A 72,089-nucleotide genomic window follows, 5' to 3' on the forward strand; every position below is an offset into this window, starting at 1 on the left:
GCGGTCCGCTGTGATCGCAGCATTCAGGGGAATGGCGGCTGAGGTTTCTCTGATCTCCGCCGTTATAGAGCTGGGCTGCGGATGTGTAATACAGCCATTGCCCCGCTCCTGACAATAAGTGAGAGCGCGGTCAGCATGAGGTGATGCGGCCGGCGCTGCACTATAATAAGAGGCGGTGCAGGCACTGAAGACAGAACATGGGTGTGTTTTGCAGCGCGCGCGCCATGTTCTGTCTTCAGTGCCGCCGCTCATTAGTGCAGCGCTGGCCGCATCACATCATCCTGACGGCGCGCACTTGTCAGGACTCAGGAGCGGGGCAATGTCTATCACACAGCCGGAGCCCCGCTCTCATACATTCATGTGTTACTATACTGAGCTGTGCGGCCGCACAGCCAAGTATCGAAATACATGAAATAACGGTATCGAAACAGTATCCAAGTTTCGATGCATCGTGCATCCCTAATGGTCATAGATGTGGTCATAGATTTTGGTTGTTTCTTATGTTGATCTATTAGATGCTTCACACTCTCTGCTGTATTGTACTGAATTGTTACATATGTGAAATCAGGGGGAAGATCTGACCAATATTAAAGAGGAGGATGAAGCAGAAGAAGAGCGGGTGAGGGGCGATCAACCATGTAAGAGTGAAGTGGAGGAGGAAATTCCAGGAGGTGTTACCACAGGTAAGTAATAATGATATTAGAAAGTGAATTGGGAGGTTTGTTAAGGTGGGGTTCCTCCTTAGTTCTACATTACAGTAACACTTCAGACAATGTGTTATACATAGTGCAGGACCTGAGGGAGCTGTGACTGCACATAGAAGTTCTCTACAAGGTGATCTATGGATCCGGTCATGCACTAGGCTTAGTATCAGATTTTGGGGGGCACCAGCTGCGATTAACAGCTGCACTCTAGGCCGAGATCTAAGAAAGCTCAGTTCAACCACTTAAAGAGAATGTGTCATCAGAAAATGATCTATTGTTTAAATCAAGTTTCTGTTAAACATATTTTTTATGATTTTTGGGTGATGTGTTTTTTTAATATTATTTTTTTATGTCTTTATCTAATCTCGCAGTTTTCCCTCTGGCCAATGAGTCTCATAGTAGACTGCTCCTTACAGTTCTCAGCAGTCATCTCATTATCATCACAGGCAGGATTACACTGACAGGTAACACCTATGTATGTAGATAACAAAGTATCCACCATTCATAATAGACTGACCCTTCCTGTTCTGTAGAGATCACTTCTCAGCATACATCTCATTATCATCACAGGCAGGATTACACTGACAGGTAACATCTATATATAGATAATACAACTGAGCAGCCAGACTGCATTTAGCGACACTTGAACTGGAAAATTGGATTGTTAAAATAAGCATGTGGAGTAAACTCGCAAATCTCCAGTAAGTTTAAACCTAGCGGTATTATTATAGTAATGTAGTATTATTATTATTATTATTATTATTATAGTAATGCAGTATTGTTATAGTAATGTAGTATTTTTATAGTAATGTAGTATTGTTATAGTACTGTAGTATTATTATAGTTATGTAGTATTATAGTAATGTATTTTTTTTATATTAATGTAGTATTGTCACGAACACAGGGTATGTGGACCCACTAGGCCGCTCCGCCGTAGCGGGGAGGCAGCTGACAAGGTCACAGTCTATGCGAAAGTCAATGGCAGACAGTAATGCTTGGGTACCTGAAATAGTCCGGATGGTGGCTTGTGCGGCAGGTGGCGCCAGACGTGGCGGGCAGTATGCGATGAAGCAGAAGACACTGGACGTGGCAGAAGACACTGGACGTGGCAGGAGACACTGCACGTGGCGGGAGACACTGGACGGGGCAGAAGACACTGGACGTGGCAGAAGACACGACTTCAACGCTGGTAGGCACAGGAACTAGAACAAATGGAATACAGGACCGGGTAACAGGGCACGGGTAACAGCTGGAACGGGAAACACTATGGGACCATTTGCGAGACAGACTGGGATAGACTAACAATGCTCAGGCAAGGATTAGAAGGCCTGGGGCCTTCTTATAGACCAGGAAATCGTGGCAGTTGATGATGATGATGACTTCCTATTTGCGCACGCTGGCCCATTAAGGCCGGGCGCGAGCGTGTGCGCGCACCCTACGGGACACAGCCGAACGCAGCGGAAGTGAGCGCTTGGTATCTCCTAGGAGGGAGACGGGGACCAGCGCTCACGGATCCATGGCTGCGGGCCTCGGGAGGTGAGTAAACCCGACGGTTCGCGGCCATGGACGCTACAAGTATTATAGTAATGTAGTTGTAAAGGATCTGCCTGACACAGCTTCTGTGTCGACGCCCGTGGTTACTCACTCTGTACCTGCTACTAAGTCTGGTCGAGTGACCCCTTCTTCCACCAATCAGCCTGGGAGGCTGAGGAGTGGGAGAGCCTATCACAGCCTGGCCAGACGGAGCTAGCTCCCGCCCTCTGTCTATTTATACCTTCACTTCCTGCTCCTCCTTTGCCTGTGATTCTTTCAGTCTGTTTCCTAGGTCTGCTGCTGCTAATTACTACTTGTCTTCTGCTTCATATTGACCCTGGCTTGACTGACTATTCTCCTGCTCTGCGTTTTGTACCTCGTCCACTCCTGGTTTGACTCGGCTCGTTCACTATTCTTGTTGCTCACAGCCCCATTTCCCTTAGCTTCTGTGTACCCTTGTCTGTTTGTCTGTCGTGCACTTAGTGGGCGTAGGGACCGTCGCCCAGTTGTACACCATCGCTAAGTACGGGCCGTTGCAAGTAGGCAGGGACTGAGTGGCGGGTAGATTAGGGCTCACCTGTCTGTCTCCCTACCCCGCCATTACAGTAGTATTATTATTATAGTAATGTAGTATTATAGTAATGTAGTATTATACTAATGTAGTATTTTTATAGTAATGTAGTATTATAGTAATGTAGTTGTATAATAGTAATGTATTATTATTATTATTAGTATTATTAGTATAGTAATGTAGTATTTTTATAGTAATGTAGTATTGTTATAGTAATGTAGTATTGTTATTATAGTAATGTAGTATTATTACAGTAATGCAGTATTATAGTAATGTAGTATTATAGTAATGTAGTATTGTTATAGTAATGTAGTATTATAGTAATGTAGTATTGTTATAGTAATGTAGTATTATAGTAATGTAGTATTGTTATAGTAATGTAGTATTATAGTAATGTAGTATTATAGTAATGTAGTATTGTTATTATAGTAATGTAGTATTATAGTAATGTAGTATTGTTATAGTAATGTAGTTTTATTATAGTAATGTAGTATTATAGTAATGTAGTATTGTTATTATAGTAATGTAGTATTATAGTAATGTAGTATTGTTATAGTAATGTAGTATTAAAGTAATGTACTTTTATTATAGTAATGTATTATTATAGTAATGTAGTATTATAGTAATGTAGTATTATAGTAATGTAGTATTGTTATGGTAATGTAGTATTATAGTAATGTAGTATTGTTATGGTAATGTAGTATTATAGTAATGTAGTATTGTTATAGTAGTTCAAATAGCTAATTCATTAACAATAATTTTGTATTGTATCAAATTTGAAAATAATGCGGCCCGTCAACTTCACATTTTTTGTATGTGTGGCCCACTTAACTGGCCGAGTTTGAGACCCCTGGTCTACGTGCTTCAACATCGAACAGGTCTCTTCCTTAAGCAAATTACCTTAAACAGATCTCCAACAGTGGCCTCAAGCAATGGTGCCGAGGGGTGCCCTAGTGTCCTCCCCCACCCCCGGCTAGCATTAAATGTGTGGCAGAGGTATAGCGGTATCCCCCGCTGATGCTGGAAGTGGGGGAGGTGCCTGGATTGGAGAAAGCGCAGAAGAGCAGAAGGCAATCTGCACATCGCCTCCGGCGGGAGACGGGAGATATGCACTTGGGGACTGGAAGTACCTAGTCCGCGATTCGGAAGAGCGATGCGGGAATGGTGGGCCAACAGCCATCTCGCCAGAGACCAATGGGAGGCAGTTCGGAAGTGATCCGGGGGGAGGCTGGTAACCCTGCCCCTAGTGAAGCGAGCCAGGTGGAGGATGTGTCAGAAAATGGTGTTCGACTTCCCCTCTAGAGAATCACAGATTCCTTCTGACAGGGCCTACAGGTGCGGAATAAACTTGGTTTTACAGTGAGCAGGAGGGACTACTGGACTAGGGGTACAGTGCATCGCTGGCCCCAAAAGGAGGAGCCGGGAACTCGTCTTCAACAGGAGACATAAAGGGAGACAGTGCCGCCGGGAGCATCGTCCAGGTGAGACTGGGTGAGTGTACCACCATTTCCACTTTTTAGTGTAGTGGGGATCAATGGATTTTTCAAGGCTTACAGGAGCTGTTTGGGAGATGATTGACACCTGACAGTAAGTGTCCAGTTAGTGTGTGGAGGTTACGGTGGCCCCTACACAGTTGTCCACTGGGGGTACAGAGTCTGTAGCACTGCCTGGTGGCGGAGGTGTAAGCGGTGTAACAGGCAGGGCTGAGCAGGCAGTTGCTAGTACGGTAATGGTGGCCAAGAGGTCAGAGATTTGTTTGGTGGTTTCCTCTCAGGGGAAGTTTATGTTTGTTTTGAAGGGTTGCTGGGGCCCCATTTGAAGCCCAAGGTTAGGAAACCCGGCGACAGGAAAGAGGAAAAAGAAAAGCACAGGCGGTATAGAATAACTGAAAGCTTTCACGACATTGGCAAGCATCATAGCGGAGAAGGCACCTGAGAATTGTTCTGTGCTTTTTTCTTATTCAGATTCCATTGGTGAATCATATAGGGTTTATGAAGGTAACGAATGGCTTTGGTGTGACGAGCACTTTTGTCAACAGAAAGTTGTGCGGCCCTCATTGCGCTTGGATCGTAAGGATATCAGCCATTGGATGAGGTTGATGGCCACTCTTAGGAGTCCAATTCAGCCCTTTTAAGGGTCAGCCAATTAGCTGCATCCGGTAAGGGTTGTTGCTGGCAGTTTAATAATTAATACTATAAGATTACCGTTACAAATACGAGTGTTCCAGTTGCGGTTGAGCGCAGGGGCTCCCTAGATGTTTTAAGAAAAGTAAGGGTAAGGGACATGAGGCTGTGCTTAAGAGTGGCGACCCCGGTGAAGGTGGGAAAGATGCTGCCATATCTCGCAATTTACCCAAGTAGGTGAGTGGTCCTGTTGTTGCAGGAGGGGTTTTCTATAGGTTGTTGCATCCCTTTTTCTTTTTCAGTTTCCCTGGTGTAACCACGCAATTTTACTTTTTCCCCGGATCTTCCAGAGGTGGTTATGAATAAGCTGCTTTAGAAGTCTCCTTGGGGCACATGGTTGGCCCTTTTCCACCGCCCCTATTGCTGATTTGCGTGTTTTCCCTTTGGGTATTGTCCCAAAAAAAAGTGCCAAACAAATTTAGACTGATTCACCACTTTGTATCCATTGGTCATCTTGGTGAATGACGGCATTGATCCTGGGATTTGAACAGACTCATGTGCGTCCTTTGGTTCAGCGTTAGTTTCGGTTAGGAGGTACAGAAAAGGGGCTTTGTTGGCCAAAGCGGACATCGAAGCCTCTTTTCTATTGTTGCCAGTGCATCTGGATAGTTTTAACTTGTTATGCTGCCACTGGCAAGGGCAATATTTTGTTGCCCTTTTTCTTCCAATGGGCTGCTCGATGTCACGTTGGTGTTGCACTTTTTTGATGACATTTTATTTGTGGCCCTCGGATAGCCTGCGGATAGCAAATGCATTTGGGGTCCCATTAGCACCGGACAAGATGGAGGGGCTTGCCTACAGTAGTAAATTCCTGGGAATTGTAATAGACTCAGAGCAAATGAAGTGTAAATTGCTGGCAGACAAGCTAAGGGAGTTGCAGGAGGTCATGGCCAATTCAAGGAGGGTCTGGAAAATTTCGTTGAGGGACCTTCAGTTATTGCTCGTACAGCTTAATTTTGCTTGTAGGATCATGCCTATAAAACATATGTTCTGTAGGACCTTGGCTATGGCTATGGCTGACGTGTCTCATCCGCATCATTTTATTCGGTTGTTGGGAGACTTGAGAGAGCAATTAGCAGTATGGCTGGAATTTTTGGCTATTTACATTTGGAGGTCAGTGGTTATGGAAGAGCTGCGTATATTGTAATGTGGATTTGGAGCTCTTTACAGATGCCTTGGACGATCATGAGTTTGGGTCTAATCTAGAGGGACAGTGGTGCTAGGCTTGGTATCTAACTTTGCAATTTTGGAACTCTTCCCGATAGTGGTGGCTTTGGAGATATGGAGGGGTATTGTTATCCAACAAGAAAGTACGCTTTCAGTGTGATAACATGGGTGTAGTGATGGCCATTAATCCACAGATGGCAAATTCCCTGCCTGTTATTATTGGTATGGTATGGTATGGTATGGTATGGTATACTGGTATGGTATGCAGATGGTGTGTCGGAATCTGGTATTAGTCGTCGAGTGTCGGATTTGGCATTTTGGTTTAAATGTAGAGGTCAGACTTATGTGACGAAGACCTTTCTAGTGAAGCAAGCAGTGAAGGGATACCGCCGGGGTACGGTAATCAAAGACTCCCATAAACCAGTTTATTTTCAATTGTTATTATCTTTGGGAGGTCAGTTAGGTCAGGTTTGTTCATCATCATATGAGGCAAAATTGCTTCGAGTTGAGTTTTCCTCTGCGTTTTTTTGGCAATTAGGATTTTGGAATTGGTAGCAGCCAGCAGAAGCCGGGTCATTGGTTGATGTCTGATGTAAATTTGCAGGAAGGGGAAGTAGTATGTCGGCTGCGTCGGTCTAAGACAGATCAGATGGGTAGGGGCATCCTGGTTAGGTTATTCCCTATAACGGGTTCAAATATGTGTTCGGTATACTATTTGTGTGAATATTTGAAGTTGCGTCCTGCCCGGCTGGGGACATTGTTAATACATGTTGACTGCATTTTTTGTCTAAGTTTCTTCAAATCTTTCTTAAATGTTTGACAATGGTAGGCAGGGTGGCCGATGATTAAATTTCACATTTGTATCGCATATAGGCAGTGACTGAGGCTGCAAGGTGGAGGTTGTCTCCGCAGGCAATCCGGCAGATAGAATGTTGGAAGTCGGAGCGATTTAGATTATACACTCGCCCTCAGAGGTTATAGGAGTTGATGGGTCGAGTGGAAATGTTTGCCTGAGGGGTGTCGTTTTCAGTTGTATTGTTTTAGTTTTAGGAGCTGCTTCGTGTTTTGCGTGGATCGTTGGACACTCCTATGTCTTTTGGAGAGGCATTAGGGCAGAAGTCAGGCCAGCCAGCCGGCAGCTTGTTTTTCGAAACAGCTTAGATGGCTGGGTGTACGCGGCCTGCTGTGGCCCAGGTCGTTGCCGGAAATACAATAATAAGCTGGTATTGATTGAGCCCCAGATATTTTGGTCATTCATGCTGGGGGGAATGACATAGAGGTGAGATTTTCAAAAGCCATAATGCGAGATATCAAGTTGGGTCTGTTGAGACTGTGGTCTTCCTTCCCGGGAATTGTCATAGAACAGGTCAGGGTAGAGTTTAAACCGTGCACGAGTGAAATTCAACAAAGTGGTGGGAAAATTTGTTGCTCTGAGTGGTTGTCATTGTTGTCCGGCATACGAAGTTGGAGGAGGCCTATAGTGTTTCTCGACATTAGACAGGGTTCATCTGAATGTTATTGGCCTAAATATGTGGACTCTGTGAATTCAGGAGAGAATTGAACAAGCCATGTGTTGGTGGAGGAATAAACATGCATAAGGGATTACGTATGGTCGCCAAGGCAGGAGTAGGAGGGGTCTTAAAAGCTAAATTTAGTAACAATAGGCGGCGTTAAACCCCCTTCTCTTTTATTTCATAGAAATTTGATGTTGGGGTGGTTACCCAGCTAGATTTGTGAATTCCTGTGGGCAGGGTCCCCAGGAAGGGATTAAGGTCTCCAAAGGTGGTGCCCTTGGGTCAGGTGTACAAGAACGGCAGGAGATCTATGAATGTTCAAGGGGTAATGACAAATAAGATTCCTGGAGTGTAATGTAAGTAGAAGAAATAATAGATTATCCTACATGTAGGTAATAAAAGTTTTATTCACCTTTACCTAGAGATTTTTTTTAAATATATTCAAATGTAGCAATAAATACATTTTGTCCCACAAAACTACAGTCCCTGTGACATCACTAAACTGCCAGAGCATGGGGACAGGGTGTGTTTCATGGGGACATAAGCAGAAAGGCTCTTCTCAAATGAGGACGTTACATAGTTAAATCTATTTATTTTACATGGATTTAGGGTATGTTCACACGGCCTATTTTCAGACGTAATTCGGACGTTTTACGCCTCGATTTACGCCTGAAAAAACGCCCCTAATACGCCTGCAAACATCTGCCCATTGCTTTCAATGGGAATTACGATGTTCTGTTGCCACGAGCCATTATTTTACGCGTCGCTGTCAAAATACGGTGCGTAAAATGAGGGCTCGTTAAAAGAAGTGCGTTTTCGGAGGCGTTTTTCATTGACTCCATTGAAAAACAGCTCCAAAGACGGCCGAAAAAAACACCGCAAAAAAAAGCGAGTTGTTAAAAAAATGTCTGAAAATCAGGAGCTGTTTTCGCCTGAAACCAGCTCTGTATTTTCAGAAGCTTTTGCTCACTGCGTGTGAACATACCCTAATAAGTCCTGGTCAAAATGCTTTTTTGATGCGATTTTTGCAAAATCACGCAATGCGGCACAAAATTCAGCCTAAAACATTGTTACGTTTTTCCTGAAATATTTAAAGGGCACCTGACATTTAGGGCACATTCAGACGTGGCAGAATTGCTGTGGAATTCCGCTGCGGACAGTCCGCAGTGGAATTCTCCAGTGGCCGTTTTTTACATTTGTTTCTATACATTTTTAGGCAAGTTAGTTCAGACATTGCGGAAAACACCGCTGCGGACCATAGGCTGCTGTGCGGAATTTTCAGTCCGCAGCATGCACTGTCTGTTGCGGAGAAGAAGCGGAATTTCACTGCGGATTTCAGCCTTTGCAATGCAAAAACTGAAATCTGTGGCAAATCCGCTGTGTTTTCTGCAACGTCTGAATTACCTGTCAAATGTGCAAATATGTGTCAATGTGCAAATGTGCAAATGTGCAAATGTGTCAAATATGCAAAGGTTAGTGCAGATTCGTTGCGTAATTGCCCCAAATCTGCCCCAAATCTGCCCCAAATCTGCACCAACATTTGCAGCAGAAAATTTCCACCACGTCTGAACGTGCCCTTAAAGGGAATGTGTTGTTAGCAAAAAATGTATTTTTTTTTTAGTTAAACAATTAGTGTATAAATGATTAAACATTGTTCTAATTTTTTTTATTTTTTTCACGAGACTGGAAATATTATAAATTAGATTCTAATTTATAATATTTCCCAGTGCTGGTCACTAGATGGAGCAATTCCCAAAATTGCAGCATTGCATGTGGTAAAGCAACCACATTGCTTTATGCTGCAAAATTGGGAAAAACTCACTCGCGCTAGTGAGCTCTCAGCATCCCCCCCTCCTTTATCCTAGCTAGGGCCGGGAGAAACGAGGGGATTGAACGGTCAAACCTCCTACACTGTGTGTCGCCATTTTTTGAGCTAACACACAGTGTAGTAGGTTTACATACAGTAGTAAACACACACAAACACGAACATACATAGAAATCTCTTACCTGCTCCAGTCGCCGCCGCTCCCTCCGGTCCGTCCGCTCCGTCTGCTGCCGCTGCTCCATGTGCAAAAGTCCGGAAGCCGCGACCGCAAGTAGTAATCTTACTGTCCGGCCGCGACTTCCGGTCCACAGGAAAATGGCGCCGGACGGCGCGCAGTTCAACTTGGACTGTGTGGGAGCAGCGCATGAGCCGTTCCCACACAGATGGCGTACACCATAGTGGATGGAACGGGCCCCGTTCGCATTCACTATGGGACTGGGGCTGCCGTACTCCATGTCTGTATGTGTCGTTAATCGACACATACAGAAATGGAGTAAAAAATGGCAGCCCCCATAGGGAACAAAAAGTGTAAAAATAAAAAAAGTAAAACACAAACACACAAATAAATATAAAAGTTTTTAATAAAAGACTAAAATCAAACTGATGTTAAAAAATTTTTTTTCGTGACACTATTCCTTTAAGCAGGGGTCCTTTTTACCTGCCAAGCACAATGTTTGCTATCCTTTGTCTAATAAGTTGATCCTCTTTGAGTGTTAAGGTCCCCGACATGGGCCATGTAAACGAGCACCGATCAATGAGACGGCTTGTTGATCGGCGCTCGTTTGCTCCTTTCGCAACTAGCTGTGTATATGGACCAGCGCTCATTACTACGATCGCTCATCCCCGTACATTTCTATCATGTCTGCCTGTTTACACCGGGTAATGTGCTGCTGACAACAATAATATTTTCAGCTGCATAAACGATATGATCAGCCGATGATTGATCGTTTGCCCGGTCATTGGCTGATCATTGCCCTCTTTACACAGGGCAATTATCGGGAACGAGCATTCTGTAAACGCTCGTGTGCCCAATAATTGGCCCGTGTAAAAGGCAAATCTCTCAACTTTCAAATTATAACATTTTTGAATCCCCTTCGAGCAGCTTCCTGTTTGTTCTTTTACTTCTGCATTGAGCAATGTTTAGGACAGATCTCAGAGCATTGTGCAACCACGAAAGGAAGCGTTGTCTGAGGGGGGGGGGGGGGGTTATATATACATTACAAAACTCTTGTGGTTTGCTCAATTCTATAGCTAACTTTTACTTTGTACTGTGGTGAAGGACCATAAATGACTCACTCGGCACGAAAGGCAGATGAAGTGTCAGATGAAGTGTCAGCCGAGATTCAGTTATCACTCATCAGTGCCCTATACTTCTGAGTCAGCTTCTCTTATAGTAGGTTTGTGGGTTATTCCCATTTTAGACATTTATGATAAGTCATGAATGTCTGATAGATGCTGGTCCTAGCTCTGGGACTGGCAACGGTGACTGGCACAGCGGACTCAGCTGTTTCTGTGATTCCCGGCCACCTCTCCATTGATTCTCTGCCTGGATGTGGCGGCCGGCAGACGCTTTAAATGGGGGACACAGGTCAAGTGCTCCCCATTCTGAATTTAGGTCCAGATTCCATAGCAGGACAGGCATTTATCCGACATTTTTGGCAAATAGCGTGGTAATGAGAGAATATCTCTTTAAGGCTAAAGATTAAAGCAGATCTCTAAGATTAGAAAAAAGGGTCTGCTTTGTTTCCCCACAGAAAACAGCGCTAATCCTGTCAATAGGCTGCGTCTGGTATTGCAGTTCATCCACATTCACTCTAATAGGGCTGAGCTGCAATACCCGACACAGCCATAAAAAAAGTGTTGTGCCGTTCCTGGGGAAATAAAGCAAACCTTTACTTTTTATTTCACCCAACCCCATAACCCCTTCCTGACGTCCGCTTTATATGTACGGGAAGGGGTTACGCCAGGACCCTATATGTGAGGCAGCACTTCAACGTCCTCAGTGCTGCATCACATACAATGTCCTGAGGCTGCCCGCATCATTACATTGTATGTGGCACGCTGGAGTGATGAGGGAAGCTGAGGGGAGAAGAGGAGCGGTGAGGTGAGTATAATTATTATTTTTGTTTAACTATTCAATGGGGGGCTGGGGGATAGTCAGATACCTTGCTACGCCCCATAGAGTTGTTTTTATGTAAATGCTAATACATTTTTCACCCCTTTCCCCGAAGCCATGCCACCTTTCGACAAAAACTGGTGAGGGTGGCATACAAATCACAACTTTTAGACTATTTTGTGATCTTTCTAAGCCAGAAAACTGGCATAAAAATATTTATAAATTACTCTCTATAAGTTAAAAAAAAAACTTTCCTTTTTTTTATGTAAAATAATGCAAACAATAAAAAAAAAAACATATTTGGTATTGCAGCATTCGTAACGATTCAAACTATTAAAATATGTTATTTATCCTGCACGGTATAAAAAGTGTTCTAAAAGCCATACTGTACCCCAAAACGGTACCAATAAAATCTACAGCTCGGCCCACAAAAAAAAAACCCTCACACCACTCCATCGACAGAAAAACTAAAGTGCTGGGTCTCAGAATATGGAGACACAAAACTATTTATTTTTAATAACACATTGGTTTTATTTTGTAAAATAAACCCCATATGACTATTTAGATGGAAAAATAAAAAATCTGTGGCTCTTAGAAAGCAGGGATGAAAAAAACTAAAATGAAAAAACAAAAAATGCTGCGGTAGGAAAGGGTTAAGTAGAAAAAATGTGAAGATAAGCATAGCAAACCCTGCCCCCACTAGCCTACCATATGAGCAGCTTCTCCCCTCTCCTACTGTCACTCCCCCCCCCCCTTCCCCTGTAGATTGTAAGCCCTGGTGCGCAAGGTTCTCTTTCCTAGACCGGCCTGTAATTCATTAAGCTCATATTTATTGTATTTTTTTTTTCTTTTCTCATGCTATGGACTTAAACACTATTTTCATTTTGTTAGCGATTTGAAATTAATGTTGTTGTTTTTTTTAAAAATAAATAATAATAATAAGAATAAAGCTAGGATTTTTGATAGATTTTAATTTTTTTGCACCATCATTAAAAAATAAATGATGTATGGCACCAACAGTGCTCACTGGACCCGATTGACTTATTGTTGGGTTCGTAGGGTCCTGTCAAGTTTTTAGTCGTTTTGACATGAAAAATAGTAGTGCATTCTGCACTAGTCTTCCCACCAAAGAAGACGAAAACCACAAAAGAGGCTCCGAAAGTTTTTTTGTTTTTTTTAATTGTCATAGTGCATTTAACAATACTGTATATCTGAAACCTACAGAAAAAAAATTAGTAACCTATAAAACACTTTGCTTTACTTTTTTAGAACTTATTTTCAAATTGTAGAGTAATATCCCCTACTAACTAAAAAATAATAACTATATTACTGTCCACTATGTATAAGAAAAAAACAACATTATTGTTTTGTTCCTTATGTACAAGAATATAACTACTATAATGCTGCCCCCTATATACAAGAATATAACTACTATAATACTGCCCCCTATATGCAAGAATATAACTACTATAATACTGCCCCCTATGTACAAGAATATAACTACTATAATGCTGCCCCCTATATACAAGAATATAACTACTATAATACTGCTCCTATATACAAGAATATAACTACTATAATACTGCCAACTATGTACAAGAATATAACTACTATAATGCTGCCCCCTATATACAAGAATATAACTACTATAATACTGCCCCCTATATGCAAGAATATAACTACTATAATACTGCCCCCTATGTACAAGAATATAACTACTATAATACTGCCCCCTATGTACAAGAATATAACTACTATAATACTGCCCCCTATATGCAAGAATATAACTACTATAATACTGCTCCCTATATACAAGAATATAACTACTATAATACTGCCCCCTATATGCAAGAATATAACTACTATAATACTGTCCCCTATATACAAGAATATAACTACTATAATACTGCCTCCTATATACAAGAATATAACTACTATAATACTGCCACTATATACAAGAATATAACTACTATAATACTGCCCCCTATGTACAAGAATATAACTACTATAATACTGCCCCCTATCTACAAGAATATGACCACTATAATACTGTCCCCTATGTACAAGAATATAACTACTATAATACTGCCCCCTATATACAAGAATATAAGTACTATAATATTGCCCCTATATACAAGAATATAACTACTATAATACTGCCCCCTATATACAAGAATATAACTACTATAATACTGCCCCTATATACAAGAGTATAACTACTATAATACTGCTTCCTATATACAAAAATATAACTACTATAATACTGCCCCCTATATACAAGAATATAAGTACTATAATATTGCCCCTATATATAAGAATAGAACTACTATATTACTGCCCCCTATATACAAGAATAGAACTACTATAATACTGCCCCCTATATACAAGAATAGAACTACTATAATACTGCCCCTATATACACGAATATAATTACTATAATACTGCCCCTATATACAAGAATATAACTACTATAATACTGCCCCTATATACAAGAATATAACTACTATAATAGTGCTCCTATATACAAGAATATAACTACTATAATACTGCCTCCTATATACAAGAATATAACTACTATAATACTGCCCCCTATGTACAATAATATAACTACTATAATACTGCCCCCTATATGCAAGAATATAACTACTATAATACTGCTCCCTATATACAAGAATATAACTACTATAATACTGCCCCCTATATGCAAGAATATAACTACTATAATACTGCTCCTTATATACAAAAATATAACTACTATAATACTGCCCCCTATATGCAAGAATATAACTACTATAATACTGCTCCCTATATACAAGAATATAACTACTATAATACTGCTCCTATATACAATAATATAACTATTATAATTATCTTTTTTATTTGAAAACTTGCAACAAATTATTACAATACCTTTGCAATACACTCATAACAGATAAAGAAAATAAACGTATGTCTCTTAATAACATCTCAATCATTAAACAAACTATAATACATGAATATTGCGCCAGTATAGATTGTTTCAACTATTTTTCATGATATTATTCTAGACAGTATTACAGGAGAGTTCTTCTTTATTGGTGACCGGGCAGCATCGCGCACACCACAGATGGTACATGGTCACCACATTTATGACATATAGTAAGCCTCTATGATATAAACTGAGTTTAGGCTAGAAGTTTCCATACAGCAACTGAGAGTTTCACTGTCCCACTAGATGTGGTGACTGCAGGGACATTACTCTGTAGATAAGTCTCTTGTATAAAGAGGACATTGGTTTTGTCGTCAGACAGACGCTGGAATATCGCCTGCCGCCTGCTCCTATTCTTCACACTGTTCAAATTGATGGAGGTGATTTTCAGCCTCATCCTGGTTACATGTCTTTCCTACTTTTTTTCCTTCTTCCACTGCTATGGCCTGTAACACCCCATCTTTTGGTGGACATTGGGGGGTCAGCGTCTTCATCCTGAGGTTCGTTGTCTGGGATGTGTGAGGAGACTTGCTCCATCTCTGCTTCTTCTTCCTGGTCATCTTCTCCCAGCGCACAGTAACGTCCCCCAGTTATCGCCAGCACTGGAGACTCCGGTGATTTCTTTGCAGCAGTGATTTGTTTCCTAGAAGAATCATCTGTTTTACTTCTCCTTTTAACCGTCTGAAATCCCTCCTCATCCATACTGGTCGCTGCGGCTGGATCAGCTGGTTTTTACTGGCCGCTGCAGCTAGATCAGCTGGTTTTTTACTGGCCGCTGCGGCTGGATCAGCTGGTTCCTTACTGGTCACTGCGGCTGGATCAGCTGGTTCTTTACTGATGTTGGGCAGATGTTTAGATGTTTTGGTGACAGAGTGACTGGATATTTTACTTTTAGCATGACCTCTATTTTCAGTGGCTGGTGACACTTGTGCAGCATCCACAGATGGGACATTCGTCTCTGGAGCACGATCTCTGGTACTTTGGCTCACATCATCGTTGGAACTTCCAGGTTCTGGGGTTGTATCTACACATATGGAGACATCCTCCTGGTCTTCCTCCATGGCTTCTTTAAAGGTCTCCTCCTTATTATGCTCTGCATGTGGACACTCCCGGAATGTATGTCCAGGTCCTAAACACAGGTTACAGATGACAGGTCCTGTACAATCGTCCTTCACATGCCCAAACTGACCACATAGTGAGCACTTAATACGGGAACAGTTGAATGCCAGGTGTCTGCCCCCACATCTATGGCACAGTCGCGGTTGACCATGGTAGTAACATATGCCTCTCTCCGAGCCCAGGTAGAAGGAGTGCGGCAGATGTCTGGTCACTCCATTCTCCTGAACCAGCTGAATCTTGACAGAATATCCTCCATTCCAGATCTCCTCCTCATCATAGATCTTTGTTGGCAGTCTCTTCACCTCACAATATCTGCTCAACCAATGCTGCAAATCTGCCAGAGCCACCACCTCAGACTGGAACAGGACGGCGGCGGTGACTACCTGGGGTTTAGTCAGCTGGATGACATGTAGATGCTCCCACATCGCGTGCTACTTTGTATCATTATAAATACTCCAGAACAAGTCTAGACTATATTGCAGCTTGAAACTGATGTCATAATTCCTGCTGAAGGGAACGTGGATCAGAGCGAACACCTCAGAAGCTTTAAACTTCATAAACTCCTTCAACAAAACTTTCCCAATGTAGAGTCTGGAGGGGAGGTTTTCCTCTGGTCCTGAGTACCTGATTCTGACCGCGTTCCTCCTCTGAGGTGTGGGGTTAGTCGGTCTTGTGACGCTGGAGAACAGTCTCCTGTACTGAGGTCTGTCAGCAGGTGGCTCAGGACTGGACCTCTCCTCAGCTGATTGTACTGCAGATCCTCCTGTGTCTGCTCCTGATCGCTGTGTAACCTGCACTCCATTCACTGACACTGCGGATGGCTGAACCTCCAGAACAGGGTCTGCAATGTCCGCCTCAGCCTGTGCCGCTGGTTCATCAGATATCAGACTGTCAATCACCGCGCTGAGCGAGGTCTCACTTATAATATCCGGACATGAGGCACTTTCTTGCTCACTCCCAGGAGTGCCACTCGCATTCACTTCATCAGTACTGCACATAGAGACTACTGCAGTTAACCCCTCGTCAGCTGACACACATTTCTCTGCAGCTTTAGCAGTATTTTTGTTGACTGATTGCACAGACCCCACACATGATGGGAGTTGTGAACCTCCAGCCACTGCACACTCATATCTTCCAGGGTTTCCCTGCTCCACAATATTATACACAGTCTTATAGTCAGTGTCTTTTTTTGCAATGATATTTTTTCTCTTCACAGTTTGGGCTCTGGTCTCACGTGTGCAAACATCCAGGCACTCACATTTCATCAGCTTTGCCTTTGGATCAGTATCTTGGTTAATTTCAGTTCTCAATTTGCAAACTTGCATTTCCATTTTAAAGATATTTTTCTTTGTCATTTTTGTGCACAATTCACCAACATCATGAGATTCAGTTGACTCACCAGCCACCATTTCCAGATCATCACCTCCACCATCTCCATGCTGCAGGCCAAACTCCAGACTCTGGGCTTTCCCAGGATCATCAGCCCAGGACCCCTCCCCTCCACCTGGGTCAGAAGCCATGCATAGTCCTAACAGGGAGCTCACAAGCACACGTCTATCCTCTCCTATGGACAAGAATATAACTACTATAATACTGCCCCCTATGTACAAGAATATAACTACTATAATACTGCCCCCTATGTACAAGAATATAACTACTATAATACTGCCCCCTATATGCAAGAATATAACTACTATAATACTGCTCACTATATACAAGAATATAACTACTTTAATACTTCCCCCTATATGCAAGAATATAACTACTATAATACTGTCCCCTATATACAAGAATATATCTACTATAATACTGTCTCCTATATGCAAGAATATAACTACTCTAATACTGCCACTATATACAAGAATATAACTACTATAATACTGCCCCCTATGTACAAGAATATAACTACTATAATACTGCCCCCTATCTACAAGAATATAACCACTATAATACTGTCCCCTATGTACAAGAATATAACTACTATAATACTGCCCCCTATATACAAGAATATAACTACTATAATACTACCTCCTATATACAAGAATATAAGTACTATAATATTGCCCCTATATACAAGAATATAACTACTATAATACTGCCCCTATATACAAGAGTATAACTACTATAATACTGCTTCCTATATACAAGAATATAACTACTATAATACTGCCCCCTATATACAAGAATATAAGTACTATAATATTGCCCCTATATACAAGAATATAACTACTATAATACTGCCCCTATATACAAGAATAGAACTACTATAATACTGCCCCCTATATACAAGAATATAACTACTATAATACTGCTCCTATATACAAGAATATAACTACTATAATACTGCCCCTATATACAAGAATATAACTACTATAATACTGCCTCCTATATACAAGAATATAACTACTATATTACTGCCCCCTATATACAAGAATATAACTACTATAATACTGCCCCCTATATACAAGAATATAACTACTATAATACTGCCTCTATATACACGAATATAATTACTATAATACTGCCCCTATATACAAAAATATAACTACTATAATACTGCCCCTATATACAAGAATATAACTACTATAATACTGCTCCTATATATAAGAATATAACTACTCTAATACTGCCTCCTATATACAAGAATATAACTACTATAATACTGCCTCCTATGTACAAGAATATAACTACTATAATACTGCCCCCTATGTACAAGAATATAACTACTATAATACTGCTCCTATATACAAGAATATAACTACTATAATACTGCCCCTATATACAAGAATATAACTACTATAATACTGCCCCTATGTACAAGAATATAACTACTATAATACTGCCCCCTATATACAAGAATAAAACTACTATAATACTGTCCCCTATATACAAGAATATAACTACTATAATACTGCCCCTATATACAAGAATATAACTACTATAATACTGCCCCTATATACAAGAATATAACTACTATAATACTGCTCCTATATACAAGAATATAACTACTATAATACTGCCCCTATATACAAGAATATATTTACTATAATACTACTCCTATATACAAGAATATAACTACTATAATACTGCCCCTATATACAAGAATATAACTACTATAATACTGCCCCCTACATACAAGAATATAACTACTATAATACAGCCCCTATATACAAGAATATAACTACTATAATACTGCTCCTATATACAGGAATATAACTACTATAATACTGTCCCCTATATACAGGAATATAGCTACTATAATGATCTTTTTTATTTAAAAACTTGCAACAAAATATTACAATATATTTACAAAACACTCATGACAAATATAGAACAAAACTTGTCTCTTAATAACATCACAAATATTAAACAAAGCATGATATATTAATATTCCTCCAGTATAAATTCAAATTATTTTTCTAGGGTCATCCAGAATTTTTGCAGCCTGCCTTATATCAAGGCTCGGGGCTTCCCTCAATTGTATATGGACAGTGAACTGACTTCTAAGGAGCTTCTTGTACAAATCCTTCCTATGGAGTAACTTGACATCATCATACAAGATCTTCCATTTAATGATCTTCTTGATTATATTGACTCCATACCAAGACACGTTATTCTTAATGCGCCCTGAGATCCTCTTTATGGGGTCACCTATTGACCACACAGACACAAACTGCTGGATCTGACTCTTAAACAAACAGCCCCATGGCTTGACCTCAGCATTCTTACAAAATAAAAAATTCTTCATCAGAAACATCAGACTAAAGAAGAGCTCCGGGCAGGGCATGGAGAGACCACCTTCCTTATGAGGGAGATAGACAATGTTCCTCCTGACTACATTGACCCTGTTACCCCACAAGAAGCAGAACAAAACATTTGTCAGTCTGGGAAGTAAAGTATCCGGTACTGGAAACACCAGACTGATATATAGAAAGAGCGGGAGGAGGAAGCTCTTCACCAGGCGGACCTTCTCCTGATACGTCAGCCACCAGTGCTTCCAGCTCAGCACCTTCTGCTCACACAGCGCTAACTTCTCCTCCCAGTTCACCTTCCCTTCATCCACAGCTCCAAACACAACTCCCAAAATCTTTATCTTCTCCTGAACTGTTCTGAAGGGCACTGAGAAGACACCGCTGTCACTTCCCAACCACAAGACCTCGCTCTTCTCCATATTCACAGCAGAATTAGACACCTGGGAGAACCTGGCTATCTCTTGCTGTAGAGCTGCACAGTCACCAGCAGAAGACAACATGACCGTCATATTATCCGCATAGGCGCAGATCTTTATCTCTTCTACTTTATTCAGCAAATGACATTTCAATCCCATAAAATTTTTATTATCCTGCAATTTCCTTAAAAATGGATCCAGACTAAACACATATAATAACGGGCTGAGAGGGCAGCCTTGCCGCACACCCGACTTTATACTGAAGGCTTCTGCCAAGTGACCATTAATCAGAGGCCGGCTAACTGCCTCCTTATACAGAACCTGCAGCCATTGTACAAACTGCGCAGGAAGGCCGTACTCCAACAACACCTGATACAGGAAATCATGATGGACTCTATCAAAGGCCTTACTCTGGTCTAAGCCTACTATATATGTCCCCACCTCATGCTGCTTAATATAAGTCATGGATTCTCTCATCAGCAGCAAGGAGTCCTCTATAGTCCGGCCTTTCACACCACACGTCTGTAATACAAGATCTTGGCCAGGATTTTATAATCCGTGTTCAGCAGGGACAATGGACGCCAATTTTTTAAATCTTTCAGATGTCCCTTCTTTGCTAGGAGAACTAGAACAGATTTATACTGTGATTGTAAAAGTTTCCCAGCAGAGAGACAATCATTATATACCTGCACCAGGTCAGGGGCCAATAAATCCCTGAACTCCTTATAAAACTCGCTGGTCAGGCCGTCCAGACCAGGACTCTTCTTGGTTTTTAAGGAGTCAATGCTCCTCTTTACCTCCTCCTCAGATATAGGTTCTGCCATGCTATCTGCCTGCGCTGGATCTAGTTTTGGCAGAGTCACACTCTTCAGATAGGCTTTTATGTCGTCATCTCTAATCTGACTCCCTTTAAACAGTTTTCCATAATAATTTCCAATGATTTTATGAAGTTTTTTCTGTTCTGATTGCTCCATCCCGTTCTCATCTAATAGACTCACCAGAAGTTTCTTACTAACCCGGTTCTTACAGGCAATGAAGGGATCTGGGGTATGAACCCCCCAACTATCAAACTGGCCTTCTGCCTTCAGAGACTTGAGGCGATCATACTGCAGCTGTCTCATCTTCTGCTTTATCTGGCGGACGCTCTCGCCGTCTACCTGCTCTCCACTATTCATCTTACTATATAGACGGCTCAGTAGCAGTGTCAGTGCAGAATACCTCATATACTCCATATTACTCTGTCTCTTTGCAGCTCTTATAATAAACTGCTTGATGTCTCTTTTCATGTCCTCCCACCACTCCGCTGTATCATCGCAAATACACTGGGTAGTTCTCCGGTCGTTATAAAATGTGATAAAGGACTCTTTAAACTGTGGATCCTGGAGCGCAGAGCTATTTACCTTCCAGTAGCCCTTACCATAGACCACAGCATCGTCCAGATCCAGCGTTATACTCATCATACAATGGTCAGAGAACTCTATAGGACTTATCCTATACTGAGAACACTTCAATTCTTTTTTAATGTACACACGGTCTATTCTGCTTGCATTACCTCCCTTATGATAAGTGTAAGCTTTATGACTACAATGTAGACCATAGGGGTCCACTAAATGAGCCTGCTGGACTAGATTATTGAGAAAATTTTCATCATATCTCAATCTTTTGTGACTACTGGAACGATCCACATTACTGGAGACGCTATTGAAGTCACCACTCAAAATAAAGACCTTAGAAGTAAAACCATAGGGCTTAATATTTTGGAATAATTCCCTCCTCTCTTTTCTGGTTTGCTGGGCATAGATATTAATGACTCTATAATGTACAGTGTCCGGGGTAAAGTCCAGCATCAGGCATCGGCCGGAGCAGATCTCCAGGACTTTCTCCACTTGTACGTCCATGTTATGAAATAGAATTCCTACACCATCATTTCGTTCCAGTCCAAAGGACCAGAATGATGGTCCATGTCTCCAGTCTCTCTTGGCTGCATACACCTGAGCATTGCTCTTCAGATAAGTCTCTTGTATAAAGATGATATCAGATTTGTCGTCAGACAGACGCTGGAATATCGCCTGCCGCCTGCTCCTATTCTTCACTCTGTTCACATTGATGGAGGTGATTTTCAGCCTCATCCTTGTTACATGTCTTTCCTACTTTTTTTCCTTCTTCCACTGCTATGTCCTGTAACACCCCATCTTTTGGTGGACATTGGGGGGTCAGAGTCTTCATCCTGAAGTTCGTTGTCTGGGATGTGTGAGGAGACTTGCTCCATCTCTGCTTCTTCTTCCTGGTCATCTTCTCCCAGCGCACAGTAATGTCCCCCAGTTATCGCCAGCCCGGGAGACTCCGGTGATTTCTTTGCAGCAGTGATTTTTTTCCTAGAAGAATCATCTGTTTTACTTCTCCTTTTAACCGTCTGAAATCCCTCCTCATCCATACTGGTCGCTGCGGCTGGATCAGCTGGTTCCATACTGGTAGCTGCGGCTGGATCAGCTGGTTCCTTACTGGTCGCTGCGGCTGGCCCAGCTGGTTTTTTACTGGTCGCTGCTGCTGGATCAGCTGGTTCTTTACTGGTCGCTGCGGCTGGATCAGCTGGTTCCTTACTGGTCGCTGTGGCTGGATCAGCTGGTTCTTTACTGGTCGCTCCGGCTGGATCAGCTGGTTCCTTACTGGTCGCTGCGGCTGGATCAGCTGGTTCCTTACTGGTCGCTGCGGCTGGATCAGCTAGTTCTTTACTGGTCGCTGCGGCTGGATCAGCTGGTTCCTTACTGGTCGCTGCGGCAGGATCAGCTGGTTGTTTACTGGTCGCTGCGGCTGGCCCAGCTGGTTTTTTACTGTTCGCTGCGGCTGGATCAGCTGGTTCCTTACTGGTGTTGGGCAGATGTTTAGATGTTTTGGTGACAGAATGACTGGATATTTCGCTTTTAGCATGACCTCTATTTTCAGTGGCTGGTGACACTTGTGCAGCATCCACAGATGGGACATTCGTCTCTGGAGCAGGGTCTCTGGTACTTCGGCTCACATCATCGCTGGGGCTTCCAGGTTCTGGGGTTGCATCTACACATATGGAGACATACTCCTGGTCTTCCTCCATGGCTCCTTTAAAGGTCTCCTCCTTATTATGTTCTGCATGTGGACACTCCCGGAATGCATGTCCAGGTCCTAAGCACAGGTTACAGATGACAGGTACTGTACAATCGTCCTTTACATGCCCAAACTGACCACATAGTGAGCACTTAATATGGGAACAGTTGAATGCCAGGTGTCTGCCCCCTCATCTATGGCACAGTCGCGGTTGACCAGGGTAGTAATATATGCCTCTCTCCGAGCCCAGGTAGAAGGAGTGCGGCAGATGTCTGGTCACTCCATTCTCCTGAACTAGCTGAATCTTGACAGAATATCCTCCATTACAGATCTCCTCCTCATCATAGATCTTTGTTGGTGATCTCTTCACCTCACAATATCTGCTAAACCAGTGCTGCAAATCTGCCAGAGCCACCACCTCAGACTGGAACAGGACGGTGGCGGTGACTACCTGGGGTTTAGTCAGCTGGATGACATGTAGATTCTCCCACATCGGGTGCTCCTTTGTATCATTATAAATACTCCAGAATAAGTCTAGACTATATTGCAGCTTGAAACTGATGTCATAAGTCCTGCTGGAGGGAACGTGGATCAGAGCGAACACCTCAGAAGCCTTAAACTTCATAAACTCCTTCAACAAAACTTTCCCAATATAGAGTCTGGAGGGCAGGTTTTCCTCTGGTCCTGAGTACCTGATTCTGACCGCGTTCCTCCTCTGAGGTGTGGGGTTAGTCGGTCTTTTGACGCTGGAGAACAGTCTCCTGTACTGAGGTCTGTCAGCAGGTGGGTCAGGACTGGACCTCTCCTCAGCTGATTGTACTGCAGATCCTCCTGCGTCTGCTCCTGTTCGCTGTGTAACCTGCGCTCCATTCACTGACACTGCGGACGGCTGAACCTCCAGAACAGGGTCTGCAATGTCCTCCTCAGCCTGTGCCACTGTTTCATCAGATATCAGACTGTCAATCACCGCGCTGAGCGAGGTCTCACTTACAATGTCAGTATATGCGGCACTTTCTTGCTCACTCCCAGGAGTGCCACTCGCATTCACTTCATCTGTACTGCACATAGAGTCTACTGCAGTTAATCCCTCGTCAGCTGGCACACATTTCTCTGCAGCTTTAGCAGCAGCAGCATTTTTGTTGACTGATTGCACAGACCTCACACATGATGGGAGTTGTGATCCTCCAGCCGCCGCACACTCATATCTTCCAGGGTTTCCCTGCGCCACAATATTATACACAGTATTATAGTCAGTGTCTTTTTTTGCAATGATATTTTTTCTCTTCAAAGTTTGGGCTCTGGTCTCCCTTTTATTCTCCATTGCCCGTATTTTGGGTACTGTGCATGATTCTTTCTGCAATCTCTCCTTCAATATCACCAGCTCACGTGTGCAAACATCCAGACACTCACACTTCATCAGCTTTTCCTTTGGATCAGTCTCTTGGTTAATTTCTCAATTTGCGAACTTGCATTTCCATTTTAAAGATATTTTTCTTTGTCATTTTTGTGCACAATTCACCAACATCATGAGATTCAGTTGACTCACCAGCCACCATTTCCAGATCATCACCTCCACCATCTCCATGCTGCAGGCCAAACTCCAGACTCTGGGCTTTCCCAGGATCATCAGCCCAGGACCCCTCCCCTCCACCTGGGTCAGAAGCCATGCATAGTCCTAGCAGGGAGCTCACAAGCACACGTCTATCCTCTCCTATGGACAAGAATATAGCTACTATAATACTGCCCCCTATATACAAGAATATAACTACTATAATACTGCCTCCTATGTACAAGAATATAACTGCTATAATACTGCCCCTATGTAAAAGAATATAACTACTATAATACTGCCTCCTATATACAAGAATATAACTACTATACTACTGCCCCCTATATACAAGAATATAATTACTATATTACTGCCCCCTATATACAAGAATATAACTAACATAATACTGCCCCTATGTACAAGAATATAACTACTATAATGCTGCCTCTATATACAAGAATATAACTACTATAATACTGCCCCTATATACAAGAATATAACTACTATAATACTGCTCCTATATACAAGAATATAACTACTATAATACTGCCCCTATGTACAAGAATATAACTACTATAATACTGCCCCCTATCTACAAGAATATAACTACTATAATACTGCCCCCTATATACAAGAATATATCTACTATAATACTGCTCCCTATATACAAGAATATAACTACTATAATACTGCTCCTATGTACAAGAATATAACTACTATAATACTGCTCCTATATACAAGAATAGAACTACTATAATACTGCCCCCTATGTACAAGAATATAACTACTATAATACTGCCCCTATGTACAAGAATATAACTACTATAATACTGCTCCTATATACAAGAATAGAACTACTATAATACTGCCCCCTATGTACAAGAATATAACTACTATAATACTGCTCCTATATACAAGAATAGAACTACTATAATACTGCCCCTATGTACAAGAATATAACTACTATAATACTGCCCCCTATCTACAAGAATATAACTACTATAATACTGCCCCCTATATACAAGAATATATCTACTATAATACTGCTCCCTATATACAAGAATATAACTACTATAATACTGCTCCTATGTACAAGAATATAACTACTATAATACTGCTCCTATATACAAGAATAGAACTACTATAATACTGCCCCCTATGTACAAGAATATAACTACTATAATACTGCCCCTATGTACAAGAATATAACTACTATAATACTGCTCCTATATACAAGAATAGAACTACTATAATACTGCCCCCTATGTACAAGAATATAACTACTATAATACTGCTCCTATATACAAGAATAGAACTACTATAATACTGCCCCTATGTACAAGAATATAACTTACTATAATACTTCTCCTATGTACAAGAATATAACTACTATAATACTGCTCCTATATACAAGAATATAACTACTATAATACTGTCCCCTATGTACAAGAATATAACTACTATAATACTGCTCCTATATACAAGTATAGAACTACTATAATACTGCCCCCTATGTACAAGAATATAACTTACTATAATACTGCTCCTATGTACAAGAATATAACTACTATAATACTGCTCCTATATACAAGAATATAACTACTATAATACTGCCCCCTATGTACAAGAATATAACTACTATAATACTGCTCCTGTATACAAGAATATAACTACTATAATACTGTCCCTATGTACAAGAATATAACTACTATAATACTATCCCCTACATACAAGAATATAACTACTATAATAATGTTCTCTTGTTTATTTGATCTTTATTGGTTGTTAATACATAAATGGTTGCAGTGAAAGTATTAATATATTTCCTTATCTCCCTTAAAAATATTTATGTTTTATATCATATAATTTATTTAGGTGCCATTGTTACCTGGGAGCAAAATCAAAGAAAATCAAAGCAAAATCTCATCATCAGGGTTTTTCAGATCGTTCACAGATAGAAAAACACCTCAGACTTTAAATCTTTATTTAACAAGTGCAAATAATACAATTTGATTTTTTGCTTTTTGAATGTCCTTCATCCTTGAGACACTTGAGGTTTCTCCTTTTTTGGCCTACTTGGTTCCCTTTTAAATGTTCCAAAGGTAAACATGTCTGTACTTGTATAGGGAAATATATACCAGTAGTGCAAATTTTAAGGCTGAGTTAACACGACCATGTTACGTCTGTAAAGGACGGAACGTATTTCGGCCGCAAGTCCCGGACCGAACACAGTGCAGGGAGCCGGGCTCCTAGCATCATAGTTTTGTACGACGCTAGGAGTCCCTGCCTCGCTGCGGGACAACTGTCCCGTACTGTAATCATGTTTTCAGTACAGGACAGTAGTTCCACGGAGAGGCAGAGACTCCTAGCGTCGTACATAACTATGATGCTAGGAGCCCGGCTCCCTGCAGTGTGTTCGGTCCGTGACTTGCGGCCGAAATACGTTCCGTCCTTTACGGACGTAACATGCTCGTGTGAACCAAGCCTTAGTCTGCTGGTCTCATGAATGTTTTTAGATGCAGGCAAAGAAAGTGTAATGCCAGTTGCACATGACCGAGATTTTAATTTCATCCAAGTGGCACCCGATAGTTTTCACAGGCCCATTCACTTTAGTAGATGAATCGGGTCTGTGAAAATGGAGTTACTCTCCAATCCGTGGAAAGATAGGACATGTCCTATCTTTACACTGATCACGGACGGGACTCGGGCGGCACACATGGTCGTGTGCATTAACCATTAAGGTCATTTTTGGAAAAAGAATTAGGTGTACTTGTCAGTTTTTAAAATAAAATAAGTGTTAAATTACTTTTAGAGGCCTAACTTGAAGCTACTTGGCTCCAATCTAAAATATGTAACAAAGCCCCCTACCTGCCATGTGGCATTTATAATACTGGTATTTTAGGGGAAAATGGGTCATTGGGTACTGCTACCTACCATAGCTGTTCTCCTGACCACATTCCACGTTCACAATATAACATTAGGGACCTTCATGATTAAATTAAGATATAAATAACAGTATACAAGTAAAAAATTTTAAGAAATAGAAAATTAAAAAATCCTGTTTTGGGTTCCTTGTTCTTCACTAACCATCTTAACATCTCAAAAGGCCACACAGAGTTTTGCATTTCACACTCAAGGTTGAAATCTTTGTTGACATTCAGGTGGTTCTTTGTTGGCTCTTCCGAACTGTACTCTAAAAAGTGATGTTTTTCTTTGTCTCATATGTAAGAACAATCTCTTGAATGGTCTTCAAACACCATCTGAACGAGGTTATCCTTCAAAAGTTTCCTGGATACATTTTCAATGATAAGCCTACCAAGAATGAGGCAATTTAGTACTTTAGGGTTGTCAGAGTTTATTGATAGACCTACTAACAGTCATGGTTTTAGTAGAAATACGTCCTTCAAGATGTCCTCAAAGATTACTCATTGTCCCATTCCAAGGAATTATATTAGTGGGGTAGTTTGAGAAACTCTTCTTCCATATCTCTTGATCACACATAGTGCCACTTTTAAAGATGCAATTTTTGAGCTTCCTAAACCATGAACATTCCAAAATAAGTCGAAGTGTCCCCTTGGACACGTATGAGATGTTTATGTGACATTCTCACATAGACCTCATCGCCTTTTGCTAACATGAAGTTTCCACCAATTAAGCTGCTTCCCCTCCATAACGAGGATCTTTGTGCGTCACAAAAACTTCTCATGTTCTCCATCAGAAGTATGTTCAAAGTTAAGCTTCTCTTAAATACCTGATGAGTATATAAGGAATTTTCAGCATTTTGGGGGCATCTGGATAATCCCAACTGTAGCTCGGAGTATATGAAATATATTCCACTCTTTCGGCATACGAGTGACCCATTGCTATATTCAACCTCGTGAAGGAAAGCTAGACCTCTTTCATGCTCCCATTGAAGAGAAGCATCTCGTGAGGTGCCTACAACAACAAGTCCTGGAGGGGAAAAAAAAACAGATTTGAGAATACAGGGCTAATGTTATTTTATGGTGGTTTTTGTATTGCTATATCTGCTATATTGCTATATCTTAACACTGAGGTTTTTATATCCAGTTTGTATGCTGCCATATGAAATAAAAATCATGGCATGATCCATCGAAGACTGTATGGACACCATTTTCCCCCATGGAAATACATGGATCCATCAGATCAATGTATAAAGATCCATGAGAAACATTTGCATGGGTACTGTATGAGTATTGTCTTTCATTCGTAAGCTACAGGGGCATCAATGGGAAAAATGGCTTGTGAACTTACCCAGAACAAAACAGACCCAATATTGTACCCATAATGAACACTATACAGAAAACAATACGATAACACAGGGAACCTCAGTGGTGTTAGGCTATGTTCACACGGGGTCTTTTGCCGAGTTTTTTGACGCGGAAACCGCGTCGCAAAACTCGGCAGAAACGGCCCGAGAACGCCTCCCATTGATTTCAATGGGAGGCGTCGGCGTCTTTTTCCCGCGAGCAGTAAAACTGCCTCGCGGGAAAAAGAAGCGACATGCCCTATCTTCGGGCGCTTCCGCCTCCGACCTCCCATTGACTTCAATGGGAGGCAGGAGAAAGCGTGTTTTATGCCCGCGGCGCTCAATGGCCGCGGGCGAAAAACGGTGCGATAATTGCTGTTCACACGGAGTATTTTGGGGGAGGAATATCTGCCTCAAAATTCCGTTTGGAACTTTGAGGCAGATATTCCTCCCCCAAAATACTCCGTGTGAACATAGCCTTATATGGTTTTATCAGGGCTTGTTTTATAAAAAAGGGGTCCTGGGCAAAAGTAGAGCCGCCCTGTTTGCTATTTTAGAATTTCAGCCTACATAATACTGCCATATATTGCCAAGAGCATACTGCCATATACAGCCTGCATAAAACTGCCATATAGTGCCCACATAATATGCAGTATCCAAATAATAGTACCTTTAAAGAGCCATAATAGTACCATTCGATTTCTAAAAATACCACCATGCAACGCTAAATAATAAAGCGTGATTTTGGTTTGCCCTTAGAACTCCCATCTTCCGTAAATGTGGACCCTAGACAATTGCCCAGTTTAGTGTATCCTAAAAGGAGCCCTGAGCTCCATATTTTTCACACTGTCATGGGCATGAGGTCCAAGGGTCACCACAAGAATTTGGTAAGACATTTTTTTTAACCAAAATGATGTTAGAAGCATTAGAGAAATTTAGGGAACATTTTGGATTTTAAAACATGTCCACAATCCTAATCTATCCTGTTGCCAATTTGATCTATGCACCGTATATACTATACCTGTGACATGAGCAGAAGGCATAGGAGGTCCATATTGAAAGCCTAAGAGATAGATGCAAAATAAGAAGTAACTGATACATAACATTCATCCGACATAATTGTATGTTATTCTGAATATAACAAAATGTATATGAATATATATATATATATATATATATATATATATATATATATATATATATATATATATATATATATATACTCAGACTCGTCCATGACCAGATCTTCCAAGAACTTGTCTTAGTCAACCCGAACCATGACCAGTTCATCACAAATCATGCCCATACCCAGCTAAACAATGCATAACTCCACACAATCCATGCCCAGCTTCTCCCAACCTTCGCCCAGATCTTCCTTCAGCAGTGTTTTTTCAATTTCAGTCCACAATGATCTCTAACTGGTCATGTTGTGAGTATATAAAAAACCCTATTAAGAAATTCCAAGTTGATAGTGCGGGATTCATCGTTCAAGATATACATATATTAGCCAGAGCAGAGAGCGATTACAAAGAGTATCTTTCACTCTGGAGGACTCGACACATCCATATACTACATGAATAGTCCATTGTTTTAAATCAAAACTGTGTAATGCCTTATTTCACCTGTGATGGCGCTGTAGGGGGATGAAGACTTGCTGCCAGGTTCCCCAGCAGACTACAGCAGCGGGACCTTCTGTAATTAGCTTATTATCGCAAGGCTGTCCTAACAAAAAGGATTGTTCAAAGTGGACAAGCCCTTTAACCCCTTAGTGACCACCAATACGCCTTTTCACGTTGGTCACTAAAGGGCCTTAGGCTAGGCTGACGCCTTTTCACGTGAGCCTAGTCTAAGTCCTGCACGGGTCTCACGTGCAGGCAGGAGCCGGGGCTCTGCTGTCTGATGACAGCTGGGCTCCTTCTCCAACACCCGCGATCGAAGTTTACTTCGATTGCGGCTGTTTAACCTGTTAAATGCCGCCATCAATAGCGACCGCAGCATTTAACAGGTTTACAGAGGGAGTGAGCTCCCTCTGTCACCCATCGGCGGCCCGCAAATGCAATCGCGGGTCTCCGATGGGGTGTCATGGCAGCCGGGAGCTTGATGAAAGCCCCCAGGTCTGCCCTGGACATATGCCTGTTAGGACGCGCCGGAGGCACGTCCTAACAGATTGCCTGTCAGATTTACACTGACAGGCAATAATGCTCTGGTATACGAAGTACGAAGTATACCAGAGCATTATAGCAGCGATCTGAAGATCGCACAGTAAAGTCCCCTAGTGGGACTAAAAAAAAAAATAATAAATGTGAAATAAAGATTAATAATAAAAGTTACAGTAAAACATTTTTTTTCCATAAAAAGTGATTTTATTTAGTAAAAGTGTAAAAAATAAATAAAAGTACACATATGTGGTATTGCCGCGACCGTAATGACTCCATTAATAAAGTTAATATGTCATTTAAACCGCAAGGTGAACACCGTAAAAAAAAAACGCAAAAAACTATGGCAAAATTGCTTTTTTTTTCCATCGCCCCCCAAAAAAGTCATAATAAAAATGAATCAATAAGTCCCATGCACCCCAAAACAGTACCATTCAAAACTACGTCTCGTCCCGCAGAAAACAAGCCCAAAAAATCACTACATTGATGGAAAAATCAAAAAGTTACGGCTCTTGGAAAGCGACGATGCAAAAGCAAATAATTTTAGTTCAAAAGTGTTTTTTTTGTGCAAAAGTCGTAAAACATAAAAAAAACCTCCACATATGTGGCATCGCCGTAATCGTACCGACCCATAGAATAAAGGTAACATGTTATTTACGCCGCACATTGAACGGCGTCAATTTAAAAACGCGTGGAATTTCAGGTTTTTTTTATAATCCCCCCCAAAAAAAGTTAATAAGAGTTAATAAAAAAATTATATGTACCCAAAAATGGTGCTATTAAAAAGTACAACTAATCCCGCAAAAAACAAGTCTTCATACAGCTATGTAGACGAAAAAATAAAACCGTTATAGCTCTTTGAATGCGACTATAGAAAAACGAATAAAATAGCTTGGTCATTAAGGCCTAAAATGGGCTGGTCACTAAGGGGTTAATATGTCTTAAGTGATTTAATTAGTATAACTCCCGACATTTGAATCCCCATTCCCGGAGCATTAATGAAGCCCTACCCCTTTCCACCGAGGAACGCCTTCAAAACCGCCTAGAAACGCCCACTGGGGCCTAATTGCATAAGGTCTATTTCCTGGGACGTTTGGGTGGAATGCTTACCACTACAGAGCCCATACTCTTCTCCACTCTAAGTAATGTCTGGATCTTCTCAATCCATTCCTGAATTTTCCTATATCCATCTAAGTCACAACTATATCCACCAAGGTGATGCAGACATACGTCTCAATCTTTGATGCCCTCTCAGTTGTATAGTGTTCAAAGACAATTTTGGGGTAACTATTGTAATGACAAGGAAGAGAAAGTAGACTGAAGATGAGGGTGTAGGCCAAAGAAAACACTATACAGCTCCAAAATATATAAGAAGGTGCGGGATGAGGCGCAGGCAGAGTAGGAGGCTGCCTAGGGCACCATTTAGGTGAGGGATGGTGCAAGGAGAAGAGAGCTAGTGGACCCTACTTCCGACATGTGGCAAAGTGTCCAGTTGGCCCTGCTTTGGGAACTGTCGAGGTCAATTTGATATTTTTGTATTATGTATAAGAACACTAGGGATTGGTGAGGAATAAATCAATGATCGCTAATCCAACAGCTATCATGCTAAACTTTAGGGGTCGGCAAAGGGGGTCTAATTCTGAAACTCCTGCCTTGGGCACCCTAATAACTTGTCCTGCCCCATTACTAAGCTGTAGAAATTAAATATCCAGAACAGTGGTGCCTTATTTAGTTGTTGCAGGATATTTTTGTTTTATAAATATATTATCTAAATGCATTTCTCAAGCCCAAAGTAATATTATTAAAAAGGTCATACAGATGAAAAAAAGATGGCGGCTATTTAAAAAAAACAGCGCCACACCTGCCCACAGGTTGTGTGTGGTATTGCAGTTTAGGCATTTCAATAAGGCCCCATGCACACGACCGAGCCCGCAATCACGGCCCGCGATTGCGGGCACGGCCGGCCGCTGACTGACAGCCGCATTTTCGGGCCGTGCTCCCATACAAAGTATGGGAGCACGGCCCGCAAAATGCGAAAGAACGGACATGTTCCATAATTCCCGGAACATTTCCACGGCACTGACACCCTTCCGTAGTGCTACGGAAAGGTGTCAGTGTTCAATGAAAGTGAATGGCTCCGTTTTTGCGGACCGCAATTTGGGTCCGCAAAAACGGAGGTTTTTTGCTGTCGTGTGCATGGGGCCTAAGGCTGAGCTACAATACCACACACAACCCATGGACAGGTATGGTGATGTTATTGGAAGAAAACAGCGAAGGTTTTCTAATCCTGTATGACCCCTTTAGCTCCTCAACGCATTCACACGCACATGTACCTATCAGGAAGTGTCTTGTTCCTGCAATACGATGTGCATGTACGTGACAGTGATCGCGCAGGCACAAAAGCTGTGCCGTGTGTTCACCACAGAAGCCCGGCAGTGACTGACAGAAACCTCAGATCCTGGATGTTTAACCCCTTAAATGCCGCAGTAAATCGCAACCGCGTCATTTAGTGGTTTGACAAATGGAGGGGCTAAATTTAGAAATGCAAAAGAAAATGCTAGAATAGCTTTTTTTCAATTCCCTGCCCCCCAAAAAATTATGAAAGTTATTCAATATATTATTACAGTCAAGTCACATTATTATGACTACCTCCTACTTTCGACGTTGGCAGCGCGTAGCCCATGAAGAAAGTGATGTGTCGTGGGCTGGCTTGGTGGGTATATAAGATGTGTGATGGACTTTCTGAACACATATCACTCGTTGTTGCTATGGGTAAAAGAGGCGATTTATCAGAGTTGCAAAAAGGGATGATTATTGGTTTTCGTGCCAAGGGTGGCAGTATTTCTCACAGCCCAGTTTGTGAACTGCTCGCGTGCTGCTGTGGTGAAAGTCTATCGTGAGTGGACAATTGGCACCATTGGGAATAAGCGATGTGGAAACTGCGGAGCACCACATGCCATTGATGTAAGAAGTGAACGTCGGCTGTGAAGGTGCACGAAGGCCGAACGACACCAGGGGGCTACCAGACGTGTGTCTAAAACAATAGTTCAGCGAACCCTACTGCATATGGGCCTCCGAAGCAGACGGATGGTCACTGCTCCTATGCTAACAAAGGTGCATCAGAAAAAAAGGCTTCAATTTGCACAGCAGTATCGGAATTGGACCACCGATGATTGCAAAGGGTTGTTTTCTCCAATGAGTCACGTTTTCTGCTTCATCGAACAGATGGACATTGTCGTGTCAGTCGAGAAACATCAGAGAACAAACACCCGGCAACCATTGCTGGAAGAACACAAGCTGGTGGCGGCAGCGTTATGGTCTTGGGAATTTTTTAATTTCATCTTCTGGGCCCACTCATCCACGTGGAAGGCATCTGTACCAATTTGGTATGAATCCATCGTTGCAGATCACATATACCCATACATGCTGTTTGTCTTCCCTGGGACAGATGGAATCTTCCAGCAAGACGATGCGACATGTCACACAGATAGAAATGTCCGACAGTGGTTGGAAGACATGACCAAGACTTCCAAGCACTTCCCTGGCCCCCTAATTTGCCAGAAATTAACCCAATTGAGCATCTGTGGGACCTTGATCGTCTTGTTCGCTCTATGGATCCTCCCCCACGCACCCTCCAGCAATTGTGGGATGCACTGCAGTCAGCACGATGCCAGATACCGGAAACAACCAACCAGAACCTTATTCATTCACCTCTCGCCTGTCTAGCTGCTCTCCGTGCTGCACACGGCAGTCTGGATATTAGCTGGTGGTCATAATAATGTGATTCAACTGTGTATGTACCCAAAAATGAAGCCCCCGTACGACTATGTCGACTGAAAATGTAAAAAGTTAAGACTATTGGAATGCGATGATGAAAAAACGAAAAAGAATGCCTGGTCATTAAGGCAAAAAAAAAAGGTGTGGTCATTAAGGGGTTAATATCTATAAATGCGACTTAGTAGTATTATCCTTGCTTCCATCATTGTTTTTTTTCAGTCCTTCTTTTCCAAAGGGATTTTGAGTCTTGCGAACCACCATGAGAGATCTGCTTGAACATACAGTATGTACCACAGAGGTAGCCCATGTAGTTACTATAGACCATTGAAGAGGGGGATCCCAACTTAGGTTAGCCCATGTAGTTACTATAGACCATTGAAGAGGGGGATCCCAACTTAGGTTGGCCTCATTCCCCTCCCCCATGCACAGTTGCCCCTTCTCCATTGAGGAACTTGACTGAAGCCATGAGGGGCTTTTTTTCTACCAGGGATGAGATGGAGGGTTTAATGGCTGGTCCCTCCCGTCCTGAGGTAAAAGAATTGGTATGGTGACATTAACCAGTACCATCTCCTCCATCTACTCCCGTCTGCCAGATTAAACAATGCTTGAACCTCTATCCAACTTGTGAGACAATCCTGAAATATTATCTCATGGCTTTTACCTGGTCTGCTGATCATTTTCTGTGCAGCAACATTTTCATGAATCTGAAAGAGATTAGATCCAAAATGTTAAATAAAACACTGGTAATCTGCCATTATGTGGAGGTCTCATGTATTTATCCACTATCTATATATATATATATATATATATATATATATATATATATATATATATATATATATAAGCCTCACTGACATGTCAAGAAAACTCATGTGTATGTGCTGCAGATCAGATTCAAGTCTGTGATCCCAGTACTTAAAGGAGTTAACCTCTGGGAACCACACCTATGTCGAGAGCAGGGGTCCCCTGATGCCCGTCCAGCCTTAAGGGGTGTCCAAGGGCCGATGCATCCAGGCGGAGAATGAATAAAGAGGTGACCATGCATGCTTACCCATGCTGTCTCAATAAAACCCAAAGAACAGATCGGAGACGCACACACACAAGCATGGCCACTTCAACATTCATTCTCAGCCTTGATGTGGCAACTGGCTTTCCAAGCCCTACACCAAAGAAGTTGTGGTTTCTACATCCCACACTGATGAGGGCTAACAAGCCCCAAACAGTTATATGAAAGTTGTCTTATACAGCGCTATGATAAGTCTATTACCATAAGGGCTTATTTACAAAGGCCTGTTCTATACATGGATTTGAAACTCCCCAATATGGGTTTTTACTCATTGTGTGTCACGTAGGGTTCATGGACCCACAGGGCCGTACCGCCTTGGCGGTATAGCAGCTGACCAACAGGGCACAGGTCAGGGTCTATAGTTCATATAGGGTACCTGTGGCAGCTCGGACAGTAGCAAGGCAGGCTTGGCTGGGACTAGGCAGCAGGTAGACATCAGGCGTGGAGTAGCAGGACAGGCTGGAGACAACCGCAGGGTTAGGAGTCTTGGTAAAGCGATTCAGGACCACCTGTTTCAGGAGAGACACATGAAAGGAATAGGGGATCCTTAGGGCAGGAGGCAGCCGAAGCTTGTAGGCGACAGGATTGATCCGTTGCAGGATCTCGAAGGGTCCGAGGAACCTGGGAGCAAACTTGCATGACGGCACCCTCAGTATTCGACTGGAGGACAGCCAGACCTTTGTGCTAGTCAGAAACTGAGGAGGTTCTCTTCTCCTTGTGTCTGCCCTCCGTTTCATACGGTCAACCGCCAGCAGGATGGAGGATCGAGTCTACTGCCAGATCTGTAGAAAGTCCATAAAGGCCGTGTCATCAGCTGGTACCTCGGACGTATCTGGAACCGGGAGAGGTATTCATGGGTATTAGCCAGGGACAATGAAGAACAGTGTGTTCATACTCGCTGGTATGATTGTTGTAAGAGAACTCAGCCCACAGAAGACACTGCACCCAGTCATGATGCTGCTTAGAGACGAAATGGCGTAAGTATTTCTCCAAGATCTGATTGATCCTCTCGACCTGACCATTGGACTGAGGATGGTAGGCCGAGGAAAAGTCCAACTTCACACGTAGGAGTCCGCAGAGGGCTCTCCAGAACCTCGAGGTGAACTGAACCCCCGATCAGACACAATATGCTGCGGCAAGCCGTGCAGGAGGAAGATCTGTTGGATAAACAGCTTGGCCAGTTAAAGAGCAGACGGAAGACAGGTCAGAGGAACAAAGTGGGCTATTTTCGAAAATCGATCCACCACCACCCAGACAGCATTGCATCCGGGAGAGAGAGGCAGGTCAGTAATAAAGTCCATAGCTATATTCTGCCATGGAGCATCAGGCACAGGCAATGGCTGGAGCAGGCCAGTAGGTCTGGAGTGAGCGACCTTGTTAGCTGCACACACAGAGCAGAAGGAAACAAAGTCCATAACGTCCTTGGGCAGCGTGGGCCACCAGAAATGACGGGCAATCAAATCCCGGGTCTTACGGGTCCCCGCGTGACCTGCCAGTCTAGAGGAGTGTTCCCAGCGGAGGACTCTCCCACAGTCAGCCATGCGCACAAAAGTCCTCCCTGGAGGAATGTCCCCAACTTGCAGTGGATTAACCGAGTCAATGCAGGACGGTTGATAATGTTCTCTGGCATCTCCATGGTGTCTTCTGTTTCTAAAGACCTGGACAAGGCATTGGCCCTAACATTCTTGTCAGCCGGGCGATAATGAAGCTCAAACTGAAACCTGGCAAAGAACAGTGACCACCTGGCCTGACTAGAATGCAGCCGTATGGGCCGTCTGGAGGTAGGTGAGGTTCTTGTGGTCCATAAAAATCAGGATGGGATGAGCTGCGCCCTCTAGAAGATGTCTCCACTCCTCCAGGGCCAATTTGATGGCCAGTAACTCCCGATCCCCAATCGAGTAGTTGCGTTCTGCGGAAGAGAAGAGCTTATAGAAATATCCACATACCATTGACTTGCCCTTGGAATCTCTCTGGAACAGGAGTGCACCAGCACCGACAGAGGAGACTTCCACCTCCAACGAGAACTGTAGGGAAACATCTGGATGATGGAGAATAGAGGCTGACGTGAAGGCACTCTTCAGACTATTGAATGCGGACTCTGCCTCAGAAGTCCACTCCTTAGCGTTCATGCTCCTCTTGGTGAGGTTAGAGATAGGAGATGTCAGTGATGTTTGGAATGAACTGTCTGTAAAAATTGGCGAATCCCAGAAAGCGCTGTATGGCCCTCAAGCCTTGAGGACATAGCCATTCCAGGATGGACTTTACTTTTTCAGGATCCATCTTGAGACCTCTATTCGAGATTATGTAGCCCAGGAAGGGTAGAGCATCGCTCTCAAACACACACTTCTCCAACTTGGCGTACAGATGATTCTCCCTAAACCGCAGCAAAACTTGACGGACATGTTATTGTGTGTCACGTAGGGTTCGTGGACCCACAGAGCCGTACCCCCTTGGTTGTATGGCAGCTGGCCAACAGGGCGCAGGTCAGAGTCTATAGTTCATATAGGGTACGTGTGGCAGTTTGGACAGTAGCAAGGCAAGCTTGGCTGGGACTAGGCAGCAGGTAGACATCAGGCGTGGAGTAGCAGGACAGGTGTGGTATACAGCACAGCATGGCAACAGCTCAGCATGGCACTAGATCAGGTTACAGGAACTGGGAACACAGAGCAGGAAACACTAGGGGACCATTTGCAAGACAGACTTAGGATACGACAACAATGCTCAGGCATAGAAGCAAGGGGCTGAACCCCTCTTATAGTCCAGGGACTTATGGGCTGATAGTTCATTAAAGTCTGGTGTGCACGCTGCCCCTTTAAGAGCGGGCACGAGCATGCGCACGCACCCTATGGGATCCGGCTGAGGTGAGTGGAAGCGAGTGCTGGCGTTTCCTGAGGAGGAGACTGGGGCCAGCGCTCGCCGACTCGTGGCTGTGGTTGTCAGGGGGAGAGTGGAACATATGGCCCGCAGCCACGGACATGACATTGTGCTCTATGTCAGGAATATCTTGTTTCTATGTGGCCCGTTGCTTAGAAATCAGCTAGCAGGTGTCAACCCAAGAGTTATCACTAATATTGAGATGAAGGGCTGGTGGCTCATATTCATACACACCACCAGCTCTTGAGGTCCTAGATGTCATAGAGAGGAAGGTGACGGCCTGGACTCAGCACAAGATTTTTTAGTAAGCATTTTTTTTGTTTTCTAATCAGGCGGTATTGGAGTGGGCCAAGATTGGAGAAGACCAGCAGCAGACTTAAGGCCCTTTTACACGGACCAATTATCGGGCAAACAAACGTTCTGTGAAAACAGGGCAATGATCAGCCAACGCTCGTTGTGTAAACAGGGCAATGATCAGTCGATGAATGAGCAAACGCTCGTTCATCGGCTAATTGATCATTTATGCAGCCGAAAATATTATCGTTGTCCGCAGCACATTACCCTGTGTAAACATGGAGATGTGCTGCTGACATGATGATGTATGGGGACGAGCGATCGGAGTAACGAGCCCTCATCCCCATACTAGCTTCTTGTGAAAGGAGCAAACGAGAGCCGATCAACGAGCTGTCTCGTTGATCGGCGCTCATTTACCCGGCCTACGTCAGGCTGTGTAAGAGAACCCTTTGTGTTCTTCTGATCAAGTCTGTGGGGGACAAACACCTCTGTCCCCTACAGACCTCTCTGACAGTAGCTTATATCCCGCAGGAAGAAAGGATCAGGCATGTTGAAATCCAGATCTGCTATCGGGGGATGGTTGGGCCCCCAAACACATTAGATCGTTGCTCGATCCTGCTAAAATCAGCCAGTTCAAGTGATATTATCTGATGCGTATTGGCCGGCTTTTGGGTGCCTGTATGTACGATGTGGCCTACAACAAGGAGGTGGTGCAAGGGCCCGATGCTGAAGTGTCGTGGAAGATGAAATGAAGCAGGAAATTTGCTGTAAAATTTTACTTTACTTAGACCAGGTGAGAGGCTCAGAGATTGGGCACGGGTCAGGCTAGTGGATGATGGTGGGCAGGGGTTGGTCCAGTCAAAGAAAGCCTACTAGGCACCAACTGGCTGTCTGCTTTTGATAGCTGCCCGGGGGAAGGCCTCTACCCGTACCCATCACTGCTCACAAAGCTCACACACCCATAGGAAGGCCCCTGCCTGTCACCCACAACTCATTCCAGCACTCATTCCGCTTTCACTTGCAGCTAGACACACTCTCCAATCTTTCCGCATCGGCAGCAGCTGTTACGTAACGCAGCAGAGGTCTCTCCCAATCTTCAACCCGACGCTGAACATTGACTGGCGGGAACATCACCATTTTATACACTAGGCATCGCCCCCAGCATGAAGACACGGCATAACCACGCTGCATGTCATCACCCTGTTATGGTGCGGCAAGGCAGACAAAATGGCGTTTAGGTCGTATGTCCTCGGCGCCAGCTGTTTTAGAACAAATCCAGTCAACCATCATCACCCTCCTGTAAACCAGCAATAAATGTTACAATGCAACATGACAACACAGGCCGGACGGGCCACACCACAACAGAAGTACAGTATGTATACAGTGGCCGCAGTGACAACGCCACCCGCCGGAACGCCACCTAGGGGGGGAAGAACAGCATAGCAACAAGCAGCACATGTAAAGCCACAGTGCACATAAAGGCATACATTCAGCTTTATACTGCCACTACAGGCCAAAACATATAATCAGTCTCCGTTTGAGGATGGGTTTCCCCCTCACATATTTCACGCACACAATGTGCTTCACCTGTACAAGTCGCGCAGCCAAAAACTGCATTTCAAATCCGTGGCAATTTGCAGTAAAACTGCATCCCTTGGTTGAACTTGATGGACATGTGTCTTTTTTCAACCGCACAAACTATGTAACTATGTGCGGTTTTGCTGCATGGTTCTTAGTCGTGAAACACACTGACATAGCACGAGGGCTGCGCGTACAAGCCCCTAATACACAGAAGTGAAAAACATGTATAACATGTACATTAGCTTTGAAAATTCTGCGTGCTGCTGTATCTAAGCACAATGTACTGTCTGCTGAGCCTCTGTATCTAATCCTATCATGTGTGATACTGTCTGCTGAGCCTCTGTATCTAATCCTATCATGTGTGATACTGTCTGCTGAGCCTCTGTATCTAATCCTATCATGTGAAATACTGTCTGCTGAGTTCGAGTATCTAATCCTATCATGTGTGATACTGTCTGCTGAGCCTCTATCTAATCCTTTCATGTGTGATACTGTCTGTTGAGCCGCTGTATCTAATCCTATCATGTGTGATACTGTCTTCTGAGCCTCTATCTAATCCTATCATGTGTGATACTGTCTGCTGAGCCACTGTATCTAATCCTTTCATGTGTGATACTGTCTGTTGAGCCGCTGTATCTAATCCTATCATGTGTGATATTGTCTGCTGAGCCTTTATCTAATCCTAATCCTATACTGTCTGCTGAGTTAATGTATCTAAGCTTATCATGTGTTATATTGTCTGCTGAGCCACTGTATCTAAGTATGTCATGTGTGATACTGTCTGCTGAGCTGCTGTATCTAAGCCTGTCATGTGTGATACTGTCTGCTGAGCCACTGTATCTAATCCTATTTCATGTGTTACTGTCTGCTGAGCTAGTGTATCTAATCTTATCATGTAAAATACTGTCTGCTGAATTCATGTATCTAATCCTATCATGTGTGATACTGTCTGCTGAGCCTCCGTATCTAATCCTATCATGTGTGATACTGTCTGCTGAGCCTCTATCTAATCCTAATCCTATACTGTCTGCTGAGTGAATGTATCTAAGCTTATCATGTGTTATATTGTCTGCTGAGCCACTGTATCTAAGCATGTCATGTGTGATACTGTCTGCTGAGCTAGTGTATCTAATCCTGTTTCATGTGTGATACTGTTCGCCAAGCTGTTGTATCTGCTGAGCCGCTATGCCTAAGCCTATCAAATGTGCTGCTGTATCTAAGCCCATCATGTGTGCTACTGTCTGCTGAGGTAATATATCTAAGCCTATCATGTGTGATACTGTCTGCTGAGTCGCTTTATCTTAGCCCATCATGTGAGATGTTGTCTGCTGAGGTGATGTATCTAAGCCCATCATGTGTGTTACTCTCTGTTAAGCTGCTGTATCTAATCCGATCATATGTGATGTTAAGCTGCTGTATCTAAATCCATCATGTGTGATACTGTCTGCTGAGGTGGTGTATCTAAGTCTCACATTTAAATCATTTGTGATACTGTCTATGCACAAATTATTGGAAAAATGTAGGTCATTATTTTATGTCAGCAGAATCCCCCCCCCCCCGTATTCTGCGTCTGATCAGATTCCTTGCGTTGACCCAATAATGTAGTAGCGGCACTTACCATGTCCTGAGTTGCACTTAGTCTGGACTCCACCTTCATTAAGAAGTAAATTTCGGATGCTGCTCCAGACAACGCCAGCAGAGAAAATACAAGAAGCACCAGCTGAATCAATAGCTTGCCCCTTCCAATCTTCCCTCTAACCAGTGGGGGGCTGGGGGCAGACCGCTGGCCATAGTCTTCCACTGTGAAGATGGACATTGGAGGTCTACCATACCTGTCCATCACTATTAGGGCACGAGGGGCTTCTGTAGTAAGGAGACAGTGGTAACATAGATCTCCGACATGAGGGGGAGGGGACAATGGGGGAGTTGCCGTTTTGTGACCACAAAGAGGGAAATTCATTCAGATACATCCGACACACAAAGTAATCAGTCACCCATAACATTAAACATTATGACCTTGAGATATTAATGATATAATAATTGTGTTGCTTAAACGAAACCTCCAGTATAATAACCATACAGATGTAGCAGAGCTGCAGATCTCGTAGACATGCAGTCCTATGGAAAACCGCAACGATATCACCATGTGTAATGTCAAAGGGTAAAATCAGCTTAAAATATACCCAGAATGGTGGTGTCTCCTGCTCGAAAACCTCACAATTTTCCTAATTACGTATAATTTCTGATAATCCGGCAACCAGAAGGCTACAGATTTGCCATAAAATATCAGATATTTCAAACAGTTACACAAAAAACCTAAATACAGGACTGTGCGAATGTCAAGGACCACCCTTTTGTTGAATTAATTTCCAAAAAGTTGTTGAGCATCAGAACAAAAATAAGAACAGGAAGAAAATAAAACATAAGACAAATTCCTTCAACACAAAGTATAACACAAGAAAAAATACAGGACTTTCCAAAGAAGGAGGTATAAAGAGAATGGGACTCCGAACACGACCTGGTGGACCATCAAAAGTGCCACCATCAGATAACCAGGACTTAAAGCTTCATCTTGAGAAACGTCACTCTTGCTTCAGGTTCATCTGTCCTTCCTTTCACTATGAGAAGACAACTAAACTCTACGGGTCTGAAAGGATGAGGAGATATCAAGAAGCTGTTGGAAGAAAATTTGCACAAAAATATCAAAATGCGACCACTGAGATATGGAAAAGGTTGTATAGACTGAGGAGTCAACATTCAAAATCTTAGGAAGTATCAGAAGGCAGTATGGACACCAGTGAAGTCATGAAAGACTTGGAACCACCACCATGGTCTACAACCATCAGTCCACCATGAAGGAGAATTAGTGGCGGTTTGGGGGGACGTAGAACCTCATCTGGACTTGTTTTCCATTGAAGGCATCATTATTGAACACATCATGGAAACCCCTTCGGAAAAAACACTTGACCGGTTGTTCCAAAATCCAGACCTCAACATCAATGAATATTTTTAGAACATCTTGGCTTGTGAGTAGAAGAGAATGCACTCAACTTCTAAGATCTTTTGAAGGACCTTACAAGATGCAAGGAAAATATCTGTGTTTTTTTGAGGAACTGAAAACGTATCTATAGAAAATAAAGGAATTTGTAATAAAGTCAAATGGTGGGCACATGAAGTAATGGAAAATGTAGAGGGAAAAAAATAGTCGATGAAACTCTGGTTCGCTTGAGCTCTCCAGGGTTCTGGCTCATAGAGGGGATGTCGAGCAGGTGGAACCTTCTAGGACGTCCAAACGGCATATGGACAGGGATTGTCTTCATGAGACAACCCCCTTTAAGGAGCCATGCACCTATTTCAGTTGGACATGATCAGGACAGGTTTTCAGCCCTGTATGTAAATTGGAATGTTTACATTCACTGACAGCAAGCAGAAATTTAAAGCATATTAGAAAATTGCAGAACTTCCCAGTGTACAATGATTAAGCTTTATTTACATAGAACTGGACAAACCCTTTAGGAATATGAACCACCATGACCCCCATAGTTACTTTACTGAGCATCTGGTGGGATGCAGGGCCTGAAACTAGGGTGCGCAAGCATGCAGCGGGCATTGTCATGGTTATGTCACGTTAATTAACATCCTATTCAGCCATTTATTCCTTATGTCTGTTTCTGGGAAAGCTAAATGACACCTAATAGGCCTTCCAGTAGCTATCGTCACCCAGCTTTCCCAGAATCAGATAAATGGACATATAGTATTTTAACAACTGGACAGAAAAGGACGACTTCAAGAACTTCTATTAGTGGGCGGGGTACTTAATTCATTTTTTTAAATATTTGAATGTCTATATAGCCCCCAGTATAAGTCATAATAAGGAGACCAAACACTCTCTGGTTAGATAGCAGGTCATAAAGATTCATCGGCACTGCTGTGTCAGGAAGTGGTGCGCAGAGGAGAGTGTCTGTGGTTCGCGTCATAGCTGTATGTGTTATATATGGCTCTATATGTTCTTCATCTCACCACATATTTACAACTATTTCAGCAATTAAGATATTCCTGTTACTTTTACACCTAACGTTGGTCCGTTTATGCAAAGCTACAAGTAGAACATTATACAAACAATACCATACAGTGGCAGAGGGGGCGCTCATGAGCAGTTTGGGCCTGGTAGATATAGATATTCAGCATATAAATAAAACAAATATCCAGCCCTTCTGGGCACTAACTATGCAGCAGGTTTCCTCACCTATTATAAACCAGGAGTACAGAGTTCCTTGGACCAGACTTTCCACACTATCCCTGTGTGGATTCCCAGGCTCTGACCCTCTCTATACTAACTGCAGAGCTTTTATGGCTCAGTAATGATCCCAGTAGCTTCACATGAGCTAAATACGCTGGGGTAACACCCGTACTGGAGTGAGGAAAGGGAATGACAAGTCCTACAACAATATTACGGGCCATTCCATAGAAATCAAATGGCACAACCACATTTTACAAAAGCCTCTGCAAACCCGGCTTTCCTGGATCTCATCCATCTCAACAAACGGAGTGAGACACTGCTGCGGGCATACAATACATATACACCGTTCAGCTATAACATTAAAGCCACCTACCTAATATTGTGTAGGTTCCCTCATGTCTCGACAAATCATGTATGACCCGTCGAGGCCTGGACTCTACAAGACCTCTGAAGGTTCCTGTGGTATCTGATTCTCTAAGACTTGTAAGTTATGAGGTGCAGCCTCGGTGGATCGGACTGGTTTTTCCAGCACATCCCACAGATGATCGATCAGATTGAGATCTGGGGAATTTGGAGACAAGTCAACACCTTCAACTCTTTGTCATGTTCCTCAAACCATGTATACTAGTGTTATTTGAGCACTATATGCTAGTAGTATATGAGCACTACAGTATATTATGGTATTATTTGTGCACTGTATGGTGGTATTATTTGAGCATTGTATGATGGTATTATCTGAGCATTGTATGATGGTATTATCTGAAGACTGTATGGCAGTATTATTTGAACACTGTATGGCAGCATTATTTATGCACTATATGGTGGTATTATTTGAGCACTGTATGGTGGTATTATTTGAGCTCCGTATGGTGGTATTATTTGAGCACTGTATGGTGGTATTATTTGAAGACTGTATGTTGGTATTATTTGAGCACTGTATGTGGTATTATTTGAGCACTGTATGGTTTTATTATTTGAACATTGTATGCTGGTATTATTTGAGCACTGCATGGCAGTATTATTTGAGCCCTGCATGTTGGTATTACTTGAACACTGTATGGTGGTATTATTTGAGCCCTGTATGGTGGTATTATTTGAATACTGTATAGCGGTATTATTTATGCACTGTATGGTGGCATTATTTGAGCACTGTATGGTGGTATTATTTATGCATTGTATGGTGGTATTATTTGAGCACTGTATGCCGGTATTATTTGAGTCCTGTATGGTGGTATTATTTGAATATTGTATAGCGATATTATTTATGCACTGTATGGTGGTATTATTTGAGCACTGTATGGTGGTATTATTTATGCACTGTATGGTGGTAGTATTTGAGCACTGTATGCCGGTTTTATTTGAGCGCTGTATGCTGGTATTATGTGAACACTGTATGCTGGTATTATTTGAGTACTGTATGCTGGTATTATTTGAGCACTGTATAGCGGTATTATTTGAGCCCTGTATGGTGGTATTATGAGCACTGTATGGTGGCATTATTTGAAGACTGTATGTTGGTATTATTTGAGCACTGTATGGTGGTAATATTTGAGAACTGTATGGTGGAATTATTTGAACACTGTATGGCTGTATTATTTCAGTCCTGCATGGTGGTATTACTTGATCACTGTATGGTGGTATTATTTGAACACTTTATGCTGGTATTATTTGAGCACTGTATGTGGGTATTATTTGAGCCCTGTATGGTTGTATTATTTGAGCACTGTATGGTGGTATTATTTGAAGACTGCATGTTGGTATTATTTGAAGACTGTATGTTGGTATCATTTGAGCACTGTATGCTGGTATTATTTGAGTACTGTATGGTGGTATTATTATAGCCTAATAGGCTTGCTGTCAGTGAATAGCTGACAGCGGTAATGCATTGAATTACATGGGTAGTGCAATGTATTAGAATAAAGATGAGAGGCTTCAAGTCCCCTAGTGGTACAAAAAAAGGTTATAAAAATGTCCAGCAAAAGTGTAAAAATGAAAGTTCTAAGTTAAAAAATTAAAAACTGCCTTTTTTCCTATAATTATAGGAAAAAAATGAAAACGTTAAAAAAGTACACATATTTGGCATCACCGCGTCCGCAACTACCCAAACTATAAAACTATAATGTTATTTTTCCCGCAGGGTGAACACCGCAAAAAAAACAATGCCAGAATTGTTATTTTTTTGGTCACCTTCCTTCTAAAGTAAAGAATAAAAAGTGATCAAAAAGTCGCACGTACCCTAAAATAGTACAAAATAAAAACTACAACCCGTCCCGCATAAAAACAAGCCGTTACACTGCCTTGTCAACGCAAAAATAAAAAAGTTATGGCTCTCAGACACAAAAAAATTATTATTTAAAAAAAAAGTGTTGTTTTTTTTTGTGCAAACGCTGCAAAGCATAAAAAAAACTATATGGTATTGCCGTAATCGTATTGACCTGCAGAATCTAGTAAAATGTATTTTATTACCCAAAGATGAACACTGTAAAAAAAACATTGTCAGAATTGCTGGTTCTTGGTCACCTTGCTTGCCAAAAAAATGGAATAAAAAGTGATCAAAAAATTGTGTGCACCCCAAAATGGTACCAATGAAAACTACAGATTCTCCCGCAACAAATAAGATCTGATGGAAAAAAAAAAAAAGTTCTGGCTCTCAGAATATGGCAACAAAAAATGTGCAGAACATTCCAAAAGCGGATAAGATTGGGCACAAATTATCAGTGCGACACCGGCCACAGATCTATGAATTAATTATTTATTTACTCCATTATTATACCCTCTTATTATACCCTGATGTACCCCGCACAGCTTACAAATACCCCGATGTACTCCGCACGGATTACATATGCCCCCGCATTATAAACTCAAATACCAGTAAAACCCCAAACAGAACAACTTCCAACTTCCAAGCAAAATCTGCACTCCAAAAGCCAAATGGCGCTCCCTTCCTTCTCAACCCTACAGCGTGCCCAAGCAGCAGTTTACGTCCAGATATATGACATTGCCATACCCGGGAGAACTGGCTTAACAGTTTATGAGATATTTGCCTTTAGTGGCACAAACTGGGCACAACATATTGTGCACTAAATTGGCAAATCTGCGTAAAATTGCAATTTTCACTTTGCACCATCCGCTGGGCACTAATTTCTAATGTAGAATCACCTGTGGGGTCAAAATGCTCACTACACCCCTTAAAATGCCCTAAGGGGTGTAGTTTCCAATATAGGGTTCACTACTTGGGGGTTTGTTTTACTTTTTGACCTTAGAGCCCTGCAATTGTGTGCTTTTTCTCCAGTATCCCTTGTGAAAAGGAAGACATTCTACAATTTAGTGGAACAAAATGTAGATTTTCATTTTCACTGCCTAATTCCAATACATTCTGCATAAGACCTGTGGGGTCTAAATGCTCACTATACCCCTAGATAGAGTCCTTGAGGGGTGCAGTTTCCCAAATGGGGTCACTTTTGGGGGGCTTCCACTGTTTTGTCCCCTCAGGGGCTTTGAAAATGCGACATGACACCCGAAAAACAATCAAGCAATATTTGAGCTCCAAAAGCCAAATGGTGCTCCTTCCCTTCTGAGCCCTGCCGTGGGTCCAAACAGCTGTTTATTACCACATATGGGGTATAGCCGTACTCAGAAGAGTTTGCTTTACAAATGTTGGGTTTCTTTTTCTCCTTTATCTATTGTAAATATGAAAAAATATGAGCAAAAACGAAATTTTATTAGAAAAAACATAGATTTTCATTTTCACAGCCTAATTCCATTAAATTCCACAAAATACTTGTGGGGTCAAAATACTCACTATACCCCTCCATAAATTCCTTGAGGGGTGTAGTTTGCCAAATAGTGTATTTTTTGGGGTGTTTCCACTGTTTTGGCATCACAAGACCTCTTCAAACCCGACATGGGGCCTAAAATATAATCTAATAAAAAGGAGGCCCCAAAATCCACTATGTGCTCCTTTGCTTCTGAGACCTGTGCTTCAGTCTATTAGGACACTAGGGCCACATGTGGGGTGTTTCTAAAAACTGCAGAGTCTGGACAATAAATATTGAGTTGCGATTCCCTGGTAAAACCTTCTGTGTTACACAAATTTTTTTATTAAAACTCAACCAAATTGTACCTTTAATTTGCTTTAATTCTTGTGAAACGCCTAAAGGGAAACTTTTTAAATGCTGTTTTGAATACTTTGAGGGGTTGAGTTTTTTAAATTGGGTGATTTATAGGGGGTTTATAATATATCAGAACGGAACCGGTCCCTAAAATAAGGCTTTTGACATTTTCTTGAAAATGTGAGAAATTGTTTCTAAAGTTCTAAGCCTCGTAACGTCCTAGAAAAATAAAAGAATGTTTAAAAAACATGCAAACATAAAGTACACATATGGGAAATGTGAAATAGTGACTATTTTGTGTGGTATTACTATCTGTGTTACAAGCAGATACATTAAAAAAAAAAAATAATATTTTTTTATCACTAACTTAACCCCTTCCCGCTCCTGGACGTACTATTAGGTCATGGTCAGTGGCGTAACTACCGCCGTAGAAACAGTAGCGGCTGCTATGGGGCCCGCGGCATGAGGGGGCCCGTGTCGCCCGCCGGCACGGGCCCCCACCACGGCCGCAGGCTCCGCTAGCAGCCGCTATGGCTGCTACATCGGGACGCCACTGAACACTACAGCAGAGCAGGGAGGTATCTCCCCGCTCTGCCATTAAACAAAAGACATGTATCCCCTATCCACAGGATAGGGGATACATGTGTGATCCCTGGCAGCAATAGGGAGAACGGGGGACTGAATGTCCCCTGATGTTCTCCATCACAAACCTCGGACTTCCGGGGTCTGTGTCGGCAGCTCCGGAGAAATGAATGGAGCGCCGGTCCCGCTTGTGCGCATGCGTGACCAGCGCTCCTTTCATTTTTATTGAGCTGCACAGACGCCGGACGTCAGAGGTTAGTGATGGAGAACTTTAAGGGACTTTCAGTCCCCCGTTCTCCCTATCGCTGCCAGCGATCACACATGTATCCCCTATCCTGTGGATACATGTCTTTTATTAGGACACACTGTAGGTCGCATTTTTTTGGGAGGGGGGATGCTGTATGGCGTTCCCTACAGGGGGGGCTGTATGGCGTTCCCTACAGGGGGGGCTGTATGGCGTTCCCTACAGGGGGGGCTGTATGGCATTCCCTACATGGGGGGCTCAGAAGGGAAAGACGAGGGGGGATAAGCTGTGCAGAGCGCATCAGGGTAAGTAAAACTGGCGTAGATTAAAAATCAAGGAATGACACATTTCAAAACACTCTTTCATACAGAGCCTTCGTTTTTCGGGGCACGTGTCACATTGATATATTGTGTCCTTCCTTATCCCCCTCTTATAGCAGACTTTGCACCTCTTCAAACCGGACATGGTGCCTAATAAAAAAGAGGCCTCAAAATCCACTAGGTGCTCCTTTGCTTCGGAGGCCGGTGCTTCAGTCCATTACCGCACTAGGGCCACATGTGGGATATTTCTCAAAACTGCAGAATCTGGGCAATAAGTATTAAGTTGCGTTTCTCTGGTAAAACCTTTTGTGTTATAGAAAAAAATGGTATAAAAATAATTTTCTGACAAAAAAAATAAAATATGTACATTTCACCTCTACTTTGCTCTAAATTCCCGTGAAACACCTAAAGAGTTCATAAACTTTCTAAATGCTGTTGTGAATACTTTGAGGGGTCTAGTTTCTAAAATGGGGTATTTCATAGGGGTGTCTAATATATGGGCCCCTCAAAGCAACTTCAGAACTGAACTGGAACCTAAAAAAAAATATGAATGAAAAAAAATGGAGTTTTGACCGTTTGTATAAACGGAGACCCCTATTAGACCGTTTCAGTGCCCGGTTTTCCCAAGCATACACCCCCCGAGAATTGTATTTCTATTGATGAGTCCTTGGTACATTTTAAAGGGAGGCTTCAATTCCGCCAGTACCTGCCGGGTAAGAGGGCAAGGTATGGCGTGAAGATGTATAAGCTGTGCAAGAGTGCATCAGGGTATACCTACAGATTTAAGATATACGAAGGGAAGGACAGCAGTATGCAGCCCCCAGAATGCCCCCCCCCTCCTTACTGGGAGTTAATGCAAAAATTGTGTGGGATTTGGTGCACCCACTGCTGGACCAGGGTTACCACCTCTACCTGGATAATTTTTATACCAGTGTCCCACTCTTCAAGTGCCTCACTTCCAGAAGTACTGCGGCATGCGGCACGGCTAGAAGAAATCTGAGAGGCCTCCCTAAGACTCTGCAGGGCAAACACTCAGAAGGGGTGAGAGCAGGCCACATTCTAGCAGCAACATATTGTGTGTCAAGTACAAGACAAGGGAGATGTCACACCAGTACCCATGTACCTGTACGAGGTACCAGTATAGAGACCCCCAAATCAGACTGCATCCTGGACTACAACAGGTACATGGGAGGGGTGGACTTGTCAGATCAAGCGCTGAAGCCCTACAGCGCCATGCGGTGTGGTATAAGAAGCTGGCCGTGCACATCATACGGATGGCATTGTACAACGCGTACGTGCTACATCGATGTACAGGCCAGATGGGAACTTTCCTGGAATTTCAAGAGGTGGTTATCAAGAAACTAATTTTTAGGGACCAAGAAGGGGGGGCACCCAGTACTTCTGGAAGCGGGGCCACACGCATCGTACCAGGGCAACACTTTCCAGGAGAAGTTCCCCAAACTGGCAAGAAAGTAAAAAGTCGAAAGAGGTGCAAAGTCTGCTATAAGAGGGGGATAAGGAAGGACACAATATATCAATGTGACACGTGTCCCGAAAAACGAAGGCTCTGTATGAAAGAGTGTTTTGAAATGTGTCATCCCTTGATTTTTAATCTACGCCAGTTTTACTTACCCTGATGCGCTCTGCACAGCTTATCCCCCCTCGTCTTTCCCTTCTGAGCCCTGCTGTGTGCCCAGGCAGCTGATAACAGCCCAATTCAAATAAGTTCTGTGAAGAAACTATGGTGTCTAAATGGTCACATTACCCATAAATTAATTCCTTGAGGTGTGTAGTTTCCAAAATGGGGTCACTTCTGGTGGGTTTCCATTGCTTTGATACCTCTGGGGCTCTGCAAATGCGACATGGCACCCAAAAACCAATCCAGCAAAATCTGGACTCCAAAGAACACAGCGCTCCTTCCCTTCTGAGGCCTCCCATGGGCCCAAACAGAGGTTTATCGCCACAAATGGGGTATTGCTGAACTCAGGAGAAATTGGGCAACAAAATGGGGTATTTTGTTCCCTGTGAAAATAAGACATTTTGATGAAAAATTACATATTATTGGAAAAAATGATTTTTTTTTTATTTCACAGCCCAATTCAAATATGTGCTGTGTAAAAACTGAAGGGTCAAAATTGTAACAACAGCCATAAATTAATTCCTTGAGGGGTTTCCGAAATGGGGTCACTTTTGGGGGATTCCTACTGTTTTGGCACCTCAACACCTCTTCAAACCCGGCATGCTGCCTAAAATATATTCAAATAAAAAAGAGGCCTCAAAATGCACTAGATGCTTCTTTGCTTCTGGGGCTTGAGTTTCAGTCCACGAGCGCAGTAGGGCCACATGTGGGACATTTCTAAAAACTGCAGAATCTGGACAATACATATTTATAATTAATAACCTCCAGATACAGAAGAATTACTGGGCTAGGTATTATTCCAAAGAACATCCCCCCTTATATATTATTTAGGCAACTCTATAATTAATACATTACTACAGAGAATACAGAGTCTAGAGCCAGTTTATGTCAAAGAAGTATCAAAAAACTTTATTTAAATATACAAAACAAAAACATAATTTAAAAAGATATATGACAGGAGAAAAACTCTAAATATGATCACCATAGAGACACATCAGGAGAACCAGAGCAATAAATCACAAACCCCATTATGTGGGCTACTATAAGATTGAGGCTAATAAAGATTATTGTTATTTCCTATCTATACACATGTTAATACATAGTCAGGACATAAACAGTCCAAGCGTAAGGTGGTGTAGTAGAAGGAAAATTGTAAGCCATGCCCTAAGTCTTCATAAAGTAAGCCACTTGTTCTTACCCATAAGGTATTCTCTGGTGTTCCCAGTGGTCTCTGTGTGCGCCCCGACGCGCGTTTCGCAGCGTCTGCTACCTCAAGGGGGTATGAAGTTAGTAGTATACATATTTGGTAGTATTTCTGTGGTAAAACCTTCTGTGTTACAGAAAAAAATTGAATACAATTACAATCTAAATGCTGTTTTGAATACTTTGAGGGGTCTAGTTTCCAAAATGGGGTGTTTTATAGGGTTTCTAATACATAGGCCCCTCAAAGCCACTTTGGAACCGAACAGGTACCTTAAAAAAAAGGCTTTTGAAATTAGAAAAATAAAAGAATGTTCAAAAAACGATGCCAATCTAAAGTAGACATATGGGAAATGTGAACTAGTAACTATTTTGGGTGGTATAACCGTCTATTTTACAAGCAGATGCATTTAAATTCAGGAAAATGCTATTTTTTATACATTTTCTCCAAACTTTGCAATTTTTCACCAATAAACACTGAATATATCGTACAAATTTTACCACTAACATAAAGCCCAATGTGTCACGAGAAAAGAATCTCAGAATCGCTTGGATAGGTTTAAGCATTCCGACGTTATTATCACTTCAAGTGACACATGTCAGATTTGAAAAAATGGCCTGGTCCTCAAGGCCAAAACAGGCTCAGTAACTAATGGGTTAAGCATGGTGGTGGAGAAAAATATGCTGACATTATGGTGATATTATTGGAGCATTGTATTCTGGTATTGTGCAGTGGACGGTCACAAAAATTCAATATTCACTGACTAACTGAATGATTAAGATACATTTTAATATTTTAATTAATTTCCCAATTAAAAAAGTGGGTAAAGAAGCCAATATTTCTATTAGCAGGCACAGGCAGAAAGATAAGAGTATAGAACACGGAAGAGGAGAGCATAGAATCTTAGCTCCCATTTATTTGTAAACACCTGCTCTATTGTAACTGTCACAATCTGTGGGTATGTGGACCCACTGGGCCGCACTATCGCAGCGGTACAGCAGCTGGCCAATACAGAGTACCGAGTAAAGTCTATACAGTAGTTCAAGCAAGGGTACCTGTGGTGGTTCAGAGAGTAGCGACGACTAGGCTCAGATGGGACCTTGGCAGCAGACACCAGGCGGGGTGTAACACAGCAGACAGATCGGTGGTACAACACGACTCCAACTCTTAACGGTACAGGAACAACGTAGCACGGGTACGGGAACACTGGGAACTGGAAGACACTAAGGGACCATTTGCAAAGACTAACATAGGTAACACAAACAACTCTCAGGCAATGAAGGAAGGGACAGGGCCCTTCTTATAGTCCAGGGTGATTATGGGAGCAATCAGTCAATCTAAAACCTGTGTGACCATTAAGGCCAGGAATGAGCTTGAGCACACACCCTAGTGGTCACTGCAGGACAGGACGGCCGCATGTGCTGGCATCTCTGGGGAGGAAAACGTCTGCAGGATGATAAGAATCTGCGGTATGCGAGCGCGGACGTAACAGTAAAAAATTTTATACTGATCTATTGCCACTGGATTAACTGTGTTACATAAAGTGTCCCTACGTGTTTCTGCACCCCATACACTTCGGGGGGCATCCTCAGGGGTCACATATTAATATTCTATTAATATGAATGCCAGGCAATACCATTGGAGTACTGTTAGTGTCTCCCGGCGTACATACGACACTAATGTTTGGCTGCACGCGCGCCGGGGCAACGCCAAACCTATAAAGGCTTAGTCCTGCTCAGTTTGTCGCGTCATCGGAGCCAGCAACCAACCACCGTTCAGTACGTCACGATGACGTATGTGGCCAGTACACTGTGGGCCTTTAACGATGCGTGACCAATTCAAACGCTGGATGTACTAGCGTCCCTGATCACCTAGGGAATCAAAAGCGTCTCATAGTCTTGCACTTGCAATAACAAAAACTGTGGATAGATGAAACTACACAGATGCAACCTCCGTCTAGACTTAGCAATGTCTCTGCTGGGCGCCATCCAGGAAAAACCGGAAAGGAATCTAACTCAAAAAGAGACCTAATGTGGCTTATGGATATAGACTGTCATTATATAGTCATAGAAACTTAAAACAAAAGAGGAGTGTCACCCAGAATGACACTGTAAATGGCAATAGCATTTACAGGAAACATGTATAGGAGATTTGCTCATTGAGACCTAGTGGTCTAATGGTCTCCATCCTAAATATCAATTGAGCCTCCTTTTGTAATATAAGTTTGTCCCAATTTCCACCCTTCCCTGATGGTCGAACGTTCTCCATTCCCGAAATTTAATTACAGTGGGGTCACCCTGATGACATTCCCATATATGCCGGGACACAGGGGTATCTTCCTTTCTGATAACATCACAAATATGGTGCCTGATTCGCCTCCTAAATTCGCTTTTTGTCTTCCCTATATGTTGGAGATGGCAAGAACAGGTAGACAACTCCTCTAGTTTTACAATTTATGATTGATCTTTTCTCATAAATCCTTCCAGTCGTAGCCAGCCATGTAGTCTTCTTCTGTGATTGTAGGTGACTATGCACCAATCTATCCTTAATGTTAAGTCCCCTTCTAAAAGTGATTATGGGGTGTTCACCCACCAAGCCACCAATATCTGGGTCAGCTTTAAGGATACCCCAGTAGGTTTCTAGGATACCACGGACTTCCTCATTGGCTGAATCAAAGGTCCCTATGACTCATCTGCTCTTCTTTTGTTGGATGTTTTTTAGGGTTCAGCGGTTGTTCTCTGTTTGACCCAAGAGCATGTTGAGAAGCACTACCCATCACTCCCTGTGGGTAACCCCTACGTCTACATCTTTCTCATATGATGGGTTGATACTTTGAAGTCTTTGGGTATACCCTTTTTAAGTGCTTTGGGATGCCAACTTTCCCACCGTAACAGCTTGTTAGTGGCTGTATCCTTCCAGTACATATTTGTTTGAATGCATCCCAGCTCTGTTTTATGGATTCTAATATCCATAAAACTAATAGTACTTTCCTCAATCCCAGATGTGAAAAAAAGCCCCAGGTTGTTGATATTAAGAACAGATACAAATTCATTGAATTGACTTTTGTTTCTGACCATAAGATCAGGACATCATCGATAAATCTAAGCCAAAGAAGAATGGATGATGTCCATATTTCCATCTCTTCTTAGAAAGAGAAGTCATGGTAGTGCAGTCGTAGTGCAGTGATAGCGCAGTAGTAGTGCAGTGGTAGCGGAGTGGTAGTGGAGTGGTAGCGCAGTGGTAATGCAGTGGTAGTGGGGTGGTAGTGAAGTGGTAGCGGAGTGGTAGTGGAGTGGTAGCGCAGTGGTAATGCAGTGGTAGTGGGGTGGTAGTGGAGTGGTAGTGAAGTGGTAGCGGAGGGGTTGTGGAGTGTTAATGCAGTGGTAGTGCATTAGTAGCGGAGAGGTAGTGCAGTAGTAGTGCAGTGCAGTAGTAGTGCAGTGGTAGTGCAATGGTAGTGCAGTGGTAGTGCAATGGTAGTGAAGTGGTAGTGCAGTGGTAGCGAAGTGGTAGTGCAGTGGTAGTGCAATGGTAGCGGAGTGGTAGTGCAGTGGTAGTGCAATGGTAGCGGAGTGGTAGCAGAGAGGCAGTGCAGTGGTAGTGGGGTGGTAGTGGATTGGTAGCCAAGTGGTAGTGCAGTGGCAGTGGAGTGGTAGTGAAGTGGTAGCGGAGTGGTATTGCAGTGGTAGTGGAGTGTTATTGCAGTGGTAGTGCAGTGGTAGCGGAGTGGTAGAGTAGTGGTAGCGGAGTGGTAGTGCAATGGTAGCGGAGTGGTAGCGCAGTGGTAGTGCAATGGTAGCGGAGTGGTAGTAGAGTGGTAGCGGAGTGGCAGTGCAGTGGTAGTGGAGTGGTAGCGAAGTAGTAGTGCAGTGGCTGTGGAGTGGTAGTGCAGTGGTAGCGGAGTGGTAGTGCAGTGGTAGTGCCGTGGTAGTGCAGTGATAGCGGAGTGGTATTCTAGTGGTAGTGGAGTGGTATTGCAGTGGTAGTGCAGTGGTAGTGGAGTGGTAGCGCAGTGGTAGTGCAGCGGTAGTGGAGTGGTAGCGAAGTAGTAGTGCAGTGGCAGTGGAGTGGTGGTGGAGCAGTGGTAGTGCCGTGGTAGTGCAGTGATAGCGGAGTGGTATTCTAGTGGTAGTGGAGTGGTATTGCAGTGGTAGCGCAGTGGTAGTGCAGTGGTAGTGCAGTCGTAGTGCAGTGGTAGTGGAGTGGTAGCAGAGTGGTAGTGTAGTGGTACTGCAGTGGTAGTGGAGTGGTAGTGTAGTGGAGTGGTAGTGCAGTGGTAGTGCAGTGGTAGTGCAGTGGTAGTGCAATGGTAGCGGAGTGGTAGTAGAGTGGTAGCGGAGTGGCAGTGCAGTGGTAGTGGAGTGGTAGCGAAGTAGTAGTGCAGTGGCTGTGGAGTGGTAGTGCAGTGGTAGCGGAGTGGTAGTGCAGTGGTAGTGCCGTGGTAGTGCAGTGATAGCGGAGTGGTATTCTAGTGGTAGTGGAGTGGTATTGCAGTGGTAGTGCAGTGGTAGTGCAGTGGTAGTGGAGTGGTAGCGCAGTGGTAGCGCAGCGGTAGTGGAGTGGTAGCGAAGTAGTAGTGCAGTGGCAGTGGAGTGGTGGTGGAGCAGTGGTAGTGCCGTGGTAGTGCAGTGATAGCGGAGTGGTATTCTAGTGGTAGTGGAGTGGTATTGCAGTGGTAGCGCAGTGGTAGTGCAGTGGTAGTGCAGTGGTAGTGGAGTGGTAGCAGAGTGGTAGTGTAGTGGTACTGCAGTGGTAGTGGAGTAGTAGTGTAGTGGAGTGGTAGTGCAGTGGTAGTGCAGTGGTAGTGGAGTGGTAGCAGAGTGGTAGTGTAGTGGTACTGCAGTGGTAGTGGAGTGGTAGTGTAGTGGAGTGGTAGTGCAGTGGTAGTGCAGTGGTAGTGCAGTGGTAGTGGAGTGGTAGTGGAGTGGTAGTGACACTATATGGCATTATTATTTAGTCAACTGTATGTAAGTCTTATTTGGCCACCATGCATTATGTCACTGTATTATAGTACACCATACTGTATGGTTAGGTGATACCAAGAGGAAGTACCGCACAGTGCAGTATCCAAAGTAGTGCCAGGCTTCCACATACATTCATACATACAGAAGTATATACAGACACACCTATACACACCTTGGTTGTATTCACAAATTGGGCATTTGGGTGCATCCTGTCATGCACTTTGACTGCCAAAATAGATTAATGGGGTTATTTGCTTTGGACAATCCTTACTTGTTAGAAGTGTCCCTTGACAACAAGTTGGTCACAAAGTGTTCCATTGCTGGGGATCTGTGGGAAAACCTGGCATTAAAGGGGTAATCCCATTTTATACATTTATGGCATATCCACTAGATATGCCATAAATGTTTGATAGATGCTGGTCCCCCCTCTTGGTGATGAACAAGTTGGTATAATATCAGACCACCACGTCCTCCAGGCCAACATTCGACTCCTCATCACATGACATCTGCTTGTGTAAGCATTCATTGCTTGCATTGTGTGGCCTCCGTTTTGCTCTTGACCTCATTTAATCAGCTGTGTCTTCTTTGACCCATCTTTCTTCCTGTTTCCTTTCTATCTGCGTCATACTTGATCTTGTGTTTGTCCTTGTTGGCCTTGGCTTCCTACCCACCCGGAGACTTATTTGCAAATTTCCGACACTTATTGGAAAACCTTAGTCTGAATTATATTCCAGGTTTTTTTTCAGGTCTGGGCTCAACCATGGAGTCCAACTAAAGAATAAAAAATTGAATAAATGCTAAAATAAATTTTAAACAGCTTTTCCCTAGACCTGGCCTTTGTTGTGCATTGTGTGTGGCCAAAGAGGATGTCTTAGGCCCCATGCACACGAACGTGTTTTTGTGGCCGAAATTCCCCCGAAAATCCACGGGAGAATTGCGGCCCCATTCTTTTCTATGGGGCCATGCACACGACCGTAGTTTTTACGGTCCGTGCATGGCCCGGGAACCCGCACCGCAGAAAGAATGGGCATGTCCTATTACGGACATCTTCTGCGGTCCGGGCTCATTGAAAACAATGACGGCGGCCATGTGCATGTCGTACGATTTGCGGGCGGCCCGCGGCTGACAGTCCGCTGACAGTCCGCAGCCGCCCGACCCGAAAATCACGGCCGTGCACACGGCTACGGTGGTGTGCATGAGGCCTTACTCAGTGATATACTGAAGGCAAATAGAGAGACAGGACATATGTGTATTGGTACTGCATGCATGCTGCATGGATATTGTGTGTGCTATATGTGTACTGCATGGGTACTGCACGTTTACTGTATGAGTATTGCGTGGGTGCTCTATGGGTACTATGTGGGACCTTTATGGGTACGGCATGTGCTGTTTGAGTATTGTGTGGGTGTTGTATAGGTACTATATGCATACTGTATTAGCATTAGTATTGTGTGTGTGCTGTATGTGTACTGTGTTGGCAGTGGTTGGACAAGTTCCCTTGGTTTTCAAGGGATATGCTCTTTAGTCACTTAAGTTCAGTATGATATCTGTCAAATGAATCCTCATTCATTCAACTGCACTAAAGAGAAGTGTTCACCAGACTCTAGAATTTACGCTTCCCTAGACACGTGCAGTGATGACTGGACTTTCCAAATACTACCCTAGCATTTACAGCATTATCAGTCCCTTAAACACATAAATCCCCAATGGTTCCTGGGGCGGCCGGCTACTCTGCCAACACCTTTGTGTGAGTTCAGAGTGGATACTGTGTTAGAGCTATTTGTGTAATGATTGGGCGCTGTATTTGTATTGAGTGGGTGCATTTACCGTCCAGTCTCTGGAGTTCAGAGATACAATTCATGCTAAGAACTTCATGGTCAGTTGCCTGCATAATGTATTCCTACTGGTTGAGTAGCTTTAGTAACCATTTGTAGTCCAGTAGTTGATTATCTCTGGTGGCCCAGTGGTTGATAATCCCAAGTGACCTAATGATTGATGGTCCCTGGCAGCCCAGTGGTTGATAATCCCAAATTACCTAATGACTGGTGATCCCTTGTAGCCCAGTGTTTTATAATCCCAAATAACCTAATGACTGATGATCCCTGGTAGCCCAGTGGTTGATAATCCCAAATGACCTAATGACTGATAAACCCTAGTGGCCCAGTGATTGATAATCCCAAATGACCTAATGACTGATGATCCCTGGTGGCCCAGTGGCTAATAATCCCAAATGACCTAATGACTGATGATCACTGGTGGCCCAGTGGCTAATAAGCCCAAGTGATTTAGTGATTGATGATCACTTGTAGCCCAGTGTTTCATAATACCAAGTAACCTAATGAGTGATGATCCCTGGTAGCCCAGTGGTTGATAATCCCAAATGACCTAATGACTGATGATCCCTGTTGGCCCAGTGGTTTATAATCCCAAATAACCTAATGACTGATGATCCCTGGTGGCCCAGTGGTTGATAAACCCAAGTGACTTAATGACTGATGATCCCTGGTGGTCCAGTGACTGATAATCCCAAGTGACCTAATGACTGATGATCCCTGGTGGCCCAGTGGCTAATAATCCCAAATGACCTAATGACTGATGATCACTGGTGGCTCAGTGGCTAATAAGCCCAAGTGATTTAGTGATTGATGATCCCTTGTAGCCCAGTGTTTCATAATACCAAGTAACCTAATGACTGATGATCCCTGGTAGCCCAGTGGTTGATAATCCCAAATGACATAATGACTGATGATCCCTGTTGGCCCAGTGGTTGATCATCCCAAATGCCCTTATGACTGATGATCCCTGGTGGCCCAGTGGCTAATAAACCCAAGTGACTTAATGACTGATGATCCCAGGTGGTCCAGTGACTGATAATTCCAAGTGACCTAATGACTGATGATCCCTTGTAGCCTAGTGTTTTATAATACCAAGTAACCTAATGACTGATGAACCCTGGTAGCCCAGTGGTTGATAATCCCAAGTGACCTAATGACTGCTGATCCCCAGTGGTCCAGTGTTTGATAATCCCAATTAACCTAATTACTGATGATCCCTGGTAGTTCAGTGTTTGATAATCCCAAGCGACCTAATGACTGATGATCCCTAGTGGCCCAGTGGCTGACAATACCAAGTGACCTAACAACTGATGATCCCTGGTAGCCCAGTGTCTGATAATCCAAAGTGACCTAATGACTGATAATCCATGGTGGCCCGGTGACTAATAATCCCATGTGACCTAATGACTGACGACTCCTGGTGGCCCAGTGGCTGATAATCCCAAGTGACCTAATGACTAATGATCCCTGGTGGCCCAGTGACTGATATTCCCAAGTGATCTAATGATTGACGATCCCTGGTATCCCAGTGGCAATAATCCCAAGTGATCAAATGACTGATGATCCCTGGTGGCCCAGTGACCAGTGGCGTAAGTACCGCCGTAGCAGCCGTAGCGGCTGCTACGGGGCCCGCGGTATGAGGGGGCCCGTGTCACCCGCCGGCACGGGCCCCCACCATGGCCGGAGGCTCCGCTAGAAGCCGCTATGGCTGCTACAGCGGGACGCCACTGAACACTACGGCAGAGCAGGGAGGTATCTCCCCGCTCTGCCATTAAACAAAAGACATGTATCCCCTGTCCATAGGATAGCAGATACATGTGTGATCGCTGGCACTGATAGGGAGAACGGGGGACCGAAAGTCCCCTGAAGTTCTCCATGACAAACCTCGGTCTTCCGGGGTCTGTGTCGGCAGCTCCGTAGAAATGAATGGAGCGCCGGTCGCGCTTGTGCGCATGCATGACCAGCGCTCCTTTCATTTTTATTGAGCTGCGCAGACGCCGGAAGTCAGAGGTTAGTCAAGGAGAACTTCAGGGGACTTTCGGTCCCCCGTTCTCCCTATCGCTGCCAGCGATCACACATGTATCCCCTATCCTGTGGGTGGAGAGGGGATACATGTCTTTTGTAGGACACACTGTAGGTCACATTTTTTGGGGGGGTTGGGGCTGCATGGCGTTCCCTACAGGGGGGGCCTGTATGGCGTTCTCTAAAGTGGGGGCTGTATGGAGTTCTCTACAGTGGGGGCTGTATGGCGTTCTCTACAGTGGGGGCTGTATGGCGTTCTCTACAGTGGGGGCTGTATGGCGTTCTCTACAGTGGGGGCTGTATGGCGTTCCCTACAGTGGGGGGCTGTATGGCATTCCCTACAGGGGGGGGGGCTGTATGGCTTTCTCTACAGTGGGGGCTGTATGGCGTTCTCTACAGTGAGGGCTGTATGGCGTTCTCTACAGTGGGGGCTGTATGGCGTTCCCTACAGTGGAGGCTGTATGGCGTTCCCTACTGCGGGGGCTGTATGGCGTTCCCTACAGTGGGGGCTGTATGGCGTTCCCTACAGTGGGGGCTGTATGGCGTTCCCTACAGTGGGGGCTGTATGGCGTTACCTACAGTGGGGGCTGTATGGCGTTCCCTACAGTGGGGGGCTGTATGGCATTCCCTACAGGGGGGGCTGTATGCCGTTCTCTACAGTGGGGGCTGTATGGCGTTCTCTACAGTGGGGGCTGTATGGTGTTCTCTACAGTGGGGGCTGTATGGTGTTCTCTACAGTGGGGGCTGTATGGTGTTCTCTACAGTGGGGGCTGTATGGCGTTCTCTACAGTGGGGGCTGTATGGCGTTCTCTACAGTGGGGGCTGTATGGCGTTCTCTACAGTGGGGGCTGTATGGCGTTCTCTACAGTGAGGGCTGTATGGCGTTCTCTACAGTGGGCGCTGTATGGCGTTCCCTACAGTGGGGGCTGTATGGCGTTCCCTACAGTGGGGGCTGTATGGCGTTCCCTACAGTGGGGGCTGTATGGCGTTCCCTACAGTGGGGGCTGTATGGCGTTCCCTACAGTGGGGGCTGTATGGCGTTACCTACAGTGGGGGCTGTATGGCGTTCCCTACAGTGGGGGGCTGTATGGCGTTCCCTACAGGGGGGGCTGTATGGCGTTCTCTATAGTAGGGGCTGTATGGCGTTCTCTACAGTGGGGGCTGTATGGCGTTCTCTACAGTGGGGGCTGTATGGCGTTCTCTACAGTGGGGGCTGTATGGCGTTCTCTACAGTGCGGGCTGTATTGCGTTCTCTACAGTGGGGGCTGTATGGCGATCTCTACAGTGGGGGGCTGTATGGCGTTCCCTACAGGGGGGGCTGTATGGCGTTCTCTATAGTAGGGACTGTATGGCGTTCTCTACAGTGGGGGCTGTATGGCGTTCTCTACAGTGGGGGCTGTATGGCGTTCCCTACAGTGGGGGCTGTATGGCGTTCTCTACAGTGGGGGCTGTATTGCGTTCTCTACAGTGGGGGCTGTATGGCGATCTCTACAGTGGGGGCTGTATAGCGTTCTCTACAGTGGGGGCTGTATGGAGTTCTCTACAATGGGGGCTGTATGGCGTTCTCTACAGTGGGGGCTGTATGGCGTTCCCTACAGTGAGGGCTGTATGGCGTTCTCTACAGTGGGGGCTGTATGGCGTTAACGCCATACAGTCCCCCCTGTAGAGAACGCCATACAGTCCCCCCTGTAGAGAACGCCATACAGTCCCCCTGTAGATAACGCCATACAGTCCCCCCTGTAGATAACGCCATACAGCCCCCTCTGTAGATAACGCCATACAGCCCCCTCTGTAGATATCTACAAAGGGGGCTGTATGGCGTTATCTACAAAGGGGGCTGTATGGCGTTATCTACAGGGGGGGCTGTATGGCGTTATCTACATAGGGGGCTGTATCGCGTTATCTACATAGGGGGCTGTATGGCGTTATTTACATAGGGGGCTGTATGGCACTATCTACAGTGCGGGCTGTATGGCTTTCTCTACAGTGGGGGCTGTATGGCGTTCTCTACAGTGAGGGCTGTATGGCGTTCTCTACAGTGAGGGCTGTATGGCGTTCTCTACAGTGAGGGCTGTATGGCGTTCTCTACAGTGGGGGCTGTATGGCGTTCCCTACAGTGGGGGCTGTATGGCGTTCCCTACAGTGGGGGCTGTATGGCGTTCCCTACAGTGGGGGCTGTATGGCGTTACCTACAGTGGGGGCTGTATGGCATTCCCTACAGTGGGGGGCTGTATGGCGTTCCCTACAGGGGGGGGCTCTATGGCGTTCTCTATAGTGGGGGCTGTATGGCGTTCTCTACAGTGGGGGCTGTATGGCGTTCTCTACAATGGGGGCTGTATGGCGTTCTCTACAGTGGGGGCTGTATGGCGTTCTCTACAGTGGGGGCTGTATGGAGTTCTCTACAATGGGGGCTGTATGGCGTTCTCTATAGTGGGGGCTGTATGGCGTTCTCTACAGTGGGGGCTGTATGGCATTCTCTACAATGGGGGCTGTATGGTGATCTCTACAGTGGGGGCTGTATGGCGTTCTCTACAGTGGGGGCTGTATGGCGTTCTCTACAGTGGGGGCTGTATGGAGTTCTCTACAATGGGGGCTGTATGGCGTTCTCTACAGTGGGGGCTGTATGGCGTTAACGCCATACAGTCCCCCCTGTAGAGAACGCCATACAGTCCCCCCTGTAGATAACGCCATACAGTCCCCCCTGTAGATAACGCCATACAGCCCCCTCTGTAGATAACGCCATACAGCCCCCTCTGTAGATATCTACAAAGGGGGCTGTATGGCGTTATCTACAAAGGGGGCTGTATGGCGTTATCTACAGGGGGGGGCTGTATGGCGTTATCTACATAGGGGGCTGTATGGCGTTATTTACATAGGGGGCTGTATGGCCCTATCTACATAGGGGGCAGTATGGCCCTATCTACAGAGGGGGCTGTATGGCGCTACCTACAGAGGGGGCTGTATGGCGCTACCTACAGGGGGTCTGTATGGCGCTAGCTACAGGGGGAGCTGTATGGCGCTAGCTACAGGGGGGGCTGTATGGCGCTAGCTACAGGGGGGGCTGTATGGCGCTAGCTACAGGGGGCCTGTATGGCGCTAGCTACAGGGGGGCTGTATGGCGCTAGCTACAGGGGGGGCTGTATAGCGCTAGCTACAGGGTGGGGCTGTATGGCGCTATCTACAGGGGGTGCTGTGTGGCACTATCTACAGGGGGGGCTGTATGGCACTATCTACAGGGGGGCTGTATGGCGCTATCTACAGGGGGGGCTGTATGGCGTTATCTACAGGGGGGGCTGTAAAAAAGGCACTATCTTCAAGGGAGGGGGTTGTGTGACACCCAGGGGAGGGGGGCCCCAGTCAAAAGTTTGCTATGGGGCCCAGTCTTTCCTAGTTACGCCCCTGACAGTGACTTCTATCTTGCTCTCTGTTTTAGCAGAACGTTAAAGGAATTGTTTAGTATAAGACACCTCCATATGATTCTTTATAGATAATATAGCAACAGTTCCACATTGCTGCTGTCTTCTCTAGGAAGATGGTGACATCCTAAATACAAGTGAGAACGGAGGGACCCAGTTCTTCCATCCCAGTGGAGAGGTGACCTCTTCCATATCTCCCTTCTAATGGCTAAGGACCTCTTATGCCTAGCCACCACTATGCTAGAAACAGGGGACCAAAGACCCTTGTTTTCTAGATTGGTGAAGGTCCAAATGGTGGGATCTCCACTGATCAGACATTTTTGCCATAAGTAAACATCCTCCCATTTCACAATATACATTACATCAGATGGTTCTGAATCGGAGGACAGGAAATACACTACACAATACAAATGCTTTTCTGAAGAGTGTTTTTGGTTTTTACACCCCCTCATTTTCCATAAACAACGCAAAATAAGCAGGTCAGATCTTAAGACGAAACATTGCTTCTGCTTGTACCTCGGGTTAATGTATAAGTTTCCCATATGAGTATTTATTTTCGTCCTCCTACACCTCTCTCCTTTCCTCTCTCGCTCAATGACAATGAGATTCTCCTGCCTCAGAGCTGGCTTTCCCTTTCATTATGAGCGTTGTCTGCATTGTTTTGCTGTGCGGAAACAACATGCGGTGTCATGACATGCAGAGATACTAACCACATGTTCCTCTGGCCAATTAGAATAATGAAACCCATAGTCAGAAAACAAAACCCACGTGGGCAAAAACATCTCTTATTTTTAATTAACCTTTACCCATATAACCCTATCTCCTAAACTTCATGCACAACTATTCACTTAACCTTTCCTGGTATGGTCAATTTCATTAAAACCAATTAACCTACCTGGTATATTTTTAGATTATGGGGTAAGAAGTACCCAAAATTATAGAGAGGACATACAGTACATACTCCAAGAATATGTTGCCCTAGTTGCATTCAAACCTTTTACAAGGAGGCAGTGATATACTCTAAGCCACCAGAAGAGCATGGTCCTTAAGGTCCTACCTCTCTCTCGAAGGTCTCCTATTTCTCTTAGCAGGTTCTGGAGTCCTATGTCATTCTTAGTTCTGCATATCTGTCAAGAAATCAATGGTTATAGCATTAAGGTACCCAGGAAAGCTACCAGAAAGAATTAGATTCCATATGGAGTAAATGTTAGGGCCCCTACAACAACTTCCCCAGAATGCCCTGTCTTCTGTTTGTATCTTTAGGTTCCTCAGTGAAGTTTTCATGGTTTGTCTGATTGACTCCATCCATCTTGTCATCCCTTTTCTCCTTTTCCAATAACATATGTCCAGCGTAGACATTTCTGCATCAACTGGTGTCTTCAATTAGATTTTTTTCTAGGACCCACTTGTTTATTTTCTTTGCCCGCCATGCGATTTTCCACAGGTTTACCCAGCAAATCTCCCTGTTCATCACCCTTAACCTCTGCAAGGAGGTATTGCCTTTCCCAGGTGGATTCCCAGGTCAGAGTCCCCAGAGAAGTCATCGATAGGCGGACAGTACACTGGTAGAAACATCTGGAGCAGAGGCAATATCAGGAACGGAACCGTTAGTATGCCTTCAGAACATTGGCATCCATAGTACCCACTTAAAGTAGCCAAAAGCAACACCAGATAGTGATCAAAGTTTGGTAGAACCACAACTCTACTGGGTGTTGTAGACATAGTATGGACTCTAATATACTGCAATATTATGGTCATCTGAAATTGACCTTGTATGTAAATTTCCATCCGTAACATGGCGTGTGAAGGAGCCAGCACCACCACATTATTATATTACATAGGCCACCCCGCAGTCCAGTCCTGGCTCCAACACTATGCATTTCAAGACCGGACCGGTCTCTTCATCAGTCTTTTCCTAGCCTGATGAAGAGACCGCTTCGGTCTTGAAACACGTAGCATTCATTTTAATGTATTTTACTTCACACAAAAAACGCAATAAATGGATAAAAGATCTTCACTGTAGCAGTCCAGGAATGTATTGAAACCTTACCAGCAGCTCTATACCGAAGGAGCCTGTCGGACCTTTCTTCTTTTTGTATTTGGGAGGATCAGCGCCGTTCAGTGGGATTCCTTCTTTTCTGTAGAATACCTATAATACGGCATATGGACAGTGATTGCCCTGATGGAACAACTCCTTTAGAGAGTCTTAGTATGGGTCAACGTATGTTACCTTGTGCCTGAAGGTGATCTGCAGATAGAATCTGATAATGTAGAAGATCCTTGATCAGAGGATCCACCCAATGTCGGATCACCATTGGGGCATTTGGGGCAGCCGCCCAGAGCCAAAGGCTCCCGAGGGGCCCATGGCCTCCCAAACAGTGAAAACACACAACAGCTCTGTGGGTTTTTTTTAGCCGTGAATTGCTTAAAAGAAACACTGCTTTGGGTATGTCCTGCAAAAAAGACCTGCAGGATCTGGCCGGGTCTCCCGAAATGGTTGTTAAAAAAAAGGGTTCGGAGAAGCGGGACCCAGAACTGGTCCACCTGCACTCAATTATATCCGGGTCTCTAGGACGCAAATACAATGGATCAGTCTTGGCTCTATAGAAGGCACTATCTATAGGGGGGCTCTATGGGGCACTATCTTTAGGGGAGCTCTATGAGGCACTATCTACAAGGGGCTCTATGTGGGCACTGTCTACAGGGGTCACTATAGAGTCACTGTCTACAGGGGTCTCTATGGAGGCACTGTCTACAGCGGGCTCTATGGGGGCACTATCTACAGGGGTTCTATGGAGGCACTGTCTACAGGGAGCTCTATGGGGCACTATCTATAGGGGACACCATGTGAAGGCACTATCTACAGGGGGCTATATGGAGGCACTATCTACAAGAGGCTTAATGGGGGGCACTTTCTACAGGGGGATCTATAGGGGCAATATCTACAGGGGATCTATGAGTGACACTATCTACAGGGCGTTCTGAAAGGCATTATCTACAGTGTGCTCCATGATAGGGGCTATCTACAGGGAGCTCTATGAGTGGCACTATCTACAGGGGCTTTATATGGGGCACTATCTACTGTGGGCATTGTAAATGGCACTAACTACAGGGGGCTTTATATGGGGCACTTATTATAGCGGACAGGGGTGTCTGGGCCCCATAGAAAACTTTTGACTGGGCCCCCCCTCACCTAGGTCCGCTATGGCTGCTACAGCAGTAGTTACGCCACTGACAATGGACATTGTTAGTGGTGTTATCTACAGGGGGCATTGTGAGTGGCATGTTCTACAGGGGGTATTTTGAGTGGCACAATGTTTGACACAATTATATGCAGGGGCCCAGTGTATGGTACTTTTATATTCAGGTACGCAGTGTATGGTATTATATTCATGCGTGAGGTGTATGGCGTTATTATATTTAGGGGTACAGTGTGTGGCACCATGAGAATTTTATCTTTTTTTATAGGTGCAGAAATTTAGTAAAAGTGAGGAGCCGAAGACATCTGAGTGGCAAATTCTGCAGAAATGGGTCGTGGCCAGGAGAAGTCGTCATGAGGTCTGGACCGGATGGAGAAGAAAAGAGGAAAATATTGATGAGAATCTGAGAAGACGTCACCTGTGAGTCCATGGATTTATAGAGAATCTGTCATTCCCCTTGTCAGGAGGATGTGTCCCTTCACAGTGTTATACTGTCAGGGATGGTTGGAGACTGGGGAATCGTAACACCCATTTGTCAATGTTCGTACAGAAAGGTGGTGTTCACTATAGACACGTGGAGAAGGGGGGCCAAAGTTTGGGGAACAGCCCAGGGCCTTTGGTCTACTTAATCCGCCACTTGGTCCACCTGACCCATTTTTATAAGCCTCTGGCATTGAGGGATTGCCCGAGCAATGTTTCTATGATTGTGATTTATAATATTGAATTCAGTGAGTTGACGCAGTCACACACTGACTTTAGTGCATAAAGGGTTCAAGCTTCTCTGCCACATAAGAAGACACTAGTGTTATAAATGCTAAATGGTGGGTGGGGGTCTTGTTACGGATTTTGCATTCGGGTCCAGGAGCTTCCCGTTATTCTTTACAGTTACACCTCAGCCCCTGGAGGAGTGCAACGACGTGCTAAAAAGCATAGCGCGCTTCCGTTTTCCGTACCCTTTGAATACAGAGGTGGGCACCTCAATAGGCTAGCTTAGACAACCACATCATAGACGGAGTCTCCCACTCTAGTTTCCCCTCTATGAGCCTGGTGGACTCAGCCAGACTAGGTATTATATAGATGGACATTTATTTTTAACGACATTCTGGCTGGCCGCAGCTTCCCCCAACGATCAGCTAGCCACCGGTCCGGCTTCTTTTTAGCTATTACTGCCCTTTTATTTTAATTTTAATAAATTACTCTTATTATATGATTTGTGATAAAGTCTCAGACAACCACACATCAGTACGTCATGATATAGTTGCAGGTTTCCTCTACATATACAGATGTAGCGGAGCTGACGTTGTCATTCAGCACACTTCATAATAATATCACAATGTGTTAATCTGTGCTTTCCCAGATAAACCTACTGTATTATATTAACTCGGTTCACAGAAGAAAAAAAAGCAGGTATATGGCAAATTCAGCTCTGCTACATCTGTATAGAAAGAAAAACAAAACTTTCAAAAGTTATGTTTTGAGAGATTCGGGGCTGTATCTGAAGATTAGGGGCAGTGTGGGTAAAACAATTTCAGCCTATTTTTTTTTTCAGAATGTGTGTAGTGAACTCTAGTGGCTAAAAGGAAAACTGCATATGCAGAATAGGTCACACATGGTAAAGTCTAATCTAACACTTGTTTACGGGATTAGAAAGCTGCAGCTTCTCTCTGTCTGTGATATCCAATCATCCGATGCCGATTCCCCCTTTTTATACCTCTGGATGCACCCCGCCTGTATACACTAATATATAGACACCTGTGCGTAAACCTTGCTAAGTCCTCACATTCATTCATACTTGCTGCCCCGGTTGAACTTGTCTTTCTCTCTTCAGGTTTCCTTAATGTTTTGGGGAATCGGCAGCTTCCTGGGTCCATTACCTTCTTATCTAGAAATTGCACAGTAGCTATAGGTGTGTCAAGGCCTGTTATCTCCCAACCGTCCCTGATTCAGCGGGACAGTTCCGGATTTCTGGGGGTGTCTAGCGACAAGGGGGTATGTCCCGCTGTCAACTGTATCTGCGTCCTCAGCGTTGTGCTCGGGGAAGCCCTTGACGTCACTGTCCATATATGGACAGTGGGAAGAAAACATAGGAAAATGCGGACATTTTCTCTGGCGCAGCAGGTATTGGTTTAGTTCGCTCTATCCAGTCATAAGACAAGGTGAATTAAACTAATTTTTATTTCATACAAGATACAACAATAAATTGTTTCGAGACCGGACAGGTCCCTTCCTCAGGTAGTGTACAAATGGTTAAAATTGGCACGCTCTCTGTTATATAATTAGGAGAGGAGATGGCTAAAATAACGACTACTGGGTCATGGTTACAGGTCATATTTTCAGTTAAAAAAAATCAAATATATATGTGCATATATATATATATATATATATATATATATAGATAGATAGATAGATAGATAGATAGACAGACAGACAGACAGACAGACAGACAGACAGATAAAAGGACATTAGAAAAAAGTTATACAGTGTTACAACAAATATTAAAGAAAATCTTATGTCAAAATATAATTTTTTTAAGGTTTAAATGGGTTAAAAAATTAACTAAAATACAGTCTGTAATAGTATAAAAAGGGCATGGATATAAAAGTGTATATAAATATATCTATGTGATTGTATATCATAATAAAGTAAGAATAATGATAAAATTAAATAAAATCTGGAGAAAACTGACTGGGAATTGTAGCTTTCATTACAAAGCGTCACTGGTTGTCATAGTGATATGCCGCTGTATTTCTAATGGTTTTTTTTCCGAGTCTTGTTAAGAATGATTCTCACAGTGAAAGAGAACCCTAAATAAGAGGAAAATGAAATTGGATAATAAGGTGAATAAGAATAAAAATATATACTGGCTGTGTGGATTATTATTTTAGCGTTTTGAGCCATAGTATATCCAGAGGTTTTGTTTTGTATGTATATATATCATGTTATGTAAAGACACGAAATTCTAAAAAAATAATTTAATCAATACATCGCTTTGTTAGTATAGGTTTAGAACTTGTCATATATATTGCATTTTAATAAAGACAATATAATTTCAATAAGCAGGATCGGATAATGATTAATATCATAGTTTTGGTTGATTGCAGTATTCCCTCCAGATGGAGTATATTGGACTAATTTTCTCAAATCAAATGATTATCTCCATTTGAGAAAATTAGTCCAATATAGGATTCCGCTCCTATAGGAAACCCGAGGTCACTGTCCATATATGGACATTGACGTCAGGGGCTCCTCCTGGAGCGGAATCCCCTGCCAGAGTCGGTAACGGGGATTCCGCTCAAGCAGTAGCCACTGACGTCACTGTCCATATATGGACAGTGACATCAGGGCTTCCCTCTAGGAGCATAATCCCCGGCCTATTCTCTGGCTGGGGATTCCACTCCTCGAGGGAGTCCAAATAGCGCTACCTACAGTGGGGGGTTGCGCTATCTTCAAGGGGGTGTGGCACTAGCTACATGGACACTGTGGCACTATATAGGGGCACTATCTACAGGGGACACTGTGGTGCTATGTACATGGACACTGTGTCACTATCTACAAGGGCGCTGGCACTAGGGGCAGCTAAGGGGGAATTATACTGTATGGGGCAATCTGTGTGGGCATTATACTGTATGGGTGCATCTATTGGGCAGTACACTGTATGGGGCAGTTATGGTGGCATTATACTGTGTGGGGGCAGCTATTTGGTATTATACTGTGTGAGAGCACAATGGGAGCATGATACTGTGTTGGCTGAACCGAGTGTGTATGGGCGGGGATTGGGTGGGATTAGAGTCGTGGCATAAA

The 72,089-nt window shown here is 43.7% G+C and overlaps 1 protein-coding gene across 1 annotated transcript; it reads right to left on the reverse strand.

Moving 5' to 3' along the window:
* Nucleotides 1-26,977: 26,977 nt before the first annotated feature.
* Nucleotides 26,978-42,353, reverse strand: TNFSF14 (TNF superfamily member 14). The gene is made up of 4 exons (XM_075855502.1): nt 42,132-42,353; nt 35,360-35,402; nt 29,787-29,828; nt 26,978-28,449 (listed from the first exon to the last, which is right to left on the reverse strand). The coding sequence occupies exons 1-4, from the start codon at nt 42,351-42,353 to the stop codon at nt 28,034-28,036; spliced, it is 723 nt and encodes a 240-aa protein (XP_075711617.1). The 3' UTR covers nt 26,978-28,033.
* Nucleotides 42,354-72,089: the final 29,736 nt, after the last annotated feature.

Source organism: Rhinoderma darwinii, chromosome 3 (genome assembly GCF_050947455.1).
Source record: "Rhinoderma darwinii isolate aRhiDar2 chromosome 3, aRhiDar2.hap1, whole genome shotgun sequence".
NCBI lineage: Eukaryota > Metazoa > Chordata > Amphibia > Anura > Rhinodermatidae > Rhinoderma > Rhinoderma darwinii.

Excerpts from the sequence above, each read along its gene's own strand:
- TNFSF14 (XM_075855502.1), bottom strand. The coding sequence starts at position 42,353 with ATGGACAGGTATGGTAGACCTCCAATGTCCATCTTCACAGTGGAAGAC. Across the intron at positions 35,403-42,131 it reads TAAGTGCAACTCAGGACATG|ATTCATGAAAATGTTGCTGC; the intron begins GTAAGTGCCGCT and ends AATCTCTTTCAG. Across the intron at positions 29,829-35,359 it reads GAAAATGATCAGCAGACCAG|GCTTTCAATATGGACCTCCT; the intron begins GTAAAAGCCATG and ends TCTATCTCTTAG.